The sequence below is a fragment of the Erpetoichthys calabaricus genome, chromosome 2 (assembly GCF_900747795.2).
Source record: "Erpetoichthys calabaricus chromosome 2, fErpCal1.3, whole genome shotgun sequence".
Classification (NCBI taxonomy): Eukaryota; Metazoa; Chordata; class Cladistia; order Polypteriformes; family Polypteridae; genus Erpetoichthys; species Erpetoichthys calabaricus.
Window position 1 is genome coordinate 39,838,057 of NC_041395.2, and position 72,089 is coordinate 39,910,145.

Sequence of the window (72,089 nt, forward strand, 5' to 3'; positions counted from 1 at the left end):
GTAGTCCATTTTTATCACAGATCCTTGCCACTACTTTATAGAGGTAAGGATGTGTTTCTTACTAACTTGTCTGGCCACATTAGGTGTTGTGGATGGAGTTATGATAACAACCACTGCCTTTGCCAAGTTATATTCTGCTTATTATCCCGCTTTTGCTTGTTATGTTCTGACATGGCTTGTAATAACACACAGATCTGTGCTCAAATCATGTAGTTCTTTTTTTCGAGACGCTTTCATTTTGCATATTATATTCTGTGTTGCTAATTTAAATAGCCTATGAAGCAAGATGCATGCCAGCTGGCAGTGTTGTGGTGAGCAGCACTGATAAAAGTTTCATTGTACTTGATTTGCTGTACAACAATAAATCTGAACTGAAGTTACTACACCACATTGTATTTTTAATAATGGCCTTAGATTTTTAAAAGAGTCAAGTCACCTCCATGTCAGACTTTTCGTGATGTGCCACGTGCACACACAATAAAGAAATACTCCAAAAATGGGAATGACAGAGTGTGTGCGATTGAGCAGATTGAAGTGCCACAAACCAGCTACAAAATTTTATGTAACCAGTTATTAAATTATTGAAGCCAGCTGATGAGTCACTCTTGCTGAGGAAATGGTAATTATAAAATAAAGATGACAGCTTTTTTGAGTGAAAACTCAGTGATACTCACGGATACCAATTAATCTGTAAATACACAGGAAGAGAACATGCAGACTCCTTGTAAAGTAGGAATGACAGATCTGCACTAATACTCTGCATAGGCGAAATTATCTGTGCTGAACTTGCTGCACTTCAACCTTATTAAACAAATATATGCCACGATTGTTAAGAAATAACTTTGCCTTGACAAAGACCAAACTTATCCTTTAAAAAACACCAATAACTTTCCCATCTTCGACTTGTAGTTGACTTTGCACATAACGATCCCTTTTCATTTTGGATCAACATTGTAGCCTCACAATCACGTGCCCTTTCTAAAATTTACTTTTCCTAAGGAACATAAAGTTTGCCTGAGAATACTGCAGAAATCAAATAACAATCATTACTTTAAAAAACATGAAGAGATGTTCAAAATTTATAGCAGCAGTTGGCAAACATTTTTGGTGGCTTGCAGAACTTTTAATGACTCGTATAGTGAGCCATATAAAATCTCAATGTACCTGTTGGACCCAGACAATCCAGCACAGGTGTGAAAGACCAACATTAAAGGGGACAGTCACATTTTTTGCCTAATAGCAGAAAGTAGTCCTTCATGTGGGAGCTTTGAAAGAAACTGTGTGAAACAATGCATCCCTTCTTTTATAAATCGCCAAGGAAGAGTGGACCAGAGAGGTTACAGTACAATATTGGGCTAGTAGAAGAAAAAAGTAGGGGGGTAGTGAACTGTTGTAGTACTCTTGTGGCGTATTTGTATTTTTTGATTGTTTCTGGGGGGGGGGGGGGGATTTCTGTTTGGAGAGGGGGTGATTATTTTATCTGATGCCGTGTTTCGTACTGTCTTTGCATATTTGGAAAAGCACGCATAGATATTTAAAAGGGATTACTGAAGTAAAGGATTGTTGCATGCAAACTGACCGAAGTGCTGTATTCATTATAGCAATATAACAAACCCCTCGAAAAAATTTTAACAGTACAAGAGAACAGAATAAAGCGTTACATTAAAATCTGATTAAAGCTATCATTTTTACAGAATTTGTTACAGTGTTAAATTATTTTATATCCAAATTCCCATTATTCCTACTAATTACCTGCTTCAATTCCATAGACGACAGTTTCCTGTAAAAGTCAAGGTTAGCCACTAGTAAAAACATGAATCTACGGCACGAATGTTTTACCTGTGGCCGATTACATGTAGCATATTCAAGAGGAAGGAGCTCCAGTGAAATAATAATAGTAGCCCCTGGTAAAAAAAAATTAAAGTACTCAGTTAGTTGCATAGTACTTCTACTACATTTGACTAACCGACACCACGAATTCCATTATCTTATGAAACTTTCACAGCTAGCAAGTAACAATAGTAGGCTTTATTAATATTTCTTGCCCACTTCGGCTCAGCAGGTGTCGGTAATGCGCCTTGAACAAATGCAGTGGTTCGCGTATTCTCCCGGTCGTTTAAACCAAAAGATTCCAGCTGCAGACCTCCACAGTTCCGTTTCGTTAACAAGGTCATCAAATTATATGACTCCGATAACGTTTAATTGCCTTTGCACTACAGTCATACGTAGGAACAGTAGTTTTCTGCAAAGGTTTTTGTACATTAAAATCCTTTTTACATGCTTTGAAAATACACCTAATTGTTTCTTTCTTAGTTTTTCCTGCTATCTCATACAAATCCGCAGCTCCTGTAGATTGAGTTCTATATTTACCTGTTCTTTATACTATGCATAAAAAAGTTTAGCGCTCTCTAAATCATATGACGTAAACGCGCAACTCGATTGGCTCTCTCGTGGACGTCTGCATTACAGAGCTCCGGCCCCTTTCAATCACCCGGAAGTACTTTTGATTTTGAAGGAAGGGGGTCAACATGCCGAAGCACACAGATTGAATGATTTCTTTTTCTAGACACTGCATTTTCTACTTCTTTCTGCTGTTTTGTTTTAACACCGTCTGGATTTATGTAGATGCACAAGGAGAATATGCTTTGGAATCGGGTTAGCCGCCGTGCGAGCTGAAACGTACTTTATTTTCATTGTGTAAATTTAAGTTTTTATTTTTATACGCCTCAACATGTCGGATACCTGGAGTGATATTCAGGCTCACAAGAAGCAGCTGGACTCGTTACGGGAGAGGCTACAGAGGCGGCGAAAGGAAAACAGCCAGCTTGCATTAGGTAAAAAAAGCCGGAGATCGTGCTTATTCTACACACTGACAGCAAACCTAACTGTGATTTACTTGGGGGGGCGCCGGCCCAACCGTGGTGTTCCGTTTTGCGCCGATTCGTAGAAAGGCGTCCAATAAGCTTTAACAAGGCTTTGCCTTTTATTTTTTTTTGTTTATTTTATGAAGACACATCTCACATTAAAGCAACAAGAAACCACAGTTCCAGCATTATTTACCTTTCATACACGCACGTGTGTGTGTGTGTGTGTGTATATATATATATATATATATATATATATATATATATACACACACACATTTATTTTACCATTTTTAAACCAAAGTGACTTCAGCTTTTTTTCTTGCAGTCAAACGTCATTTCGCAGAAAAAAACAATAGACTGGTTTCTTCAGATAGCTGTTTCATTTGAACATTTTTGAAAAAAACAATTGAATGCAATTACATTGCAACCCAAGTGGAGAGAATAACAGGTTTCACTGGTGTGTGCTAATGCAATTATAAAGCTTTTTCTAATTTACTTTACATGTTTAATTAGGGATGAGGTAAGGGAGTTGACCATTAGGGCACTGAAAGAAAGGGTGCTGAAAACGGGGCTTTGTGGCTATATGTGAATAATAAATTAAAAATCATTTCAGAAGTAATTTCAAGCAGTAATAGCCATTATCAACAGTAGTAATGCTTTGGCAGCATTATTACATAAATGTAATGGTATCCTGATAAAACACACCAATTTCTATCATGAACAATAACATTTTAGCAGTGTGCCCAGATTTTCACAAATACAATATATAAAGAGTGTAGTCAATGTTCAGATGTATTTCTGAAGCTGATTTAATTGAGGTTTTGGCTAACATTTTCCCACTGGATGCCCCACCCGTCACTAACCCTGGTCTATTTTTTAATGTTTGGATCTGACACCAGGTTTGGCTGGTTTGCATACATTTTGGTTGTATTCCAGAGGGTGAAACAGATGATGCAGGCTTTGAACCGAGATGTTCATAGGGAATAATTGAGAAAAATGGTAAAGTGTGCATATGGTGTTTATTGACTTGGAATAGGGTTATGGTGAAGTGCCATATTTAGGGATCTGGAGGTGCATGAGAGAAAAGGGAGTACCAGAGACATATGTGATAATTGTCCAGGTTATGAATGATAGGAGGAGAAATGGAGTAGGGGTTATTCTGAAGGAACAGCACGTCAAGAGTGTTTTGGAGGTGAAAAGAGTGTCAGACAGAGTAATGATTAAGAAGCTGGAAATTGGAGGTGTAATGATGAATGTGGTCAGTGCATATGCCCCGCAATTTGGGTGTGCAATGGGTGAGAAAGAAGATTTTTGGAGTGAGTTGGATGAAGTGATGAACTTTGTACCCAAGGAACAGAAAGTGGTGATTGGAGCAGATTTCAATGGGCATGTTGATGAAGGGAACAGAGGAGATGAGGAGGTAACAGGTAGGTATGATGTCAAGGAGAGGAATGAAGAAGATCAGAGGATAGTGGATTTTGACAAAAGGATGGACATGGCTGTGGTGAATACATACTTTAAGAAGAGGGAGGAACATTAGTGTTACGTACAAGAGTGGAGGAAGATGCACACAGGTAGATTACATCCTGTGCAGAAGAGTCAATCTGAAGGAGATTGAAGACTGCAAAATGGTGGCAGGGGAAAGTGTAGTTAAGCAGTATAGGATGGTGGTCTGTAGGATAACATTGGTGATCAAGAAGAAGAAGAGAGTGAGGGCAGAGCCAAGGATCAAATGGTGCAAGTTGAAAAAGAAAGACTGCAAGATTGAGTTTAGGGAGGAGGTGAGACAGGCACTGGGTGACAGTGAAGAGTTACCAGACAGTTGGGAAACTACAGCAGATGTAGTAAGGGTGACAGCAAGAAGGATGCTTGGCGTGATATTTGGACAGAGGAAGGAAGAAAAGGAAACCTGGTGGTGCAATGGGGAAGTACAGGAGAGTATACAGAGGAAGAGGATGGCAAAGAAGAAGTGGGATAGTCAGAGAAATGCAGAAAGTAGACAAGAGTACAAGGAGATAAGGCACAAGGTGAAGAGAGAGGTGGAGAAAGCTAAAGAAAAGGTGTATGATGAGTTGTATGAGAGGTTGGACACAAAGGAGGGAGAAAAGGACCTGTACCGATTGGCTAGACAGTGGGACTGAGCTGGGAAAGATGTGCAGCAGGTATGGGTGATAAAGGACAAAGATGGAAACGTACTCACAAGCGAGGAGAGTGTGTTGAGCAAATGGAAAGAGTACTTTGAGAGGCTGATGAATGAAGAGAACGAGAGAGAGAAGAGGTTAGATGATGTGGAGATAGTGAATCAGGAAGTGCAACGGATTAGCAAGGAGGAAGTAAGGACAGCTATGAAGAGGATAAAGAATGGAAAGGCCGTTGGTCCAGATGACATACCTGTGGAAGCATGGAGGTGTTTAGGAGAGATGGCAGTCGAGTTTTTAACCAGATTGTTTAATGGAATCTTGGAAAGTGAGAGGATGCCTGAGGAGTGGAGAAGAAGTGTACTGATGCCGATATTTAAGAATAAGGGGGGTGTGCAAGACTGCAGTAACCACAGGGGGATAAAATTGATGAGCCACAGCATGAAGTTATGGGAAAGAGTAGTGGAAGCTCGGTTAAGAAGTGAGGTGATGATTAGTGAGCAGCAGTATGGTTTCATGCCAAGAAAGAGCAACACAGATACAATGTTTGCTCTGATGGTGTTGATGGAGAAGTTTAGAGAAGTCCAGAAGGAGTTGCATTGTGTCTTTGTGGACCTGGAGAAAGCATATGACAGGGTGCCTTGAGAGGAGCTGTGGTATTGTATGAGGAAGTCGGGAGTGGCAGAGAAGTATGTAAGAGTTGTATAGGATATGTACGAGGGACGTGTGACTGTGGTGAGGTCTGCAGTAGGAGTGATGGATGCATTCAAGGTGGAGGTGGGATTACATCAGGGATCTAATTAGATAAAACCTCAGAATTAGGTGAACTAGAAAGGGTCTATTATGTTTTTAACATTATATGTTAAGTTTTTTCACAGCTAACATAAAAATGGCATAGTGTTATTTTTACATTCAAAAGACATATAGTTCTTATTGAATGCATCATTTATGAGGCTCGATTGTCTTCAACTTGCTTATCTTCCTTTATCAGCCAAAAATATGTCCTACAAAAGTCTGTAAAGTTAATGAGTACATACTGAAGCTGAGGTAGAAATCAGATTTGCTTTACAATCAGTTACTATATAAAACAATGTTGTGATTGTTTTAACGTGACATTCTAAACCCACTTGGTTTAAATTAGTGTCATGGCAGGTCAGAGCCTATCCCAGTACCACTTGGTGCCAGCCCATTGCAAGGCCCATTCGTATACACGTGCATACACTTCCACTTTGCTAAATAAGCTAAGCACAACCTAAGAACATAAGAAATTTGACAGACAAGAGAAGACCATTCAGCCTATTAGCTTTGTTTGTTCAGCTTGTTTCCCAATATGTCCTCCAGATAATTCTTAAAGATGTCAAGGCTTCTGCTTCAACTACATGTCTTGGTGGTTTGTTTCAGACAAACAATTCCTAAAGTAAAGAAGTGCTTCCTGGCTTCAGTCCTAAATGCACTTTCCCTTAATTTCCACTGGTGTTCCCAAGTATGCGATTCATCGTTTAGCTGACATTATTCCGCTGGATCTTCTTTATCAATACAATGGAGGATTTTGAACACCTGGATTAGGTCCACACACAGTCCCTTCCTTTCAAGACTAAACAGTTTTAATTCTCTGAGTCTGTCCTTAATTCCTGGGATGCACTTTGTTGCTGTCCTCTATGCAGCTTCAAGTTCTGGTATCTTTTTTTCTTGTAGTGTGGTGATTAGAACTGCAGACAGTACTCCATATGCTGTCTTATTAGTGCATTATACAGTCTGAACATGCCATCCCTCAATTTATATTTGACAATTTTTACAATATAACCTAAACTTCTTTTGACTTTAAATTTTTTATGCACGTTGATAGATAATAAAAAATGATGTGTCACATAACCTCTACATCCATTTTAGAGGTTGCTTCCTTTAGGACAGTGTCATTTTGTATTTATAATTGATGTTTTGCCCACATGTAACACTTTCCTGCATTAAACTGCATTATCCAAGTGCTTCTCCATTTCAGGAGCTTCTACAGGTCTTTTTGAATTGTTTTGCTGCCTCCTTATTGTCTGCCATTCCTCCCATTTTAGTGCCGTATGCAAATTTTGCAAGTTTGCTAATTACAATATACTGGGGTCTGGCTGAAGACAGACTCCTGAGTGATCCCACTGATGACATAACTCAATGTGGTGCATTTTCCTCTTATCCGTACTCTCCAGTTTTGAAGGTTAACTCTTCGGTTACAACTCAGATGATGTGGGAAAGAAAATGCAATGAATCATGAGATGAATGTGCAAAGTCTATGTGGACAATGTCCGGGCATGGGATTCAAACCCAGGACGCTGTGAATCCTTTGCAGTAATTGCAAAATTTAAAAAAAAAAAAAAAACCTTATACTATAAACATGTAAAATTTTTACTTTCTGTGTAATTACCATACTAATGACTAAAACTTCGAATGTGCACTTATACACTCACATGTGTTCCAAAACACTAGCAAGATTTACATCCTAAAATTATAGCAGTGGTTCTAAGTAACACCATATCCAGTACAGTTTCCTATCTTGCAAAACAAGTTTTTAAAATTCCCCCTTAATGTTGTGATATTAATGGTTTTATCCATCCATCCATCCATCCATTTTCCAACCCGCTGAATCCGAACACAGGGTCACGGTGGTCTGCTGGAGCCAATCCCAGCCAACACAGGACACAAGGCAGGGAACCAATCCTGGGCAGGGTGCCAACCCACCGCAGGACACACACAAACACACCCACACACCAAGCACACACTAAGGCCAATTTAGAATCGCCAATCCAACTAACCTGCATGTCTTTGGAATGTGGGAGGAAACCGGAGCGCCCGGAGGAAACCCATGCAATTAATGGTTTTATAAACCAATAAAACAAGAATTACAAAATATTAAAGGCAGTTGCTAATAGTACACACACAAGAGTTCAGTGTGTTCAACTTCCAACAGAAAATTGATTAAAGATTTCTTTATATATTGAATATATCAGTTGCATTTGTTGTTGTTACTTTTTAAAATGTCTATTGATAAGTGACTTGTCTTAAAAGCAAACTCAGAGTTCAAAGTGCTCTGTGATTTTTACTATTGACTCTTAAATTTATTTGTTCAGTGTTTGTCTCATAATAAAAGCTTCTTAGATTTTTGTTGATAGATAATGTATTGGAGCTAATTAAAAAAAAAAAAAAAGGAAAACAAAACTCTATCACTTTGGGGCGGAGTGGTGGCTCTGAGGCTAAGGATCTGTGCTGGTATCCAGAAGGTTCATATCCCCGTCACTGCCAAGAGAGATCTTACTCTGCTGGGCCCTTGAGCAAGACCCTTAACCTGTAATTGCTCCAGGGGCGCTGTACAATGGCTGACCCTGCGCTCTGACCCCAAGGGGTGTGCGAAAACTAACAAATTCCTAATACAAGAAATTGTATAAGGTGAAATAAAGAACAGAAAAAAAATTATTAACCCTGCTAAAATAATTTCTGGGCAGCATGACCCCAGCAACACTGGGTACAAGGTAGAAGGTAACCCTGGATGTTTGTTGAACCATCATAGGAGACACTTACTCATTCAGGGCCACTGTGGCATCACATACTAGTCAAAGGTAGAAGGAAACATGCAATATATACAGGTGCTGGTCATAAAATTAGAATATCATGACAAAGTTGATTTATTTCAGTAATTCCATTCAAAAAGTGAAACTTGTATATTAGATTCATTCATTACACACAGACTGATGTATTTCAAATGTTTATTTCTTTTAATGTTGATGATTATAACTGACAACTAATGAAAGTCCCAAATTCAGTATCTCGGAAAATTAGAATATCAATTAAGACCAAAGCAAAAAAAAAAGGATTTTTAGAAATGTTGGCCAACTGAAAGGTATGAACATGAAAAGTATGAGCATGTACAGCACTCAATATTTAGTTGGGGCTCCTTTGGCCTGGATTACTGCAGCAATGCGGCGTGGCATGGAGTCGATCAGTCTGTGGCACTGCTCAGGTGTTATGAGAGCCCATGTTGCTCTGATAGTGGCCTTCAGCTCTTCTGAATTGTTGGGTCTGGCGTATTGCATCTTCCTCTTCACAATACCCCATAGATTTTCTATGGAGTTAAGGTCAGGCGAGTTTGCTGGCCAATCAAGAACAGGGATACCATGGTCCTTAAACCAGGTACTGGTAGCTTTGGCACTGTGTGCAGGTGCCAGGTCCTGTTGGAAAATGAAATCTGCATCTCCATAAAGTTTGTCAGCAGCAAGAAGCATGAAGTGCTGTAAAACGTCCTGGTAGACGGCTACGTTGACCTTGGACCTCAGAAAACACAATGGACCAACACCAGCAGATGACATGGCACCTCAAACCATCACTGACTGTGGAAACTTTACACTGGACCTCACGCAACGTGGATTCTGTGCCTCTCCTCTCTTCCTCCAGACTCTGGGACCTTGATTTCCAAAGGAAATGCAAAATTTACTTTCATCAGAGAACATAACTTTGGACCACTCAGCAGCAGTCCAAAGGCGAGACGCTTCTGACGCTGTCTCTTGTTCAAGAGTGGCTTGACACAAGGAAAGCGACAGCTGAAACCCATGTCTTGCATACGTCTGTGCTGGTGGTTCTTGAAGCACTGACTCCAGCTGCAGTCCACTCTTTGTGAATCTCCCCCACATTTTTGAATGGGTTTTGTTTCACAATCCTCTCCAGGGTGCGGTTATCCCTATTGCTTGTACACTTTTTTCTACCACATCTTGTCCTTCCCTTCGCCTCTCTATTAATGTGCTTGGACACAGAGCTCTGTGAACAGCCAGCCTCTTTAGCAATGACCTTTTGTGTCTTGCCCTCCTTGTGCAAGGTGTCAATGGTCGTCTTTTGGACAACTGTCAAGTCAGCAGTCTTCCCCATGATTGTGTAGCCTACAGAACGAGACTGAGAGACCATTTAAAGGCTTTTGCAGGTGTTCTGAGTTAATTAGCTGATTAGAGTGTGGCACCAGGTGTCTTCAATATTGAACCTTTTCACAATATTCTAATTTACCGAGATACTGAATTTGGGACTTTCATTAGTTGTCAGTTATAATCATCAACATTAAAAGAAATAAACATTTGAAATACATCAGTCTGTGTGTAATGAATGAATCTAATATACAAGTTTCACTTTTTGAATGGAATTACTGAAATAAATCAACTTTGTCATGATATTCTAATTTTATGACCAGCACCTGTATATCCATTCTAACCCTTACCAGCAACATTGCAGAAAATGTCAACATTGGAAACTACGATTTCTATCAGCACTCACAAAGTTTAAATAAGAGCTAAGGCAAAAACATAATGTCATCAAAGGTAGCAACTGCTGTGTTTTTTTTCCCACTTTTCTCAATCATTTTGGGATAACAATTTCATTGTCTCAGCATTAATCTTAGAGTACGTCTTTTTGTCTTATTTTAGATTGTGCTTAGACTTGACGCATATACAAAACTCACTTTACTTTCATTTATTTTAATCTGGAATATTTTCTGAGAAATGTATGGGTCCAGTAGGGGTTTATACAGTGATGGCAAACACTAAAGGACCAATCTTCCTTTCCCTCTGCACGACGTGAAGAAACACTAAAAAAATTCCTAAACACAAATACCTCTCTTAAGTAAGTTTCACCATTGCAAACTCACATTCAAAATGTAACGTAACGTTTCTAAAATAAACTCCACTGTTTTGCTCATCTTTACCTGATAATCTACAAATTGAGATTTGGGCAGCCGGACAGTAATGTGCTTGACCAAGTGTGCATTATATTTGACTGTGTACAGTACACCATACAGTACGTGGCAATAAATCTGAGATAAACAGATTACACTACATTTTTTTTATCAATGCATAGCTTTGCATTTTGGAAAAAGTCAACACTCTTATCTAAGCAGCATATTGTTGTTGTACAATAAAATTACAAACCAATAATATCCAAAGCAAGGAAGTCAAGCAGAGTCCAAAAGCCTCCTGGTTTTAGTTTAGACTTTTATTAACGATAATAAACAGTCATGCTCTGTCTGCGTAGAAAACCTCTGTTCCTGGGCTGAGAGACATTTATATACATAACTTAATGTAGATAAGATACTTTGACACTCCTGTTTATGCTAATTGACACCATCTAATGGCACTGTTCCACCTTTGTCCATTAATTTTCAGTCAAGGTCACTTTCCATTATGCCCATTATTTATTATGTTAAAAACTAGCACCTTTTAGTATATTGCCATCTTTGACTCCTATCCTTTTTAACTGCGCCTTCTTATGGCTAATTCTCCACCCAGTCTTTGTCATCAGATATCATGGTATCATTTTATATTGGTAGAGGGGTTACATATAAGACTCGGTGCATATCAGTGTTTTAACTATCTAAGGCTCAGTGCTTAAACTGTTTTGGTAAGAATTCAATATACTTTAAAAGTAATAATGTCCTCTTAGGTACAGAATCACATAATAAGATAAGTGCTTAATTATATTATACATTCTAATTTCTGTACATACTATATTCTAATTATCCAGTGTGTGATCGTATATAAAAATATCCAGTAAATATTTATGTAGATATGTTTCCAAATTAATTGGTCAAGCCAAACCACAATTGAACAGACTAAAGCATGAATTTTTTCTATAGCTGTTGAAGATTCTGTTTTTCTGAATGAGATAGAAAGAGAACAGGTTGGTTTTGAGTGAGTAAAAGTAATTACCTGTACTTTTATTTTATTTTTTTGGACATTTTTCAAACCCACTGTATAATAAGGCAGTACTAATTTTAGGCTTTGATATTATTGCAGAGTTGATATTTTTAACAGTTTTTATCTTTAAATTAATCAACTTTAAATCACCTTTGTAACACTATAGAGTACTGCTGTTTTAAACCAACACTACCATCACCCAACACCACGCCTTTGCCACCAGTAAATAACTAACCGGTGATTCACATCACACTAGAAGTGAGACATGTGCATGGCATAAGCCCTCATCCATCTATTTCACACGGCCTCTGCTCTACTGAAACACTACAACCACGAATAAAAACTGCAGTCTTCATAGTTTTCTTTTGTATGAATTATTCAGTGTTCATGTATGGGGTAGACTGCATTACCGGCCATTTATTTTAATTTGTTTAGCAGGTGAATTGAGATTTCTAATTACAATATCAGGGCTTCCGACTGCTACTAAAATGGTCACAAATGCAACCAAAAATAGGCTTTGACGATTGTCATTTATACTTACTGTAGATAAACAGTGGTAAATTAAATAATTGAAACTTTAAACTAACCATATTGTAACAGATGCAAAAGGCCTTTTTATTGTTAAACGGATGTGCCATTAACATATGTGTTGGCATGGCAGGGGTGGGTGGTGGCTGGATTCCCCCTTGGAGATCTACAAGTCATGTTCCACAAAAGGTTGGTTTATACTTGATGCAGGGACGCATGGTGAAAATGAAATCAGATTGGTGATGCACATGCAAAAATATTTTTTAACTATGGTGAATCTCGAAGAGAGGCTGGTTATGATGAACGAAGAGCTGAATATGACATAGCAGGTCATCAAAATGCGAGGTAGATTTGCAAAAACATTTGAAATTCATCTGCCCATCATGTAAGTCCACTCTTATGAAGATATCTGTGCCCCATGGAGTTCAGTTGTTCTTTCTGACTTGATTCATGTGTACTATGTTGTGATTGTCACAGATCTTCTTGTGTTTGTGCAGCTTTATATGTTGTTTCTCTTTTGATTTTATGCATACTCCATGCAAAATGCTGGCCTGTCCTTCAGTAAACATGCCTGCTGTTTGTTCACGCACAGCGATGTCATTAGGTCTGTGTTTTAAGATTGAAGGTGTATTATACGTTATTGTTGCTTTACTGGGGTGTGCTGTGATTAGTGGTGAACAGTAAACTTTGTTAAAATGTTTCGATAAATACCATTTTGTTAGTTGTTACTTCAGTCACTTTGGCATGCGCACGATATGTTCTGTTACCAATAAATTCTTCAACGGGAGCTCATCAACAGAGAAACAAGGAGAATAAGATTTCATAAAATAAATAATAGTAATTATAATTAATAATTCATTAGTTGACATCCAGTAATTCTGTACAAATACATTTAAAAGACAAATCATTAAAATGTTTTTTTTTTTTTTTGGTGAAAAAGAGGAAAACTAAAACATTTCCACGGGAAAGGCTTTGTTGTGGAGCTCAGATGTCGTATGAATGATTAAAACCATGTGAATTAAACAGTTTAAGTTCTATCAAAAAAACAAAAAAAAGAAATTCCCTTGCCTCTCTTAAATTGGGGGGGGGGGGGGGTGTCTCATTTTCAAAACAGGAGTCATTATCCTCTAAAACTCATTTTCTAGTTGATCTAGTAGTTCTAGCTGATCATGGCAGATTAAACACTGGAAAACACTGCAAAATAAATACTGGGTAATTAAAATATTGTACAGTGTCTTTAAGAAGCTTATCAGGCAGTCTTCAATTGCACGTCCATATCTACTGTGCCACTCCATCCCTTTCCACAGTAGGGTCAGTTATTTCCACAGCTGAGCCTTTGATGTAGAAATATGTGCCCCTGTAAGCTGCTTGTAAAACAAACACTATATAGCTAAACTTGTTCAAAATGTATTTTAAAAGACAGTAGACAGTCTTCTATTTCATATTTAATGTGCCTCTCCATTCCATTCACTGGAGGGGACACTTATTTCCACAGCTGAACCTTTGTTGTTGAAATGCTCTTCTGTTTACAAAATGAACACTGGACAGCTAACATTGAACTAAACATTTTTAAAAAGAATCTACTGTCACTTTTTTCACCGTGCCTGTTTGTCCTATCCACTGGAAGGGACACTTATTTCTGCAGCTGAGGAAAAGAAGACCAAATTGCACTGAATGGCTTTTTGACACTGACATTCAGTGACAGAGACTTATAAAATACACTATGGCTGCACATACAGAAGTGTGAAAGATACTGTGACATTCAGTTACCCAAATCATCAAGATGGACTCAAAAGTACAAGGGAAAGATGCTCTGTACAGAAGGAAAAGAATTAGGCACACATACGTACATAGAGGATGGAAGGGTACCAGACTGAAAGATTAATATTTTACACATTTGATTATTTGGTACCTAAATCAAAGCTATTGGCTCCTAATTTTTTCTGGCAGGAACCACTGGCTCCTTGATGTGAATTTTTGTCTGGACCCCTGATTATTGGATATTTAACATTTATTTAATTTGTTTTGAATTAACATTTATAAATATGCTGTCCTGGTGATCTTTGTTAATTTAAGGTTATTAGAAGTCAAATATACAACCGTATTACTTTGTGAGCAGAAGTTAGTATTTGCAAAATTAAATATAAATAAATGAAATTAAAATCGGTTTGATTTTTTTATAATGCCAGATTTTATAAGGAAATATTACTTCACTATTTATTCAGATTGAAAGTTGTTGTTTAACATAGCTGAAATGGTTCAAGAGCTTTGTCTTATATAACACAGCATGAGAAAGAAAAAGACTGGTATGTTTCATTATAAAAAGAAAAAAACAGTTTCCTTAGCTAATTTTTCCTTTTAATAATGTGAGATTATATGTCTACTGTATATAAAGCTGATCTTTAATTGTTAATGTGTTTTGGGAATATATTAAAGTATTGAATATCTCATTTTGGGTCAAAATAATCCTTATATCAGTTAACGTCCATATCACCCAGCCCTAATACAGCTGAGTTTGACAAGCAATATCAGCAGAGGTTTCTTGCTTCTCTATATTCTGTTTAATTACATTTGTTTTTGAATACAAATCTGCCCCAATTAGCTATGGTGAGAGAGAGAGACAGCCCGAGTTTGTAGACTACTAGATGTGACAAATTGTACAATTCATATTCAAGTTGTAAAAACCAGAGCAAACTCGATAACTTGACTAAAATTTGAACTTATGTGGTATAGAAGTTGTTGTACAAACTTGATGTTTTCTGTGCACCATCAGTTGGAATACAGTTTGTACCAACAAAATGCATTGCTTTTACATTTTTAGAGATGGTACACTGCAAGCATTAGCAATCCTACAACAGTTTTTGTACCTGTTTCTGTGCTTTGTTCAAGTTTAAGTCAGATGTTTAAGTTAATTGTGGTTTTCGCAAGCAGAAATTCTCATATTTCATCAGTGCACAAAAACAAGCAAATCATATGTGGCCTCAGTGTACCTATTATATATCACAATGAAAATACTTGGTACAATCTGATACTCGCACAATGTCTCTTCTGTATGACATGTCTCCATGTGGTTTCACAAATGAATGTGTGAAGTATGCATGCTTTTTGCTTGAAAACAGTGAACAACTTCAAGTAAAGTGTGAAAGCCCTTGCCTGTCATTTAGAGAGGCATGATTTATGCCCTCTCGACACTCCCAACTAGTTTTCCAGATATAATGGGAGGGTATTATGAAAGTGAAACAAAGTACACCCTCCAGAGCAGCTCACTTTTAAAAGGAAAAGGATGCTTGTTTTTCATTTCACAGAAATCAGCAATTTTCTTTGGAAATAATACAAATAGTATGCTCCCAGAGGTGATGTGTGTTTCACAAGATGGTGATCTGAGAACTGACCTAATACTGCATAGTTTATAGTAATTCAATGATGAGACTTACTTTTTAATATTTAAGCTGTAAGACACAAGTGAATGTATTTCAAATTTGCATATGAATGTAATAGTCCATTAATTCCAAGTACATAGTAAGTTACATAACATTTTGCATAGTAAATCCCTTTATGAAGTTAACATAAAAGTTTTTTGGTATCTACTACTATCTAATGAATCTATCGTTTCAGGTTTTGATCTCACTCCTGGTTGGTATCTGTGAGGGTTTGGATTGGTTCTCACTACATTCCAAAGTCAACTGGTGATATCAGGTTGACCCAGTGTGAGCCCGGGTATATGTATGAATGAGACCTGCAATAATATTTACAAATAGACAGCGGCCAAATAACCTTTACCCTGTAAACAGGCAAACTATACAATCAAATTAACCAGAAGATAAAAAATATACCATCAGCTTGTAGAAAGTGCTTTCTTTGCAGTGAATGCTTCACACCATTTGAAAGAGTTATGTTTTAAAGATGGAACTAAAAATAAATAAATCGGCACTGCAAAAACAGTGTACCAACACACTGCTCATTCCAGTCGTACATTTTCAATGTGTGTCTTCTGTTTTATAGATATTGTAAATCCAGATGCCAGTCTCACTCGAAGTGATAGTCCTGGTCCTCCAGCGGCTCAGAGCCAGTCCAGAGCTGCATCTGAGAGCCAAGAAATCCGAATTGACCCAGAACTGGAGAACAGACTGCTTATGCACCTGTCAGATCTGGGGCTTACACTCCCCACAGATTCCATCACTATAAAGAATGCATTATCTACGGTGAGGTTACCATATCTAAACATGTTAATTTTAGAAAAGGCTGTGTAATTTAAGTAATGTGCTGTAAAAGGATTTGTATTTAACCAGTGATTGTAAGCCAACCTGTTACATTTTAATCTAATCTGAAATTTCATTTTCTTTTTGTCCAAATCTCTTTTCATTTCTACCCAACTAAAGCCAGAGCATCCAGTGAGTCAAGCCAGCATTGAAAGCCTTCTCCTGAAATTTTCTGCACAAGAACTGATTGAACTTCGTCCCCATAGTGCTTCTCTTGACCCTAGCCGGCCTACACCACCAACATTAGTGACTAGTGCAGACCACACTAAGTTGTGGGCAATGATGGGGGCAATTACAGGGACTGCAGGATGCATTGGGGCAGGCACAGTCAGTGGTAGTGGACTGAAACGCAAAGGAACAGACCTTGATGCCATGTCCTCTCCATCAAGTTCATCATCAGTTGCTGGCAACTCAACTCCATCATCTTTACATTCCCACCTCACTGGGAGTGTAGGCTTGCCACCTATATCTTCTATTTCCTTTTCTCCTTCCCCCTCACTCCTTCATCCTTCTTCTCTTTCTCCTTCACTTTCTTACTCCTCTACTGGAGATAAAAAGGGTTCAGGGACTCTAATGGATGTTCCTGCAACAAAGAAGGCCCGTAGCAACAAGCAGCAGGCCTCAGACTTGGATCTGGAGATTGAAAGTCTACTAAGCCAACAGTCGACAAAGCAGCAGCAAAGCAAGAAGGTAGCTGTACACACATATGGCACATTTTATGGTTTGCCTACTTTCTTGTGCTTTTCTCACGATTAATTTTAACCTTTTCTTCCTGCTGCATGTGGAAAAAATTAGGTCAGCAGAGAGATTCTGGAGCTTTTGAACACAACAACGGCAAAAGAACAATCAATTGTGGAAAAATTTCGATCACGTGGTAGAGCACAGGTGCAGGAATTTTGTGATCATGGAACCAAGGAGGAATGCGTGAAAGCTTGTGAAGGAGATTCGCCTTGTCGAAAACTTCACTTCAGGTACCTACAGGATTTTAAGTACACCAAACTGAGAAAGGGGTTGAAATATTACACCCACAAAGTATAGTCTACTCACGAATGTTCCATGTAAAATAGCGAGGTGCATAACAGTAAAATGTTCTTTTATGCAAGAAAACAACAAGCTATGAAGCCAGACAGAGTTTCATGACCATTTCTTTATCCAGTCTACAATGCAGGAACAAATGTTTTTCAATGACAAGTACAGGTCCTGGTCATAAAATTAGAATATCATGACAAAGTTGATTTATTTCAGTAATTCCATTCAAAAAGTGAAACTTGTATATTAGATTCATTCATTACACACAGACTGATGTTTAATCAAATGTTTATTTCTTTTAATGTTGATGATTATAACTGACAACTAATGAAAGTCCCAAATTCAGTATCTCAGAAAATTAGAATATTGTGAAAAGGTTCAATATTGAAGACACCTGGTGCCACACTCTAATCAGCTAATTAACTCAAAACACCTGCAAAAGCCTGTAAATGGTCTCTCAGTCTCGTTCTGTAGGTTACACAATCATGGGGAAGACTGCTGACTTGACAGTTGTCCAAAAGACGACCATTGACACCTTGCACAAGGAGGGCAAGACACAAAAGGTCATTGCTAATGAGGCTGGCTGTTCACAGAGCTCTGTGTCCAAGCACATTAATAGAGAGGCGAAGGGAAGGACAAGATGTGGTAGAAAAAAGTGTACAAGCAATAGGGATAACCGCACCCTGGAGAGGATTGTGAAACAAAACCCATTCAAAAATATGGGGGAGATTCACAAAGAGTGGACTGCAGCTGGAGTCAGTGCTTCAAGAACCACCAGCACAGACGTATGCAAGACATGGGTTTCAGCTGTCGCATTCCTTGTGTCAAGCCACTCTTGAACAAGAGACAGCGTCAGAAGCGTCTCGCCTGAGCTAAAGACAAAAAGGACTGGACTGCTGCTGAGTGGTCCAAAGTTATGTTCTCTGATGAAAGTAAATTTTGCATTTCCTTTGGAAATCAAGGTCCCAGAGTCTGGAGGAAGAGAGGAGAGGCACAGAAACCACGTTGCGTGAGGTCCAGTGTAAAGTTTCCACAGTCAGTGATGGTTTGGGGTGCCATGTCATCTGCTGGTGTTGGTCCATTGTGTTTTCTGAGGTCCAAGGTCAACGCAACCGTCTACCAGGAAGTTTTAGAGCACTTCATGCTTCCTGCTGCTGACGAACTTTATGGAGATGCAGATTTCATTTTCCAACAGGACCTGGCACCTGCACAGTACCAAAGCTACCAGTACCTGGTTTAAGGACCATGGTATCCCTGTTCTTGATTGGCCAGCAAACTCGCCTGGCCTTAACTCCATAGAAAATCTATGGGGTATTGTGAAGAGGAAGATGCAATACGCCAGACCCAACAATTCAGAAGACCTGAAGGCCACTATCAGAGCAACATGGGCTCTCATAACACCTGAGCAGTGCCACAGACTGATGGACTCCATGCCACGCCGCATTGCTGCAGTAATCCAGGCCAAAGGAGCCCCAACTAAATATTGAGTGCTATACATGCTTATACTTTTCATGTTCATACCTTTCAGTTGGCCAACATTTCTAAAAATCCCTTTTTTGCTTTGGTCTTAATTGATATTCTAATTTTCCGAGATACTGAATTTGGGACTTTCATTAGTTGTCAGTTATAATCATCAACATTAAAAGAAATAAACATTTGAAATACATCAGTCTGTGTGTAATGAATGAATCTAATATACAAGTTTCACTTTTTGAATGGAATTACTGAAATAAATCAACTTTGTCATGATATTCTAATTTTATGACCAGCACCTGTATATGTTTATAGTAAAATATAATACAAAATATGATGTGGTACTATACAGATGTGCATCAAGAACATTAAAAGAAAAGAAAATAACTCCACACAGTACTGTACTTACAACCTCACAACACCTTAATCATTTCAATATACATCTGAACTAATGAAAAATTAAGTTCTAAACAGTAAAATAAAAGTGCCCAAAAATGTAGAAATTATAAAATGTACAATAAATAAATAAATTTTCATACATGATTCAGGCCAAATGTAATGCTTACAAAATGAAAAGAATACTTGTATTTACAAGTATTTATTTAACAGAAGCTTTTGTCCTGATGTGATTTACTGTACATATGTTCTTCTATAATATGCTACCGTGGCTGTTCGTTTGTCTGTCCAGGATTTTAAATCGCCTGTAGCTCGCAAACCGTTTCACCTACTGACTTGAAATTTGGTACACAGATACTACGTGACGTCTACTAACCGCTTTCGGGGTGAAGATTTGTATTATTCTTTTTATTTTTATTTTATTTTATTGTTGAATCAACTCTCGGCACCGTGCAGCAGGGCGGCCGTGCAGCGCATGCGTATGGGCGCCGTTCTCATTCCCCACCACCTTCGCTAATCATTCTTGAGGCAGATTGAAGACTTAAGTGCCAGCTTAAGTGAAAAATTAAAGAAAACGTACTTAGTAATTGCAACACAAACAGTGACTTAATCAGTTTTAACGCAAAAAGATGCCGACAAAAGAAGAGAAGAAGCGGGCTACTAGGGTGGAGAAAAGAAGAGCTGCTCAGGAAGCAGCAAGTACATCAACCTCTGAGCAAACAAATGGTAAACGTACAGAGAAAGAGGAGGAAAACTAGGAATGTCAGGTCAAGTGTATTCACTGCACGTTATCGTGCAGTATGCTGTTACTGGTTAAATAATAATTAGAGTCACTATGTTAAAGAAAATAATAGAATGTGTTTGGGAAGACACATTTCATGAACACAGATGCACCTCAAGAAATATCCCAAAAAGTAAAGCAAAACAGTCATTGGTAATCTACCAGCATGTACTTACTGTTACCTCGATAACACATAAATCAAATAAACTACTCCATAAATAAATATGTATATATGTGTAGCATGCAGAAATGGTAGAGGATAAAGAAAACAAGTATGTGTTGTTTCAAAAAAGCCTTAGCCATCAAAATTAGTGCAGTAAATGAGGTTTAAAAGGAAGAAGCAGAAAATAGACAGTCTACTACAATATACCCCCACAGAAATTCTAGGTCAAAGAATTAGTTTAGCAAACATATTTGCATTGTTACGTGCCAGGTACATGGTGGTTTTTTTTTTTTAACCAGTGAAGAAAAATTTAATTACAAAATGGAAATGCAGAAATGTGCCATAAATTACCTTATGAAACAAACATGGAGTGACTACACGAGTTTAGATGCCAAAATGGTATATAACTGTAAGTCAGGGATTTAAAACTCAATTCCTGGGGGGGGCCGCAGTAGCTGCAGGTTTTTGTTCTAGCCTCTTTCTCCATTCCTAACCAATTACTCATGCTGCTAGCACAAACTATGTTGACTTGAAATTGACTTCCATTTTAATTAATTTCTTCTTTATTGAGAAACCAAACACTAATGAGATGCAAAGCGAGCCGAAAGATGAGCAGGCAGAAAGATCTCATGTGTCCTTCAAGCAACATCTCTCTCTATAAAATATTTGAAATAAAAAAAAATAATAATAATGAAGGTCTGAGAAATACTGATCAGCACTGGTCCAGAAAATGTTTGGATTTTGGTCTCAGAAACAAGACAATCAGTGGTGTGAAATAAGAATACTAAAGAAGCATCAAATTGAATAATAGGATTCATTAACAGCTAAATAGGAGATTGTTTGGAGTAGAAATCGTTGCCCTCCAGGGCACCCCTCAGTTAGCAGGTTATCTTTTGGTCTTACTTTGCATCCTTTTATTGTTGTTGGCCACTTAAGTGAAAAATAGTAATTAAGGCATAAACATTATGTTCGACACTCCTGGTCTAAATGCACACTTTTATGTTTCCTTTTTCCAATGGTAGACGCATCATCAACAAGCATACAGATGAAAGTCTAGGTGATTGTTCTTTCCTCAATACCTGTTTCCACATGGACACCTGCAAGTATGTTCACTACGAGATTGACTGCCCGCCTGAAGGGGAGAGCGGGGCTCTAGGGCCTCAAACAATAGGCAGTGAACTTGGCCTTGCTGGTGGAGTGACTGATCCCACAGTTGGTAAACTTTTCCCTTCTCAGGTAAGAGAAATAATATTTTCGAATATAGTTTCACCAGCTATAAACACAGGTTTAAGCTGTAGTGATGTGATAATACTTTTCTTGAATTATAATTATCATAAACTGAACCTTACAGCACATTAGGGTATATCATAAAGTAGGGTTGGTAGCCTTGCATTAATTTGATGTTACTCTACGTCAGTTTTTCTAATATTCTGACTAAATCCTGTTTTGCACTCGTTCTGTTGATTCAAATGGATTTTAACTAAGGTTTTGCCTTTTATGGTGTGAGAGTTGATTGTCTCCCTAACTTGTATTATTATTGTGTTTTTCTGAATGGACTTAATTGGAAGCCTAGATTTGAGTAACCGTAAATGAGTTGCTTTCCTGGTAAACTCTCTGTCTACTCATCAGCTAGGGTCCAACTTTATTAAAACAAGTGAAGCCCAAGTTTTAACATGAAAATCTGTTGTGCACAGTAAAATATTTCATTGCCATTCAAAAACAAATAAATAAATGTCAAGACGGACCAATTAAGAAGTAAAATTAAACTGAAGCCAGTAACTTATCTTTGAAGTAAAAAAAATGTGTTGTAATAAAAATCTGTAATCCTAGTGGAATGCCTATCTCTGCTAAATAATATATGAAATATTCTTGACATTTGATTTTGATTATGCATGCTTATTATGCATAGATACTGGTGAGAAATTAGGAATACCTTTGCAGTATTATAAACATCTAATCAAACAGACTGCAGTTAAAACTTTTCCCAGAGACGTAAAATCACTGGCTGTTTCAGTATAGTGGCATACCGTAAATGCAGTACTAGAGTCTTTCAGGAAAAAAAGAATCCAGCATTGTTTCATTGTTTTCTGAATTTATATTTAATGTCACTCCAATCTGAACACCATCTCTTCCTAGGAAACTAATGGTGAACTCCATATTTAGTCAGATGTACAGCTGTCAGTGGCTTTTAATTCTTAGCAATACTGTACTATTAATGTTGAAGTACATTTATAACTTGAATTTAGTTTGATTTTAAATATTTTTAATAATTCTAAACCTGTTGGGAGAGGAAATTAATACCCAAGTTTCATAATTAGCCAGGAAAACCTTATTTACATTTACAGCTTTTCATCTGTTATTCTTCGTTGGCGTTATATTTCACTTCGAAAAAACGAGTCAAAAATGTTTCATTTTTTTCTCAATAAAAAAAATGTTATGACATGTAACAGAAACTTGTATATATCAAAACATCAACATAAATACAGCAGGAAAGGTACATCTAGTGTCTATTGCTGTACTGATGCAAATTTAGTATACAAGTAGATAGATATGTCCTTCATGTGACTTTTTAAAACAGTTACCAATGCACAGCCCTATGTTGCAATCAGGACAGTAGAAGTATGTTTATTGTGCACTTTTCTGATATTTTTTCTGTGGCTTTAGCATAAGAGGGGAGAATGACAGTGCCTGATCTGCATAAATGACACTCCCCTTGTGTTATTATAGGTTAGTGACCTTCACATTTTCCCAACAGGCACATTGACAGCTGCTGCATTGTGAACAGTGCTTAGGGGGCTAACATCTTTTTTTGTCTTTTACTTGATCACAATCATTTTGCCACACAAATACTTGCATGGGGAGCCTTCCAGCAACCAAATTCACAAGGCATATAGCGGCAATTCGGTCATACAGTGCTGTATGCATCAGCTTCACTATCCGAGTGAGCATGTGATAAGTCGCATTGTCATTACTTTCACTTGATTCAATTAGTAGTTCATTTTAGGGGTGGGTGGAATGGCCACAAATGTACAGTATGTTGTGATATTAAAAATGATGACAGTTATGGTATATATCACAGTATCATTTACGTATGTGTATATACTTTTATAGACTGAATTCAGTATTGGCTAACAGAGGGTAGTTGCATTGTGATGTTTCCTTTCATAAGGACTATTTTAATCTACTAATGTAATAATCAGGGGTGCACATAAGTGGTACGCATGCGCTATCAAAATAAACAGTGTGCGCCAGATCTAATGTTGTAACACGCGTTTGCGTACCTAAGATTTTAGGAAAGATATGTCCTAAACATTGGACTGCAGTATGAGCCACTGCTTTTGTAACTTTCTTCATTCATGAAAATGTCCAAGAAGCAAGTTCCATTAAGCAATTACTTTGGTGTTCCTCCACCTCCAAAGAAACACCAGAGTGATCCTGAACCACAAAAGAAGTATGCGTTCTCTGAAAAATGGCTGCAGGAGGTCAGCTAGCTTCAAACGAATGACGCCCGCACTGAAATGTGGTTCAAACTATGCCGTGAAAATCCCACTGTGGCGGATAAAAACATGCCTTTTATACAGATACTAAAAACTTCAATCATCCAGCTTTTGATAAGCATGCAAATAGTAGAGAGCACCAGAAAGTAGTGCAAGTGGTTGATAACATGCACAGACAGGACCAGAGGCCCAGTGGTCCGATCGACAGATGGCAAGAAAAGCTGACTGAAGAACAGCATCAGGCACGGAGTATTTTTGTTGGCCTTTCACAAAGCGAAATATGCACGTCCTATGTGTTCATATGAGGAGGATATTCCGCTTCTCAAGAGGCTTGGAGTTAATGTCGGGACTGGTTATCATTCTCGAGAAGGTAGGTGGCGTATCATGCAGTGCATCACACAGACAATAACTTCAGATTTGAGTGAAAAACTGAAATCAACTGAATTTTGGGGTGTCCTCTTCGATGGATCAGAAGATATAACAAAAATGAAGCAGGAAATTGTGTACATTGTTTCTGTGTCCAGCAACGGACAGTTCAGCTCAGATTTCCTTGTAATAATTAACCTGGGGGCCAATCGAACAGCACAGGACATAGTGGATGGACTTGTTCAACTGTTTCATACTTGTGGTTTAGCGGAGTGGAAGATGAAGCTGGTCTCAGTATGCACTGACGGAGCCGTTGTCAACGTTGGAATTTACAACGAGGTCATTCCAAAATGACGTCAGATGGTGGACATCGGGGATTCCCTTGTGCATATTCTGTGCATCACCCACACCCTGGAGAACTGCGCCAAGTCAGCTGATCACACGGTCCCATACTGTGAGTCATTTAATCAATCCATGGTGAAGTTGCTAAGCTTTTACTTACAGAAAGGGGGTGCAAAGCGAATTGTAAACTAAAGCAGATCTGTGAGGAGAAAGACATTGCTTTTGTCAAATGTGGAAAATTTAATGATATCAGAAGGTCTGCATGGAGACAGGAGACTCTGTTGAAAATATGGAGAATGTTACCAGCCATTCAGATTCAAGTGGCAACAAGTGATAACAGTAGCCTAAAGCATATCTGCACAGAGCATTTTCGTTGTTTTCTAGCCAACATGCTTGATATTGGGAACATTTTACAGTTCACCTCCCTCAGGTTCCAGCAAGAGAATCTGACTATTGGTGAATGCAAAGATGAGCTTATGATTGCTATTGGACAGCTGACACTACTGATGGACAGTGAGGGTAAGTACAGGAAGGAGACTGTGTCACATGCTGGTGCTGACAGGGACAAGACTGATGTGTTGAGAGCTCTAATTCACGAGTTTGAAAGCAGATATGAATCTTTCAAATCATGTGATTACTTTTTGATTTTTGATCCAACAACTTGGCCTCTTGAAATAAAAGACCTCCACAGTTTTGGCAACACAATACTTAGTAACATCCTTGAGACATATGAGGCAAGCATGTCTGTTGACAGAGTCTCCACTTTAAGAGAGTGGATGTGTTTAAAGCAAGCAGGAAAACATTTGGCAGCCTCCTCTGTGCATGACCTGGTTGCTCCAACACTCAGAAAGTCCTTCTGTTGTCCCTTACCCTGCCCTTGAGCAGTGCTGCATGTGAGAGGGGATTTTCATATCTGAATATAATAAAAAACAAGTACAGGTCCTGCCTGTCAGACTCTCACCTCTCATCTCTGATGCACATCCTGTTGTCTAAGTTCACAACAGAGACCTTTGACCCAAAGCCAGCTGTTGACTTGTAGATGCAAACAGCTAATCGCAGGCTGAACCAGGGAGAAAGGAGCAGGCCTAGTACATCTGTGTCTTCTACTATTTTTGAAATAGAGGAAGACAGTCAGGAGGGGAGTGATGATGATGACATAAGATAACTTTCAGTGCTTTTAAATAGCAGTAACTGTTGTCAGTGCTTAAAAAGCAACAAACCCAGGTTCTCCTCTGAGATACAAGACCAAATATGTTATGTGCACCCCTGGTAATAATAATATTAATAATACATTCTATTTATATAGTACTTTTTCCATGCTCAAAGTGCTTCACAGAATTTGAAAATGAACCACAGGGAAAAAACATAAAAAAAAGATCAAATATACAAAACTATGCACAAAATAATATAAGTATAAACACTAAAGATAAAAACAGTAAGCACAAAGCTTTGAATTAAAATAACAAGCAATAAACCACAATAAAATTTAAAAAAAAATGCAAATACTACAAGAAAAGCCTGCACAAATAACAGAATTTGTGATACAAATGCAAATCCAACTGAGCACTTGGATAGAGAGGTAAACTGAAAGAAAGGGTCAGAAAGCCATTGTCAGGGTCAGTTAAATACCTTTTTGAACAGATGTGTTTTAGTTTGTTTTCTAAAATAATAATTTGAGTCTGCTGATCTAATCAATATATATTCAAAATATATTTATTGAGCAACATAAAAAATAAGAACTGAACATGAAATAAACATATATTCTAATCTTTGAAAATGTGCTGTATAGACTATGGTAAAAAAGAAAGAAGATTTACAATAAAAAAATAAATATTCAAAGAGCTATTCTTCCCAATTCATTTGGTTCCCTATTGAACAGCCTTTACACTTATCACATGACTGATTTCCAAAGTCCTCTTTCTACAGAAATCAAAGTTGCTAGACAATTTTTTTGAAAGATATTCTAATGAAGACGCATCATTACTTGTATGAAAGAAAATGTGTCTCATTCCATTGTTTTCTGACTTTTAAAATATACAGCATTTCAACATACGGTAATTAAAAGATGTAAAACTAATTCTTATTGTTGTCTGCTTATCTTTATTAAAACTTAGCTTTCTACTGCTTTTTTGAAAACACTGAATTTCCCTTGGTGCCCCAAGCATGTGCTCATTTTGCCTAATGATTACTCCAGGGATACTTTATTATCTTTATCATCAGTGGTTGAAGTGGAACAAATAACCATACTCTTTTTATCAGTTTCTTCAACTAACACAGGAGTGAGGAAATGACCCTCTTCAAACTTCAAAGACACAATCACATCTAAAAGAATTTTGGGTGGGGTTGATATGGGGTACGGACCAGTTCAGAGGCAGTGGTGTAAAAGAGTTGTGTGCTGTGAGAAGTGCTGTCTACGGTATGTCTGAAGGTAACGGGACGTCCATTCCCCGCCACGCACCGTCACTTTTGCGACAAGTAACAAGCCTACTTCCTAATGTGTTCTACTATGGTAAAAATGGTAAAAAAAAATTTTAAAAAATCTTCTGGTTGACAAATTACTATTGGTGTCTCATTTCTATAATTTCTGCTGATATAACGCACACCACTAGTTCAGTTTCAGTTTGTTCTAAAACTGACTTTACAGCTTCTTGTCTTATGGTTGAAGGCTCTGCTCCAATATTGAATACTGATGAGTTTTTAGAGTGGCAGAAGGAATAGAAATATTCATAATATTTTTGCAGCATGTTATTTTTTATCCAATAGATGGCAGCAGAATACTGTCCTAAGAGTTGTCATTGCTTAAAAGAGGATAATTGGGTTTAACACCAAGGAGGTTACATTGTTTTTCAGTATTTTATATGCTGTAGATAACAGTTATAGAATGGAAGCCAGTGGTCTTGCATTAGCAAACTGTAAGTGAGTTATTAGCAAATATAAACTCTTGCAAGATAATAAAATTCCCTGCGAGGTCCACACAGCTCTATCTTGTAATTGAGTAGCCTGATCAGGAAGTTGCAAAAGGGATTGGCATGAGTTAATTGTTAGACAGCTGCAAAGAAACAAAGGACTCCCATGGTTCTTATTTGCATAGTTAAATATTACATTTGTACTGCAGATTCTTTTTAGTATCATTGTTTCTAATCTAGTAGTTCATAGCCAATTATCGTTTCGAACATACAGACTTATGTGCAGCTACTCAGATGCAGTTGCTAACTCTTCAAATAGATACCTTAAAATGTAATGTCAGTGGCCAATTTAATTTTTTGGTTTTTTTTTATGTAAATTTACCATGACTTTGATGTTCCTATTCTGTTTTCTAGTGGATCTGTTGTGATATCCGTTACCTGGATGTTTCAATCCTTGGAAAGTTTGCAGTGGTGATGGCTGATCCACCATGGGACATCCACATGGAGCTTCCTTATGGTACGCTTACAGACGACGAGATGAGAAAACTAAATGTCCCTGCGCTGCAGGATGATGGCTTCCTTTTTCTATGGGTCACTGGCAGGTCAGGAAATCCTTGTGGATGTGCAAAATTATTGATAACAAACAAATTTGTCCTCTTCCTGTGTTCTATTTCTATTTCTGAGCAACTTCAAGATTTATTTACAAGTTCGCATGTTATTAATGGCAAATTCTAAAACTTTCCTCTTACGTTCAAGTGCAAAGTCGGGTTGATGAATGTTAGTCTTCAAAACATGGATGTAAGTTTTTTATTTTTTTTAAACAGGAGTTAGCACAGTTATTTTCTGAAATTATTTCATTAACTGAAAATCAAGTAATATTTTCTGTTTATATGTTAAAAACTAGATTTAACATGAAATGCTGAATATGGTGTGGTTGCACCATAGGTTTCTGATTCCTATTTTTTGTCTTGGATATCAATAAAAAGGTTCTGCTTTATTCCCTTACTGTAACAATTAAAAGTAGTTAAATGGGATAGACATTATTTTTCCAAAAACAGATACTGTAATGCAGAGATTTGATACTGTTAATAACATACATCAATGCAGCTTTTAGAGTAGTCACTTCAAAAATGAGCATTTCAGAGAAGGCTTATGATTATAACATGCTATTAAAGTTGCTATTTGAAATAATAATTGGCTAATCATTATTTAATAAGCATTCAATACATTTTCTAAATTATATACAATTCTTTAGACATTTTGGATGTAAACAAATGTAAGTTATTGTAGCAAAGACAAGAAAATTGGTTCCAGATTTTTTTTTTTTTTTGCAAACAATAACTCTGAATGGTTATTAGCACATTAATTACATCAAACATTAGAGGAGGATATACAGTATGTGTATGTACCCACATTATAGATACTTAGACGTTAAATGTTCTGGTAACACTTTAGGTACTGCAAAAAAAGCATCTATTACTCTTTTACTCTTATGTAACAAGACCTTAATAAATGCTTCTTTTAGTTTTAATGACACTTACAAGGCATTAATAAAATGGTTATTCATCTGTACAATGTGGTTTACTACAATAACTACACTTTGGAATGGTCAGAAATGTTTTAAGTGAGATATTGCATACTGGTAATTTAACCAGCATATCAAATGCTGCACTGCACAGAGATGAGTAACCTATTTATAGAAGTGTCATTAGCACCACAAGAAGCCTTTGTTAAGGTCTTGTTACATAACAGTAAATGAGTAATAGATGCATGTTTGCAGTACCTAAAATAAAGTGTTAGTAATGTTCTGTTTTGCCACATTGTCTACTTTCAGGGTACGCAATTATTGTCCACTGTACTTTCCAATCTGTACTTCAATGTCATTTAAGTAAAAAAAAAAAAAAGAATTCTCCATTTTGTTTTAAAGCATATCTAAGTATTAATTGTTAATTCTTATTTTTTTACTTAAAATGTATAAAAGAAGAATTGGGTTTATATTAAGTAAATATTAATTAATTAAATATTAAATGATTGTTTAAAATATTTCTGTAAGTAATATGTAAAGATGGATCATGCAATGGAAGAATATCTATTCAACATGTTAATACATTAGACCGTAACTCCTAAATATTTAACCTTACACAAATCTTGTAATTTGCCGGTTAATAATTATATTAATTTGTAGTTTAATATGTGCATTTGTTTACACAATATAATTATTACTTGATTAGCATTGAGCAAAGAATATAGGATAAAATAACCATTTAAAGATGTTACATGTTGTTTTTTGTTTTGTTTTTTTATGAAGCAGTGATTCCTGTAGATTCAGGGGGGGAAAGTTAAATCCAAAGCTTTAGAACAGGTTGGAAAATGTATTTTTAGCTTCTGCACTCTTGCACCTTCCCAGCTATCTGTCTTTGTCTATGTAATATTTTGTAGCACCAAATAGAAGGGAAGCAGGGCAGGCAGATATAAGAATTTCATGAAAGGTGTATGTTCGCAGTTTTGGGGAATCACAGTGCCATTTTGTTTAGATTGTTTTGGTGGCTTTTCTTCAATGAGCTTGTCTCTTGTTTTTTTTATTACTGCACAGTGAGATACATACTTTTTTGCATTGTCTCATTACTTACGAAGTAATCAATACTAGAATGGGAATGCGAAAGGCAAATGTAGAATCTTCAAGGTTATGTCGGCTGGCACAATGTGTAACATATTCCCTCTGTATCTTTTCAGAGCGATGGAGCTTGGTCAGGAGTGTCTTAAATTGTGGGGGTAAGTTTTCATATTAAAGAAGTTGTTTTGGGGTTCATTGGAAATCTGGGGCTGTGTATATCTAAGGGTACTCTGTGATGGACTGCTATCCTATCCATAGTTTCTTTCTTCCTTACACCAGGAGACGAGATCTCACTCCCTTACACCCACCTTTTAATGAAAAAGTATATTCAGAAAATAGATTGAGGCTGAAATAAGCTACTACTTTTGAAAGTTTACATTGCCTGTGTGATTGAATTTTTTTTAATACTGTACTACCTTTATTTATTCTTCAGGTATGAGCGTGTAGATGAGATCATATGGGTAAAGACTAACCAGCTACAGAGAATTATCCGGACAGGAAGGACTGGCCATTGGTTAAACCATGGGAAAGAGCACTGTTTGGTAGGAATATAATTTGATAGAATTTAATGTCCAGCTTGCAATATTTTTTTCATTTATCTGCTATTTATGTTGGTTCTGTGACATAACAAATGATGCATGGTTTGCTGGTGGTTTGTAAGTTGAACAGACCTTTTTAATTTTTTAAATATATTTTTGTTCTCTGGTTCACAGGTTGGAGTGAAAGGTAGCCCTCAGGGATTCAATCGTGGCCTTGACTGTGATGTCATTGTAGCTGAAGTAAGTCCAGTATCCTTCAATTTCAATTGTAACTTCTACCAATTCATGTGGTTATATAAAGGTTGGCATGTACAGTGATATTAGGTCTATATATATATATATATATATATATATATATATATATATATATTAGGGCTGGGAATTGCGTTTAAAAAAAATGAATTGCATAATTGTAGGAAATTCATCATGATTAATCTCATCTAACATTAAAACATGCAATCATAAAATAAATACTTAAATCATGAAGTAAATATATGTTGAATCACAAAATTAATGTGGAATTAACACAAAGGAATTTTTTAAAAATTTAATGGCATAGTTTAAACTTAAACTGTGACCTGCAACTTGTATTTTTAACAAAATAATATTTGAGCGAGTACATCTTGAATTTAAATGCAATCCTAAAAGGCAAGTTGAAAACCATGGAATAAGAAAATGAGGCCAGTGTATTAATTCTCAAATTGTTACGGCATATTAGACACAGAAGTGTCAAAGTAAAATTAAGCATTCAAAATGACTGTAGACTTTGAATGTATTGCTAAAGACCAGCTTCATTGAAATAAGCATCTCTTAAATGGGCATACATTAAAACGTGTTCATCACCATCAACGACTTTAATTATACTGTGAATAAATGTTTTTCAACTGGTGTGCAATGAGAGCTACCCAGGTGTGCTATATAGGACCAAATGTATGTGCGGGCAAAGGGACAAAGTAGCTGGGAAAATGTGTCCAAAGTGCTCAGTGCTGTGTCTGTGAATACCAACCTTTTTATTTTTTTGCTGGCATGTCTGATAGTCCCCCCCTAGTGTATAGATTTAGTGCTTTTGTGGTTAGCAGAATCGTGGTGTGCCTTGGGATTTTTTTGGGTTGCAAAAAGTGTGCCAACATAGAAAAACTGTTGGAAAACACTGCTGTACCTACACATTTGCTCCTGGCACACTAAAAAAAAAGTTCTCTGTAGCACCTGTCTCACTTAAAAACTGACACCATGCATTACTTGGGTGGTTATGTTGCATTTTTTGCATAAATTAACAAAGATACTGTAAACTGAAATAATATGGATAATCCATTACACTTCTGTTTTATAGAATTTTGTCATTATATTAGGGCAGTAAGCACTGTAAGCTAGCTGACAGATGGGCAAGTTAAATACATAGGTACACAAGACTTATTTTGGCTTTAGTGCCACTCAAAGAAAACGTCTTTTGCACGTATGTGATATGACATTGATTCAATCTTCTTACAGAAACATGACATGAAAAAAAAGAGTAAAATTTTCACCTTTGCTACTTTTCTTTAGTATTGCTCCAGGGCTACCACAACCCCCGTTCTTCCCACTCCCCTGCATCTATGTCAGTATGCCTAAATCAAGGAAATGAATATCAGTACCAGTTAGGGGTGCGCAATATGGACCAAAAATCATATCTAAATATTTTTTAGCTGAATGGCGATATGTGATATATATCTCAATATTTTTTTCTTCCCATAAACTAATAACAAAAAGACAGTTCTGAGTCAATGCCACATGTCTTAAATGTCACACAGGCACTTTTCTTAACATACAGCTGTAGATATACATGAGAAATGGCTCAAAAATAAACTATCAGCATATATTAAATAATAATACTCATTGAATAAAAGAAAATATTTTTTTTCCTGCATAACAAAAGACTCACAGCTGTGCAATTAAGAAAATGTAAACAAAAAAGATACAGAGCAAAAATAACAAAAGGCTCTTTAAAAAGTAGGTTTCCACTGCAGTAGAGAGTTCTTTCTTTACCAAAGTGCTTCCTCCTGTGTGTAGTCCTGTCCAAACATCTATGACTTTGTGCAAAAAAAAAAAAAAAAAATGTAATAACTGACAAAACAGGACAAGTGACAACTGGCCCAGGTGATGCGGATATCATCCATACTATGTCCTGTAACACAAAATAAAAACTTTAGAAATTACTTTCACTTTTATGTAAAAAGGCAGATCACTCGAAGGCAAATTAACATCCATCTGTGTTTAGTAGAGATATATAAGATTTGACTATGCGTGTAAACTGTGTTGTGTAATGTGTAACCTACAAATGGTTTTAGTTAAACCATTTTGGTAAAATCACCAGCAAATGAGTGAAACAGATATATTTTTAGACATTTTCAATCTCAAACACTTCTGAATTTATAGTGCATCCCTGTCTCTTCTTAAGCGAAGTGGTGGCTGTGGTGGTAAGGATTTGATGGCGGTCGCTGGTTCCGAATCCCACAACCGCTGGAACACTTCTTTGGGTACTTGAGCAAGACCCTTAGCTGCAATTGCTTCGTCCTGGGTATGACATTAACCTGCATCTGGCCCTGGAAGCGGTCCTCCAACTTGCAGAGAAAACTTGGGGGTTGGTGGCAGAATTGGCACTCCAGCCACCGTAAAAAACTTCACACAACTCCACACGGAATTGCGTGGTGCTTAGGCATCACCTGTTGCGCGTCAAGTGTGATGGGTGCAGCCACGTGCTGTACATAGCACATGTTCCCCTTCCCTTTCCTGTCTTTTCTCAGCTGGGGCTCTCATTCATTGTCACAATCCTCAGTCTAACACATGCATGCACACACTCCAATAGGTCCGATAGTTTATGTAACAAAGTTTCAATTTCATAAGTGGTAGCTATATAAGTCTAAACATTTCAAATAGATTATCTTGTGGTTAACAGGCATTGTTAGCTCTGTAAGTGGTTCTATAAAATTTTTTACTTAACCCTTTTAGGGCGGGCATAGGGCGAAAAAAAAGCTGCAAATATCGATAAAACTCACTGTTACGTTATAGTTAGACCTTCTATGCTTGGAGGACTGTTAGACTTTGTTGCCTTGATGTCGAATCCCTGCATGTGTGAGTAGCATAGAGTAAACAACATCTAAAATGGCGTCGGCATTGGGCAAGAGAGTGAAGCGAATATGCAACGCAAAATACTCAGTGGATGACATTTTGCGTATATTTTATTATTTTGAATTGGGCACTGACTTGTTGGACTATGATTTGGTGCAAGTGATCTGGAGATCAAAATCTTAAACGAAAGTGAGGTACTGGCATTAGCTGATCACTCCCCAGCTGACGTGCCCAGCTACTGTAGCTGCCGCTGCCAGATCTCTAACAATCAGCAACAGAACACTGCATGTAGCCACAAACATTTTATGTTGATGTATGTGGTAAACTATTGCTTTGTGTTCTTTTTAGAAACGTGAGTTTTTTGGAAAAATATTCAGCCCTGAGAGAAATGGGGGAAAAAATCAGTGATAAGATAAGCCACTGAATTAGTAATGTCACTCCACTTCTCACTTTTTCTCTCATAAGGCACAGCATGGGTATATGAGTTTGGGGACAGGAGGCTGGGAAGGCTTCATGGTCTGGGCTGCAGCACGCATTTTCACATACTCTTCATACTGCATTTTATGGAGCTGTTGTAAATGGTGGAAAAGATCAGTAGTCCCAAAAGCTTTTGTCAGGACTTGTTTTCTGCATTCTCTACAAAATACATTATTCTGCGGCTCATCTGACACTTTGAACCCGAACCATCTCCAAAGAATTGAACCATTGTTTTCCTTTTTACCAACCAGATCTTTTTAAATAGCTTCCTTCGTGTCTATCTGTTTCCATCCTGTTGCTGCCTGCAGGACTTACCGAGTAAAGCGGCAACTGAGGGGTGAGTTGTGTTCAGAGGGGGAAAGAGGTAGAGCAGGGTGAAGTTGTGCAAGAGACAAACGGGAAGAAGAGAATGGCAAACTGGATGTTGTACAAGTATAATTTTAATGCAACATAGACTATATCGATATAAACAATATTGTCTCATCCTATATTTCGTATGATATGTCGATATTTTTTAAACACTCGATATATCGCCCAGCCTTAGTACCAGTACTGACATGTGGCAAGGCATTGTAAAATGTGTAATTTGAAACTTTTGAATAAAATTTTTGAAGGTATAGTATATAAATATGGTACTGGATGTGGATGTAATTCTTTAGGTTAACACTTAACCTTTTTGTATTATTATTTTGTAATGTAAGAAAAAAAATACATGAAAATGCCACCCTGACCAAAGCACTGCCTGACGCGATCGTCTAGTTGCCGGCCCCGGGTGCGACAATATTTTTTAATGTGTTAAACAGGCCACAATTAATGTGTTAACATTCCTGGACCTAATAAATATATTTTAAAATCATCTTGCTGTGATGTAAGTGGTGGATATCTCCAATCAGTTGTGTGTTCTTTTCTCATTAGGTTTGAACATGTTTTATACTTGTCAATAAATGTGATGATGCCAGGAAAAATCTATCCTAATAAACCAATGTGAAAATACATTTGTTTTTATAAAACCGTCTTCTCTTCTCTTATATAATAGAAAAAATAAGACTAAACAAATTAAGATAGTAAGTTTTTTGAGTTAAGTTAGTTTGTGGAAATCAGAGTAGTGCTTTTTTATCTGTTATATATCAGTATTTGTTTTATGGAACACCACACTCAGGATTGCAGTAAATTACTTTAAAAAAGTACAAGTATGATAAATTTAAAAACATTAGTGTAAGACAAGGCAATTGTCTGATATTGGAGGATGAGTTAAAGAAGGTTTTGCATAGTACGGCAAAAGGGAAGGTGGCTGGACCAGATGGGGTAGTCACTGAAATGTTGATAGCATTTAATGAGTTTGGTATTAAACGCATTAGTCAGTTAGCAAATAAGATTTTATGAGGAGTGTTATTTTCCAAGAGATGTGTAAATCTATATGCATTGCTATTCCAAAGAAACCAGGTACTACAAAGTGTGAGCTACATCAAACTATTAGTCTCATGAGTCAGCTAACCAAAGTGATACTTGAGATGTTATTAAACAAGCTCTGTGGAAGAACGATTGGTGAAGTGTCAGAAGAACAGTAGTTTAATGCCAGGTAAAGGAACACGAAATGTGATTTTTGTTCTCAGGATGTTAGCAGAAAGAGCTGTTGAAACACCGAAAGATATTTATTTATGTTTTATAGATTATGTGAAAGTATTTGATCGTGTGAGGCATAAGCCGTTAGTTGAAATGCTTGAATCTATCATTGTAGATGGACAAGACTTGGAATTATTAAAGAAATGATATTGGGATCAGGAAGCTGCTATTAGATTAAACTGACTTATTAGTGAATATACAGAAGTGAAAAGAGGAACAAGACAACATTTTGTCTTGTGTCCTGATCTTTTTTTGGAGGAATAAAGGATGATGCCATGAATATAAACAATTTGAGGTACACAGACGATAATGTTATTAGCTGATGAAAAACAAAAACTCGTGAATGTGATAATAGTAGAATGTGATAAGAAGGGTCTGGAAATCAACAGAAAGAAATCTTATGTCCTGGTATTCTCAAAGAAAGCAACAAGTCCTTCCTGTAAAACTTTGGTGAAAGGAGAAGCCCAGGAGCAGGTAGATCAGTTTATATATCTAGGAAGCATGTTGATGGCTGATGCGAGAACAGACCAGGAGATAAAGAACCAAATAGCCAGAGCTAAGAATGCTTTCAAAAAGATGGAACATATTTTGTTATCAAAAAGCACGTCACTAACTACTCAATAGCAAATACTGAAATGTTTGGTCAGCTCTTCTGTATGGTTGTTAGAGTTGGGACGATTAGCAAAGCTATTGAGGCATCATTAGAAGCAGTGGAAATGTGGTTTCTCAGAAGGATGATGAATACATCCTGGATTGAAAAGACTACAAATGTAGAGCTGCTGCACGGACCTGTAATGGCTCCGGAATGCTAGATGTTGTTGTGAAAAGATAAATTCAATTTGTTGGTCATGTGTTGCAAAAAGAAAAATTGGAGGAATTAGCATTGACCATACAGATAGATGGTAAACAGGCAGAGTGTCGTCTAACGATTAACGTTTCTTGGCTTGCTACAAGAAGTAACTGGAATGAAGACATTGAACACATTGAGGAATCTCAAATACAGAAATGAGAAAGAAGCCATAGCTGCTGCCCACGTTATGATTCTGGCATAGAGCTTTGAATAAATGAAGTGCAAGACTAAATGTAATCTGAGCCTTATCCTCAATTACAATGTTTTTGTATCTCATAGGTGCGCTCAACTAGCCACAAGCCTGATGAAATCTATGGTATAATAGAGCGTCTATCTCCTGGAACACGGAAAATAGAGTTATTTGGAAGACCACATAATTTGCAGCCCAACTGGTGAGAAACTTTAAAATATAGTTTTATTTAAAAATACCTGTTTAAAATAGTAATGTAATATACACTCTGATGATCTAAGTCACACAGGTAGCAAATATGTTAACATTTTTAAGTTTTTAATGTTTTACTTGTATATACACAGACAAGAAGTTTAGTACCATTTGTTTAATATGGAGCACAAGAGAGGTGAATCAACATGTAAACAAGACTGTCTTAAAAAACTGTCTCTGCCGTGCAGTATGTCTCTGATACCTATGTACTACAAGTATTAACTTGTTTGTGACACCTTATTTAAAATTACCTGTCCACACTTTATTACACTGACCAGTTAAATCAATATTATTCATTTCTGTAATAAATTAGTTAACATTTTCTGGATGAAATGTACATGCTTGTTCTCTCTCATTGCATTATAAATGTGCCTTATATATCGGTATACACATGCATTTCTGATGAATTAGTAGAAAATTCATGAATGAACAGCTAGTCAATCTGTCATTAAGTGCTTAAATAGAACTACTTTGTTGTGATTCAGAACTACTCCATATTACTATGCAAATGCACAAACACCGCCATAAAGAGCAAATGGATGGAATGATTACAATAAAATTAATAAATAAAATTTAAAAAAAAAAAAAAAAAAAAAAGAGCAAATGGTAAGATTTAGATGGGTCTGACCATAAACTATTAAATGTTCCTTCAGGATAGTAGTATTGCTTCATTATCTGCAATTGGGATCAGTTCTTAGTAGTTTTCTGATATATATTATATTTGAATATTAGTGAAATACAGATCTAATGTCCCTCTTACTCATACTGGTCCTGCCTTGACCCATTTTAATATTGTTTTGCTTTTTGTCCTTCGTATTTGAGCTCTGAGACAGCTTTGAAAATTTACAAATGCTGGTAAAAAAGATCATTTAGGGAAACATACTGGGAATGTAGACATTTGATGCTTCATTTATTTTAAGATGTAATGACAAAAGATTTAAAATGTTCTGAAAATAAAAAATATCAAACTCTGCTCTATAAACATGAGGCAAAGTGGTGGATCTGCGCTGGTAATCTGAAGGTTGCTGGTTCAAATCTCGTAAATTCCAGAAGTGATTCCACTTCGTTGAGCCCTTGAGCAAGATCCTTAACTTGCAATTTGCTCTGTTCTGGGTATAATGTTAACCTGCATCCAGCCCAGAAAACAGGTGTTCCAACTTGCAAGGGAAAGTGTGGGTTCTGCTTTGACAAGAAATGGGTAAAACAATTTTCTTTTGCCTGAAATCAAAATTAACTTTTGGTCTGGAAGTTTATGATTACAGCAGGGGTGGACAAATTGCAAATGAATATGCTAGTCTGCTGGACTACCAGCTTTGCAAAGGGGAGAAGGTTACCTACAACCTTTTATAGCAGTATTTTCTTGTTAAATTTTGTTGCCCATGAGTACATAGCACTCTTAAAATATAAACACAATCGGTATCTAGGAAGAGAATAATTTTTAAAAATAGATGATTTTTAAAGATTATGTCACGTTAACGCATGGTCTTTTTCCAATGTACACTAAAGTATATTTTCTAAAATTTAACTAAATGCAGTATTAGTATTCTCAAATTTTGTTTTCAGACCAAATTTAGAACCCGCCAATTAGTTTCTCTGTCAAAAACATCATCAGTTTGACCTTCAGGGTTTTTCAAAAGTACAATATATCCTTTACAGCAGGGGTCCTCAATCACGGTCCTGGAGGGCCGCAATGGCTACAGGTTTTCATTCCAGCCAGTGTCCTTATTAGAACTCAGTCCTTGCTGATAATAAAAGTTGGTGTTTAACTCTATGCCTTGTTAGTGCCTTTACTTATCAAAGACAAATTTTACTTCCTTTGTAGATCAGAGGTCCTCAGTTACAGTCCTGGAGGTCTGCTATGGCTGCAGATTTTCACTTTAACCAATTTCTTAATTAGAATCCTTTTATTTACTACTAAAGCAATACATTTTTTGAGCTTAATTTTAGTTGCCTGTTACCATTCAGAACCCTTAACTGCCTATTTTAGATTTTAGCAGCAATTAAGTTTTCATTGTTGCCTGTTTTCTTAATCAGACATTAGATAATAATGAGATGCTGATAACCAATAAACCAGCAGCTCTCCAGCTAACATGCTTACCATGAAGTATCTCTTATAAAAATGTTTAGAAATGAATGAGAGGGGAATTGGAAGGACCATTAAGTTTAAATATGATAACATGGATAACATTCTCACAGAAGGAAACTACAGTGCAATTAAAACTGCTCTTGGATGAATGCAAGCATTAACAAGTTTAATAGTTCAATACTAAATTTCATCATCAGCATGGACTGCTTTCTAATTAGGAAACTAGTTGGAATAAAAACCTACAGCCTCTGCGGCCCTCCAGGACTGTGATTGAGGACCCCTGCTTTACAGTGTCATACATCTTTAGATGACCACAGCCAGTGATCTGTGTATACAGCTACATTAAACTTGGCCAAGCTCACACCATTAAGTGGGTACTTGTGTTAGTAAAGATGAGATTTAGGTCTGAAAAAGCATGTTCATAGTTTGCAGTGTGCAATCATGAAATGATTCGGCATAGGGATGTTGCTAGCTTTAGCACTTACTTGAGGATTAGCCCCAAGCTATGCTAAAGTCATTACCTCATCATTAAAATCGGAAGGAAAAACCAGGAGGGTCCTCCATGGAGTTTTTGCAGTGTTGATGAGCATTGTCGGAATGATGAACAGGAAGAATAAAGACTAGGTTCTCAAAGATCAGTAGCCAAAGCCTAAGTTCTTTGAACGAGTAGGCAGGAGAGTTCTGCCACGGCTCAGCACTCCTTTTAATTGATTACTTTCACTTGCAACTGGTATTGAGGCACTAATGGTCCATTTTTTTAAAAACACATAACCTAGTATGTGTTGATCATTACCTTATTTATATTGCACCAACATTTGACAATTTTGCCCTCACTAGCCCCAGTTGCTTTACAGCTGTTATTTTTTCTCTTGTTTAGTTTCTAGACTTGCTCCACAATTTTGCTATATTGTTTACTAGCGGCGTATGAGTGGTAAATCTGGTTAATACTTGGCGCATTTGTGCTGGCTGCAAGGGCAGAATGGCAAAAATGATGTCAGAAGTGGCAACATGGAGTGCACGATGGTGAATTTCAAGAGGGGGCTGGTAATGAGCGTTCTAGAATGATGAACTAAGGGCTGAATATGACATGATGGTGGTTTTTTTTTTTGGTTTTTTTTAACCTCTTAAATTCTGCAAACACAGACATGACTCTTCTTCCCTCAGGAGAGTCTCACTTCCTCTGCTGTGAAATTAAGCAATTAAGTATGCAACACTGAACAAACACTGTCACCCACTGACTAGGAGAATATCAACACGTTGATTGAACAGGCTGCTACAAGTATAAATGAATTTTGATTGTGGATTTCATGCGCATTTTTGCATTGCTGTCTTTGTGCAGGCTTCACACTCTTAAGTGTAAACAAGAGTCTGACACCCACGTTAAGATCGTACTTGAAGAATTGGGTGTTTTGTTTTTATCAGTTTGTTTTTGATTAGGAAATTACAGTAATCCCTCCTCCATCGCGGGGGTTGCGTTCCAGAGCCACCCGCGAAATAAGAAAATCCGCGAAGTAGAATCCATATGTTTATATGGTTATTTTTATATTGTCATGCTTGGGTCACAGATTTGCGCAGAAACACAGGAGGTTGTAGAGAGACAGGAACGTTATTCAAACACTGCAAACAAACATTTGTCTCTTTTTCAAAAGTTTAAACTGTGCTCCATGACAAGACAGAGATGACAGTTCCATCTCACAATTAAAAGAATGCAAACATATCTTCCTCTTCAAAGGAGTGCGTGTCAGAAGCAGTGACTGTCTGTCACAGAGATAGAGAGAAAAGCAAACAAATCAGTAGGGCTGTTTGGCTTTTAAGTATGCGAAGCACCGTGGCACAAAGCTGTTGAAGGCGGCAGGTCACACCCCCTCCGTCAGGAGCAGACAAAGAGAGATAGAGAGAGACAGAGTTTGTTTTTCAATCAAAAATCAATATGTGCCCTTCGAGCTTTTAAGTATGTGAAGCACCGTGCAGCATGTCGTTTCAGGAAGCAGCTGCACAAAAGATAGCAACGTGAAGATAATCTTTCAGCATTTTTAGACGAGCGTCCGTATTGTCTAGGTGTGCGAACAGCCCCCCTGCTCAATCCCCCTACGTCAGGATCAGAGAAAGTCAGCGCAAGAGAAAGAGAAAAGTAAGCTGGGTAGCTTCTCAGCCATCTGCCAATAGCGTCCCTTGTATGAAATCAACTGGGCAAACCAACTGAGGAAGCATGTACCAGAAATTAAAAGACCCATTGTCCGCAGAAACCCGCGAAGCAGCGAAAAATCCGCGATATATATTTAAATATGCTTACATATAAAATCCGCGATGGAGTGAAGCCGCGAAAGGCGAAGCGCGATATAGTGAGGGATTACTGTACTGCATAGACCAAAGGCGAAACATCTGGTAGTCTGTGGCGCTTTTCCAGTCTGTAGTTTGGTTGTCCTGATTAACAACTGGTAGTCCCAGGTGTCCAAACTACCAGTTTGTCCACTCCTGTTACAGGTAAACCTAAAACATTTGTTGCTGTCCAATATGTACATCTGTTTCACATTTGCTATGTAAAACTTGGTAAGATGGAGTTTGGACTGCTTCATAAGTAATAGGATAATCCCCTGTTTGCCATGTGTTTGTTTTCTCCAGTTCATGCTTCACTTGATAGCTCATGCACTTGCAAGATAGCCAGCACAAACAAAATGATAAGATAGTATGAGTTCTTAAGCTTAAAGATGTTTGAGCATCATTTATAAGTAATGAGTAAACTGCTTATGTTACAGCAATGTTTTAAGTTAGAACACAGCTTTCTTAATTTGCCTCTACAAAAGAATGAAAAAAACGTGAAAATGTTGAGTAACATAAGGTTATTGTTTACTACCGTAATTCCCAAAACACTGCAAGAATTTACTTTTCATCTTTATACTTAAATGCACACAAATAAATACACATTGCCTCCAACTTAATAGTTACTGCATGCCTTTCCAAGTCCCAGGCAGTTTGTATATAAAATACAGTGTACTCTACAAACACAACAGCTATTTCCTTCACTTCACTGGCTATTACCACAAATTCTGTGTGTTTCAGCACTTTTTATTTTTTTAGTATGATGAAAAAAACATACTTTACATGATAACCATAACATATTTTAAAAGAAAACAAAATTTAAAAATGCAAAACTTAAAATTACAGCTTTGAAAAGTTTTAATCCTCTTTAGTCCTTAGGCATATAATATTTGGTAGCTGTCCCATTTTCAGTTATTACAACCTCACGTCTTTTGTGTTATATTGTAACTGGTTTTCACATTTTGCAGTTTAATATTAGTCAGTCTTTCCCCATGAAATCACTCAAATTTTTGCAGATTAATTTGGGAACAATGATGTGCAGTAATCGTATTTTGTTGTCATTGATTCTTCATGGGATTTAAGTCAAAACTTGAACTGAGCCACTCCAGGAATTTCAACTTATTTTAAGCCATTCACAAGTAGCTTTGCCTTTGTGTTTCATATTATTGTCCTGTTTAAATAATGGTATGATAATGATGATGATGAATATGCTAATAATTACAAAAGCAAAGAAACTGATGGTTATCAGAGTGTAGATGATTGACCGGACATTTGCATCTAAACCAGCAATGACGGAAAGGTCAAAATTTTAAGAATACATAACCCATTATACAGTTACGCCTGGGCAACACCAGGTACTTCAGCTATTATTAAATAACATCATAAATCATCAGTGGGCAAGCATTCACAGTTTTGTATTTAGTCCAATCAATACTGTCCCTTAGTCATGCACAAGTTTAAGCTGGGATGTTTCACAGTTGGAAACTGAGGGCTCTGGGCTGGTCTTTTGTCTCCTTATACTCAAGTTTGAAAGTTGTCTTAGTTAAATGAATAGAAACAATTAAATTGGCGTGTCTGTGAGGGCACATTTTAAGGTTAATCACTTTACAGGAGTTTATAAAAGTTGACAACTATTTAGATAGATGATACTTATTGATCTGAAGGAATATGTAAATTGTAACCTTATAAACCGTTTGGCTGTAATGATTGATGATTATTTGTGCTGTTTCTCTTTCTAGGGTGACCCTAGGGAATCAACTGGATGGCATCCATTTGCTAGACCCAGATGTGGTGGCCAGATTTAAGAAGCGTTACCCAGATGGTGTAATATCTAAACCCAAGAACATGTAGATGGTTGTTCCAATTATAAACATTATTTTTTTAACTTTTTTTTTTAACATGAAAACAAGAGTGATGGACAATTTAATTTTTATTACCTATTTTTTAGAAAAATGATTTTTGTAATGTTTTATTTTTTATTAAATTGTGTACAGTTTTCTCTCATTTGTCTTTTTGTGGATGGTTAAAAATTACATTTACGTTCTTCATGAAGTTTATTGCCCAAAAAACTTTATCTGCCAAACTGAAATGTTTAAAACAAGCACCATCATAACGTTACTGCATAATGAGTCCTCTTTAATTGCATGTCATGTGTGATTATAGGGATGTTATCCAGCTAGTCCTATTTAGAAAAGGCCTCACATAGAACATTTAGCTGACTTTCTGATTAAAGTATCAGATCGGCGTAACAAATGTCATCTGTTAAACCCATTGTAGAATTAAAGACAATGTTCATGTTAAGTCCACATAGTTTGCTTAGTAAAATGTTCTAAAATATGCCTTTCTCGCAAGACATTTTTTTTTAAATCAGTTTAATGATTAATCTGTCCATTTGGTCACTCATACAAAGACAATTGTTAACTTTTTGTATATACAGGGGTGGACAAAATAAAGGAACTACTTAAAATATATTAAGGATCTAATACGAAATTGGGCCCCCTCCTTCTTCAGAACAGCTTCAGTGCATCTTGTAATTCTTCCATATAAATATATATTCATACAAAGCTGGAAATTGCGCCATTTTTAAGAAGGAAATCCTGCAAATCTTTGAGGGGTGAAACTAGGAGAAAATCTATTTTGCACTGTGTGCTCTGGATGTTCCGATAAAAGTTTGATAATTTTTAAATTCAGTATTTGGAAAGGCTCTGGAAGGTGTGTGGGATCATTTTGGTGTTCATGAATCATTCTTTGGTTTGTTTACTCATACTTGTATACTTGCATTATCATCCTAGAATAGTGAAACATAATAAGGGGACAGTGTTTGCAACTTCAGGCACACTAAGTCCTGAAAAAACTGCCTTCTGTTTCTTTCCTTTTGTACAAAATGCAGGAAATCTACAAATGTGAGAAATTGGTTGGCTATACCATTACAGAGTACCCCCCCACACACACATTTAACAGTATGCAGGAGACAGTGTGGGTGAAGGTATCCTTTAACTTTAACTTTAAACCTGTCCAGATGTAGGGAATATGGTGAAAGATGACTCAATAGACTATATTACCTTTATTCCTTTATTCAGGAGTCCAGATATTGTGCTCCTTGCAAAAGCAAAAAGCAGCCCCCTGTCATAAATTTCCACTTTTGGGAAGATCATATTGTAGTTTCTGAAAATGGGTGAAAGTGACTCAATGACTGTTATTCAGTGGCATTGATCAACTGTCCAGTAATTTATCATTCAAATATTGTAGATGAGCTTCAACTTCCATCCTCTGTTTCTCGACCCTAACATAGTTTGTCCATAATTCATATATCCTTTCACTGTTTTTGAAACTGTTCATCTTGACATACCATTGTGCAGTTTTTGTGGCTGATGCACCTGCATTTTGGACACTGCCTATCTGGCTTCTTTGGAACTTTGTTAGTAGTTTCATATTGTTTTAAAAACTCTTACATCAATGTGCTAGTTATCAGGCCACTTTTATAGCTGACGCATATTGGCAATCACCTTAACGTGACTCACTTTAGAAGCTGCATTTGTGTTTATGATTTTATCTCTCCCCTGTACATACTTAAGAAAAATTAAATGTACTAAACCAACTTATGGTGCAACAAAATTTCAATTTTTCCTATTTTGAACTTTCAAAGCTAAATTAGACTATATACAAAGATGCATTTGCCAGATGTGGGAGAGATTAGAATTCATGAAACATGTTGAAACAGTAGTACAAAAAGCTGAAAGGCTATCTTCCTAACAAATAATACTTGTCCATGAAACATTAAGGTCTTCCCTTGAAAACATCATTAGTAGCAAGACAGCACAAACTAAACTCGTTCCAAGAACAGCATGGGCCATAACATAAGCATTGATTTTCACAGAAATGTCTGTTTTGAGCTGCTGATTCAGACAAGAACATAAACTCAGTTCAAATTAATAAACTGGTAAATACAACAAACAGAGAAAATATAATATAACAAATGAGACTAGATCTCCTCAATGCATCCAATCAGTTTTTCAAGTTAAACAGGCTGCTAAAGACTGACAGTTTCCTTGTTAGAAGATTATTGCAATTCTCTACTCTATATAGAAAACATATTGCATAAAATGCTACAGGTTTTTAAAAACAAACAGCAAATATAAATACTTCTGAGCTTTCAAATTCTTTCCTCATCTATTTCGTATCATATCCATTTTATATCGTCCTCCATTCACTAGCATTCATTTTTCTAACAATCAAACAACTGATTGTGCATGATTTATTGTATCTGGTATCTCAGTTACATGACTAAAGCTGTTGGTATCTCTATTATAAAATGCAATTCTGTTACTCTTTTCAGATGCTCATTACTTTTTATGATGCCACTCTCTCAATGTAGTTTCTTGTGTTTTTTAAATTTTATATATGTAAGTTTATTCAGCACTTGCATTTGTCCAAATGGACTTGGAAATGATACATCCATTAAATCAAAAAAGAGTTGAGCCATAAAATTATTCATCTATAGATGTAGGTATAAATTATTCCATCAATGTACATAACCAGCTAAATACAATTGTACTGTAGGATTACAAAGCAATCAATTCCTTTATAATGAGACAACAAAAAATGCATAAAAGTAGAATAAATTATTTTATAAGCAGAATCCTAAAAGGTACAAAATCATATAACCACAGATGTTTATGATTTTTTTTTCTTATGAATTCTGTATCTGAACATTTTAGAATAACCTCACTTTTTCTGTTCTTTCTCACTGTATATATTGAGATGGTTGGCTGCCAGCTGCTTCCAATTGGTCAGGTGTTTCCTGTTGGGATTGATTGTGCACATTTATAGTAAATAAACTTTGAATGCACAGCATTGGAGTTATCCTTTACTTTTTCTTTTGATGTCTGCTTTTGAAGTCAGTTTGTTTTAACAAGCGTAAATCATATAGAACTCACATCAAAAAAGAAATTAATGCAGAAGAAAAGAATTCAATGAGAACACTGCAAAATTTAAAAATTCAAATAGTTTGTACAAGAAAGAAGCCATGTTTGTACCTCACAATCTACAAGGACCAGATCGACCTTTCTGTCCAATGCCCATAAAGTTATATAGAAACAATGCCAAGCAACTATCCAGCTGAGTTGTTTCATCTGAACTGTGATTCGGGTACTTAAGGACACCAATGGAAGTTAAGGGAAAACACAACTAGGAAACCAGGACACACTTCTTTATGCAATGAGTTGTAGGAATCTGGAACAAACTACCCAGTCACATAATTGAAGCAGAAACCTTGACAACCTTTAAGAAGTATCTGGATGAGATATTAGGACTTGGATATTATCCAAACAGATGTTCTTTATGGATGAATAGTCTCCTCTCGTTTGCTAAATTTCTTATATTCTTATGTACTGAAACTTCCAAATTAAGGTTTCACAACTTGGTGCTCACAGATGACTTTTGACAACCACAAAATGCAAAACCACCACCACAATTAGAAAGGCCAGACTAGCTATAACTGAAACATAAAGGATGAGTCCATACAGCTCTAGTGCAAAGTTCTATTAAGAAGTAAGATCATAAACCTTGAGCAAAGTAAATATGGCAGAAAAACATGAAGTTGATACAAAACATTCCATTTGATCTGTGAAATATAGGGCAAGTAGTGTATTTGTGTCATGCTTTAGCCATTGTTGATGGTATAACTAATTATTATAGCATTATGATGACCTCAGAAGTGCAATGAAACATGTTCTTTAAGTTAATAAGCAAAAGTACCAAGTCTAAGACTGGCCAAGTTGTACAACTGATTCTAATTCAACTAAAGGCCTACAGCCCCTGGAACAAAACAGCAACTGAAAATTGCTACAGCAAAGACTTGAAAAGCAAGCACAACAAAAGGGTGAATTGAAAAGTTTGCAAGATTAACACATTAATATTTTGTACAGAACCAGCCATTCTGTCTTAGCCTATTCACCTAGTGTTGAGAAAATGAAGTTAAATGTAATCATCAGTAAAATTAATGCATGATTTAATCCAATCAGCTTCTACTTGTAATGCTGTCTTTTTGTTAACTGATTTTAATATAAATAGCTACAATCCACCTTATTAACGCCACCTAAATACTTCAATCTAAATACTTCTGTCTGTTTACTTATGCTGGAAAAATGCAACTCCTTCATTCTTTCCTTGCGGAAAATCCAATGCAGTTTGGGAGTAAGTCTAGAATTTCTTTGGATTTTTCCATTTATGATTGTGTGGTTATTGTATTGTGGAGACTGAGACTGCAATCAGTATCTGATATGAAGCCTTGTCAATGTTTCATACAGTCAAAAGATTAAGTCTCTTGACTTGCGCTTCACTCAGCATGGCACATATAAAAAAAAATGTAACTAATTATATTGAATATTTTTACATCAACCATTGCCTCATATCTATGAAATTTTTCGTTCTTGCCAATGTTTAAGGATCCTACAAACTGTGTGACATCTACTCAGTGTATCTAATAATCCAACTATTTTGTGATATCTGAAAATTTCACTAACATATAAGTTTCATTTTTATACTAACCGATTTAAACAGCCGATTTAACGAATTGAGATCTCTTCATCCTGCTCCTAACAAATTCAAAATTCAGAAAGGGTTCTTTGTACAATAACACATTTTTTTGTGCTCAAGTAAATTTTGTTTCTGTTTGCACACTGCCTCTTTCCTGAATTTTTATGACTAACCCTTCATAGCACAACACATCTTTTAAAAGAACAAATATTTTATATTTTACAATTTGCTCAAATTAATTACTTCTCTTACTTTTTTATAAAAGTTGATAAACACAGTCATTACTGTCCAATACCAAATCCAATGCAGAGTTGCATGGAGCTAGAGCCCCAACATCATACACAATGACTGTCTTGTAGTTCTCAATCCTGCCTTTTACAATTGATTTCAATGCCAAAATTATAAAAGAATACATGACATTCCTAAATCTGCTTAATCCAAAGAGTCACAGGTTCTTGGAGTCTGTCTGCTACCAATCAAGAACCAACACGGCATAGGATTCCAGTTCACTGTAGTATTGTTTTTATTTCATTTATTTGAAGAATATGCTACTTACAATCAAGTTGAACTTATACAACAAATTACTTTATAGTCAAACTAGAAAAAAAGAAAAATCATCAGAAAGTTAAAAAATAAAGCAGGAACAAAAAAAAGACATCCTAACAAAAACAGAATTCAACCCGTTCCTGAGAGAAAGAACGGAGAGCCAAGAGCTTGGACAGAAACAATTAGGAGGGAAAAAACAGGGAAAATGTCCCTTTATCCCAATATGCATGCTTGTCCTAAATATTTAATTCATTACAGTATAACTTGTCATGGGCGGCACGGTGGCGCAGTGGGTAGCGCTGCTGCCTCGCAGTTGGGAGATCTGGGGACCTGGGTTCGATTCCCGGGTCCTCCCTGTGTGGAGTTTGCATGTTCTCCCCGTGTCTGCGTGGGTTTCCTCCGGGCGCTCCGGTTTCCTCCCACAGTCCAAAGACATGCAGGTTAGGTGGATTGGCGATTCTAAATTGGCCCTAGTGTGTGCTTGGTGTGTGGGTGTGTTTGTGTGTGTCCTGCGGTGGGTTGGCACCCTGCCCGGGATTGTTTCCTGCCTTGTGCCCTGTGTTGGCTGGGATTGGCTCCAGCAGACCCCCGTGACCCTGTGTTCGGATTCAGCGGGTTGGAAAATGGATGGATGGATGGATAACTTGTCATATTATAAAAAAAGTTTTGAACAGATCCTCTAAGCATGAGGATAATATAGAATATCATTTACTTAGAAAAGGTGGGTTACTGTAGTAAAACAAAATTGCTTTGTTTATACCATTTTATATCTGTCTCAGTACTAACATGCACCTGACATGAGGGAATATTCACTGAAATAAATGAAGACATTGTGCACTTGTATCTTACGTTTCTGGGCAAATGTTACTTGTTTGAGTATAGTAAAAAAACAATTTTGACTTCACTGTCCTAATAATTAGCTAAAGTACTTGCAGAATTTACAAATAGTTTGTGTTAAAAGGTTTTCTTTCCAAATATTATAAAAAATTTGAAATGACAAAGATTTATGTCATTATTTTCAGCTGAACACTGGATGGCACATTTATCTGAGACAAGAAAAACGTGATTTTTTTTTTTGTGCTAAACAGTGAGGGTATAAGCAGCTACCAGCTCCATTGTTGTATAGCAGAGGAGTAGAAAACAAACAACTGAAATCATCACGTCCATCACTGCTTCTCTGACATGTGAAATGTTGATAGCAGCTAGAAGCTGTTCCCAGGTGGCGCCACAGACAGACCAATGAGCATTCACACAATGCAGCAGTAAATAAAATTGTTCACAGACCTGACCTGAAATGACATTCTGTACAAGCCAGAGGAAAAACTGTCATTTTTCTTGGTTTTGTTACTCTTCCACATAAAATCATACATCATCAGAACTACATCACAAAGCTGAACAGAGGTTGCTTTAATGCAAACGCTATAATTACTGCAATGTGCTTTTACTTAATATTAACCAAAAAGGTTGACTGCCTCCATGTATTTTGTAGCTGAATGTATACACAGTGCCTTGCAAAAACACCCAGACACATTTTTCTCCAGATATTTTCAGTCCAGACACACATGTTCATATTGATAATTTTTACAGACAAAAACATTTTTGAACTCACTTTTTTCATTACAGGTTTGAGGAGAACAAGATTTTTAACACAGTAGTAAAAGGAGAAAGTATAAAAACAACCCTGAAAGGGAATCCAACTTGACACTGGACATCCTTAGGCACACACCCAAATTCACTGCACCAATTTAAAATTGTCTTTTTTTATCTCACACACAGGGATGATGAGTTAAAGCAGGCTACACAGGGAAAACCTATGCAGACATACACTGTGACCAAGCTGGAAATGGAACCCCAAAAGTCTATAGAACTGCTAAAAGACTGTCCCATTTAAAGAAATGTCAGCATAATTTGTATTTCTAATCATTAATTAGTCAATTACAATTAAATATTGTAATAATTACAAACTATCCTGAGAAGGGACATAGAAAAAGTTTGTTTCTCAGTCCAGAAGGAATAAATAAAGTGGAAAAGTCCAGCAACGCCTTGGGACAGAGATATAGAGTAAAATATTGAAGAGTGAGAGAACCTGCAACCTAAGACTAAAGAGATGCCATTGAGAGCAGTCGCAGAACATGTGGAGAAACGTTCTAAGAGTGTTGAGGGACCAAAGGTGGCAAATGGGCAAGGAGGTCACAGTTGATGTACAAAGTTTAAACAATGTGCTGGTGGTCAGGATTTTTTGAAGATTTTTTTAATGTTTTGGAAAATGTAGTTCCAGAATTGCTGGAATAAAAAAGAAGGGAATTTAATATTTTGACCTGACGGACTGGAATGGCTTCATCCTCTATCCCCAACCCCATCACCAAAGACATCTCAGGAATGGGAAAAGATCACCATTAAAAGCAGTGTTGTGAAATAATATAGTACTTATACCATCTCAGCAATACTTCCAAACATTTTTACAACAGAAACAATGGGACCAAGCATATTGGCAAGTGCTTTAATCCTATTTGAAAGAAATGGGAGAGTTGAAAGAAAAGAGAGGGCAGTGCAAATATTTTGTGTTAAAAGCCATGATGTGACATGTGGATGAATTGATCCAACTCTAGATCACTCTGAGGGTGAATGCCAAGTTGTACATACAATTCCATGTCCAGATGAGATATATCCATGTGACCTTGAGCAAAACAATGTTGTATCTGAGTGGCAGGTGTTTACCATTGTATAACAATGAGGATATCAACGATCCAGCCAATTGCGTTCATGATATCTTAGATCTCACACATCAATTAATATCCGGCAGAGCTGCTTCTGGCTACAACAGAACTGGAAATTTTATTAGGCAAGTTTTTCCAAGGTTTGCATGCTGACAGTAATTTTCACTTGAACTGAGTTAAGGATAGAACTTTGACTAGTCCACTCAAACACAATTATCCTTCATAATCTCTATATAATTTTTATTGCTTAGGTTCTGTAGTTTGGATCATTGTCCTGCTGGAAGGTGAATTTTTACTACAGCTTCAGTTTTAGTGACCAAAATGCAAGTTTTATTTGGAGTATAAGTATGAGTTTTGAAAAGTCCTTAAAGATGTTTCAGGTTTTGCAGGCCCTGCTGATATTGCCGCCCCTATGGTACATTGAAGAGAAGGGGTCTCAAGGACCTCTGACAATATCAGGTTTGTGCATTAAAATTGTGCTTTGTATTTTGCTTTAAAGCATTTGTTTTAGTGTCATGTGACCACCATACTTTTTTTTTGTTTTCTTCCCTTCCTCACTTTTTTTAAGCAATGGCTTCTCTCTTGTTATCTTTTTGAAAGATGTTACTGGACTCAAGGTGGCTGCTTGATCACACAATTTGAGAGGGACAGCCTTTTCATACTTGAGTCTGTTTGCTAGGATATAGCTCTTTACAGTGGACAAAACAAGAACCTTAAGCCAATGTCACATTACTTGACTTTTTTTGTTATAGGGCATGTCAGATTTCCCGTTCAAAATCAGTGATGTAGATGCTGCACCATGTCAAATTACGTGAATGAAAATCCATAGGCATGTCTACTTTGGCTAACCAGGTTACAACTTTCCATCACAGTCGTACTTGCCCCTTTATCTAACAGCCAATAGCATGCTGCCTAGCTAAGCCGGCTCTTTGCAAAGGGTTAACCGCTGAATCAAATACAGCAGCAATCTCTGCCCTTTTCTCCATTGTGTCATAGTTAAATCCTGACATATCAGACAGACAAGCCTCCCTTCTGTTTGTGAGGCCCAAAGCCCCACTGCTGTGAGATGGAGCCTACGCTGTGCAAAGGGTTAACAGCTGCATTGAGCTGAGCCACAGTCTGCCTTTTTTCAATTCTGTAAAACATGAGACACCAGAAAAACAAACTTCTCTTCTTTTTGCGAGGTTCAAAACATGCATGTTCCTTATTCCTTGTGGCTACATTCTATGCACTGAAATTCTGGATGAGTATTCATTTGTTGTCAGCTTTCCTGTGTTCGCAGTCCACCCCTCCAACTAAAGAGAAAATCAAATTTGTTTGATTGTATCCTGGCCAGTCACAAACTAGTTGGTCTCAGTCATACTGTCTGGTTAACATTATATAAACTAAAGCTACCACTGAAAATCATTGGAAAAGTCTTCTGATGTAATATGGGCTTAAGAGTTAAGTTTCTAGTCAAGAGGAGAGGGAAAAAACAAGTATAAGGTGAGAGAATGAGATTAGACAAAGACAGGTGTATCTCCAGTAACTGATCTTACAGTGCTGCCATGTTTGGATGAACAGAAACACTGCATGTTGAAAAATGGTGTGGAAGAAAAATCTATGGCTTCCCAGTCATTATGTGGGAAAAATTATTCCAAAGAGAAGTTTTATCTGGCATTTTTACTCAATGGCATAGGCAGGCAGCCTTGGGTGCCTGGTCCTTTAGAGAAATATTAGGGCTTAGGAATGGAGTAACAGAAACTTAAATCCTATATCCATTCTGGATCTTGTATATCCATGTCGAATGGAATGACTCCCCCCACTTCCAGACCTACCAGTTACATCCAGGCACTCCACTTCTCACTTCTGTTTCAATACCCTTTAAATTTTTGTATTTTTATTTCAACTCTTGCCACTTCCTCCAACCAATTACAATAAGTCTCTGCCCAAAATATTCTTTGCAAATTCACACTTAATGTCTTACTTGTGGTGACTTAAAAACCCCTTATATAGTTGGAGGTTTGAATTGAATTTAGTTTTGTTAAGTTTGACTTGATTGTATGGAATGATACACGCTTTTAATACATTTTAAAAAAAGTTTAAAAAAAACCCTCACTGGGTCACTTTTGGTGTTGTCTACCCCACTTATGATGCAGGAGCAAAAGGGTACAATTCACCCTGGCATCTCCTAATGCCTCTGAATCCTTGACCCTCCACTTGCCTTTAAACTGTTGATCATCACCTCCAAAAAAACAACTTGATGTTTCCATTCCAATATTTCCTGATCTCTCCACCATTATTCTTTGTCTTTCAGAACAGGGTATCAGACATTCCTGGCATCTAATGGATCATTTGCTCATTAGAGCTGTTCAATTTTGAAAAAAATACCTAATTGTAATATTTTTGACCAGCATTGTGATTTAAATTTTTTTTTTCTTTTTCTAACTTTACTTGTTCCTATGCTAATAGAATTAGATAAAACGATGCTGTTGATGCACCTGTTTACTTAAACAACACTCTTGCATAGCTGGGCCAGCATGGTGACGCAGTGGTAGTGCCATTGTCTTGCACTAAGGAGACCGGGTTTGCTCCCTGCATGAAGTTTGCATGTACTCCCTGTATCTGTGTGGGTTTTCTCTGCGTTCTCTAGTTTACTTCCATTGTCCAAAAATACACAGGTTAGGTGTGTTGATGACACTAAATTGGCCCATATGTATGTATTCACTCTGTGCTGCACTGGCGCTCCCTGTCCTGGGTTTGTTCCTGTCTTGTGCCTTATGCTAGCTGGAACAGGCTCCAGCACCCCGCATGACACTGGTCTGGATTAAGGAGGGGTTAGACAATGACATGACATACACAGGGTTTTCAGCTTTCTAGCAGCCTCTGCTTTTTTATTCTAATGAAGAAAAGCTTCTCTGCTACTGTCAATGTAGTATTCTAATAAGATATGGTGGCACCTTTTGCTTTCATTCCAGTAGTAAGTCTGGGTAGGTAGTATTTACTAGTGAGAAGTCAGTCTCCTTTTCACATCCTTGCAATAAAAGGCTTACTGAAAACCTGGAGCCCCAGAATCAGAAAGCAGCAACTCACTCAGATATGCTAAAGGGAACTCCCCTCACTTACCTGGGCAAGTGGGCCTCTGCCTTCTTAACTGCAACTCTGAGGATGTCATATTACACAGTGGTCTTGCTATCTCTCTCGTTTTTTTCAGCCTCACTACCCCCTCACTACAAGTAAGTCTCTATTTACTTAGCAACCCTGGATGTTGCCATAGTTATCCCACTGTTCTTTTCAGAAGGATCAAGCTCACTAAAATTACGACAGCACATTCCGTGCTGGTGATCTTATTTTTTGTGAATGCCCTCGAAGTCATTTCTCTGGGGCAAATGAAAACAGAAAAGGTCACTAGGTCTAGCAGAAGGTAGGAATTCCCTCAGACTCACAGGTGGTAGCAAGAGGAGCCTGCAATCAGCATATGAGTCCTAAAAGCAATTTATTGTGGACAAGCAACATGGGGAGCCAGTATAGTTATCTGGCCTTTTAATAAATAATGAGGGCTCAGGTCTGACAAATGGAGTTCTGAGGAGACAACCAAGGATTTTCAGAGGCTGTTCTTGATCATGGTACTGTGCTTGACATTGGTATGATATTCTTACTGTGCAATGCTGCATTTGCTTTATGCTAGACACAATGAGATCTATGTCATCCAAAAAGTTCTTTGGAATTTTTTTTTAGAAGTACTTGTGATGTCCTGAATATTTCACACTGTAAATCATTTTGACAGGCTGGACACTCCTGGAAATATTCATATATGCTGTTTCATGTGTTTTCTTTTTGGAGATGATGACTCTCACTGTACTTCAGTGGAGTCACAAAACTTTAGAAATGGCTTTGTAGCTTTTTCCAGACTTCTGTCAACATTTTTTTCTGATCTCTTTTCTCTTGTTGAATCTGCGTGCATGATCTTGACTCTCATGATAAGGGTCAAATTAAGTTAGGCTTCTGTTCAGCAGGCCTCAGTATAATCTAGCCTGACAGTGTTCAGTCAAATGACTCTAATTATCACCATAACTGGGTTGGTTTCACTAGAAAGCAATTACAAAGATAAGTCTTTTAATCAGATGAATGAAATAAGTAAAAAAAGTGTATCTGGTGCTTTGTACGTAGTATTAGATTTGGGCTGAAGACTTTTAGCATCAAAAATGTTTAGTAGCTGAAGAAATTAGAAAGACAGCAAATACTTTTTTTCCCTCATAACTTAAAATACTATGAAAAAGTATTTTCCTCCTTCATGATATCCTCTATTTTGGATATATGCCACAAGGAATGACTTCAAATCTTTAGTTAAAATGTAATATTAGATAAAAGGAACCAGAGTAAACACATAACACCAGTCCTAAATTAAGTAATAATATTATGCAACACCTGCACTACCCATGTGTATAGTTAATTCCCCCCTTAGCTACTCACTCAAACAGCTTAACAAAGTTAATTAATAATTAGACTCAACTGACTGAATACAGCCAGACCTGATTGCAGCCAGCCCTGGTAATCTAAATCTCACCATAAGGATAAGGATTCTAGAAGAAAACTATGCACTGATCAAGGTAAATTCCAGAAGAGATGAGAAAATAAAGTTGTAAAAACGTACCAATTAGGAAATATTTACAAAGCTATTTCTAAGGCTGTGGGACTACACCTCAGAGCAGTGAGAGCCTTTATGTCAAAATGGAGAACATATGTAACAGTGGTGAACCTTCCTAAAGAAAGGCCAGCCTGCCAAAATTGCCCCAAGTGCATAGTGACAACTCATTTGAAGAAGTCACAGAGGATTTCAAAAGAACTGCAAGTCTCAGCTAAGGTCATTTTTCCTGACTCTGCTGAGCAAGGGTGTCTAGCTTCAGCACTTATTAGGGCAAAGCCCCTCCTCTCTGATAATGCTGCCCGTTTAAGATAAGTATTAAATGGAAAAGCATCCCCCAATGGAGTTCTAGTGGTGTTGACAAGTATCGTAGTATTCAGAATGCAAAAGGGGAAGAAGAAGGATTGGGCTCTCAAAGATCAGGGGCTTGAAGCCTAACTCAATTAGATGGGAAGGGGTGGGAGCTCTCAGAGATCAGGGGCTAAAGCCCCAGAAGCATACCCCCACATGACACCACTGAGACTGCATAAAATGGGAACATACTAATGTGGAAACCTCTTTTATCCTAGAGTAATATCAGTGCTCATCTCACATTTGCAAAGAAACACCCGGATGATCCTAAAGCATTTTGGTATAATGGTCTATGGACAAAGAAGTGAAAAGTTGAGCTTTATGAATGGCACAGGTCCCACTATGTCTAGCATAATATAGCATACGAGAGTATGAAGATCATTTATACAATAAAACATGGAGATGGTAATGTGATGGTGAGGGGATGCTTTGCTGCTTCACAACTTGGAAGACTTGCAGAACCATGAATTCTGCATTTTACTCAGAGCTTGAAGTAGTCCGACACACATCACACGTTTGCAAAACTGGCCCCTTTTTTCTATCTCATGTAAAGTTCTGTTGGCATGTGTAACCTCCTTCCCATCTTTGATTATTTTTTTTTAACCTCATTTTTGGCGCTCGAAACACAAAGAGGAATCCTCCCCACTGCTCCTCAGTTGATTGATAAAGTATTATGCTGCTTCAAACTCCTAGGAGGACATTTTACCCCTTTTTTACATTGAATAGATCAGTCTTAAACAGAAAGTAACTACACTTATGTATATCCACTTCATGCATTGACTACAATATTCTTAAATATAATGTCCAAGTATTTCTCAGTGACATGCAGGTAGGTTGCAGGTTTCTTTTGAAATTTTGAGAGATAGTTGGTTGTGTTATCAGAAAGTTTTGAAAGCTACTAGATCAATTTTTTTTTCTGAAGTTATTGGCTCTAACTCTCACAACCCCTGTGTACTTTTTAACACATTGAGTTCTGTTCTTAATGTTCATGAACATATCTATCTGGAAGCTTCTAGGGAAACTTGCGTCAAATTTCTTTACTTTTTTTTGAAGAAGGTTGTAAGCACTAGGGCCCTAATTTCACCACCTTCTCATGATCCATCCATTTTAATTCCCTGTTTGGCTGTGTTTGACCACTTCGAGCCTGTCACTCTCCCCTTTTTAAAGCAGCTGGTTTCCAGTATGAAGCCATCTGGCTCCCCCCTTGATGTTGTCCCTCCACGACTTCTTAAGGAGGTCTTTTCTACCTTGGGTCCTTCTATTCTTACTATTATTAATAGTAGTTTAACCTCTAGTGTGGTGTCAAAAAATTTCAAACATGCTGTTGTACAGCCTCTGCTGAAAAAAACGGGTCTAGACCACTTTGTTATGTCTAACTTTAGGCCTATTTCCGAGCTACCTTTTTTGTCCAAACTCTTGGAAAAAGTCATCTACATCCAACTGAAGTCCTTCCTGGACGAACACGCAATTCTGGAAGTGTTCCAGTCTGGGTTTAAAACTCACCACAGCACCAAGTCCTCTCTGTTAAGGGTTTTTAATGATATTGGACTCTGGTGACTGTGTACTACTTATGCTTCTGGATTTAACAGCTCCCTTTGACACTATAGACCATGAGATCCTCATCTCCAGGCTAGACCAGTGTGTGGGCATCACAGGTTCAGCTTTCCAATGGTTTAGGTCCTATCTCTCAGATAGAGGTTTTTGTGTCAGCATTGATGATTTTACTTCCACCTCTGTTGCCCTCCCCTGGGGGGTACCACAGGGCTCCATCCTGGGACCTCTTCTGTTCTCCTTGTACCTGCTGCTACTCTGTGCTATTTTCCAGAAACACAGTATTTCCTGTCATCTTTATGCAGATGACTGTCAGGTTTATTTCCCTCTGAAGCGCCCTGGTTCATGTTCTGGACTGCCTTATTGACATAAGGAGTTGGATGGCATTAAATTTTCTAAATTTTAATGAGAACAAGACAGAAGTCATGCTATTTAGACCCAATGGCACCAGCGGGACCCCCTGCATTGACCTTTCCACTGTGGCTCAATTTGAGAAATCCATAATCACAAATTTAGGTGTGAAAATGGATTCCACTTTAAAACTTGATAGCCATGTGAATGCAGTGGTAAAATCTTGCTTTTTCCAGTTGAGGTGACTGTCAAAAATCAAGCCTGTTTTGTCTAAACGCAACCTTGAAACAGCGATACATGCTTTTATAACCTCTCATCTAGATTACTGCAATGTGCTTCTTTTTGGAATTAGTCAGGCCTCCATTGCTTGCCTACAGCTGGTGCAAAATGCCGCTGCTCGATTTTTAACTGGCACAAGAAAGCATGAGCACGTTATCCCAATTTTGACTTCCCTTCACTGGCTTCCGGTTTGTTTCCGAATCCATTTTTAGATCTTTGTATTTGTTTTTAAATCCTTTAATGGTTGTGCCCCATTTTATTTGTCGGAACTGCTGCACTCTTATGTACCATCTCGCTCTCTCAGGTCAGCAGATCAGATGCTTTTACATGTTCCTAAGGCACGATGCAAACTCCGAGGTGATCAGGCTTTTTCAGTTGCAGCTCCAAAACTCTGGAACAATTTGCCGTTGCATGTTAGGCAGGCTCCAACACTTGCTGCCTTTAAATCTTATTTAAAAATGCACTTTTACTACCTGGCCTTTAACCCAGTATGATATGTTGACTGTGTATTTTTTTTTATGAATCTCTTCAGCTCTTATGTGTTTCTGTTGCTTTTCCCTTTGGTTATTGTTTGTCTATGTTGGGTTTTTATTGTACAGCACTTTGGTCAGCCTTGATGTTGTTTTTAAAGAGCTTTACAGATAGATAGATAGATAGATAGATAGATAGATAGATAGATAGATAGATAGATAGATAGATAGATAGATAGATAGATAGATAGAAGGGTAATTGGGTAATGCAATAACACAGTGACCCAATACACAAACAAAAGTCTACAATTGAATGGTTAAAAAAATAAAATCTTTGGAGTGGTCCATTCAAAGTCCTGACCTGAACCTAATAGAGATGCTGTGGCAGGACCTGAAATGAGCAGTTCACACTCACAAACCTAACCAGCATGTCTGACTGAAAGCTATTCTGCAAAAAATGGCAGCTAAAATTTCTCAACAGGGATATGAAAGTTATATTGAATTATACTGTTGAAAATGTTTAAGTTACTATTATTGCTGCTAAAGATTCTGTAACTATGCATTGAATATTTGGGGGCAATTACGTTTTCATGTGGGCGATAGGGGTGTTGGAAAATTTTGTTCCCACAGTAAAGAAAGTGTTGATTTAAAAACTGTATGTTATATTCACTCAGGTTCCCCTTCTCTAATATTGTATGTTGTCTAAAGGTCCAAAGCCACGGTTTAAAATATGCAAAAACTGAGCATACCTGTATTTGGAAGAGGCAAATACTTTTCACAGCACTGAATAAGGCCTCAACAAGCACGCTGTTTTTTATTGTAGGCATTATATACAGTAGCTCTAAGGAACACCTGAAATATGGGTATACTATAGGCAGAGGCGGCCTTAGCGGTGTGCGGGGCCTAGGGATGACCAACCCCACGCAGGGTCAAACACTGTTACCGGTATGTGTGGACTGTATGAAGTTAAGCGTGAAATAATAAAAATAATGTTAACATTTTCTCATTACAGTATTCAGCTAAATTTTTGCAAGATAACACGCGGACTTTACCAAAATATAACTGGAGCATATAACTTGACAAATCCGCTCGCACGGGACACGCGGACGTCAAAAGCAGGGCCCCTTTAGGCGCGGGGTCAGGGGCGGTCGGCCCACTTGCCACCCCCAAACGCCGCTCCTGGCTACAGTGCATGTGTAACATATTATTCATTTTTTTATTGTTTAGCACACGACATTATCCAAGGCGATTTACAAAACAAAACACACTACCTATTTTGCACCTAATTTTGTTTTTATGTTACCGAACAATTAATGTGTAACTGATGCATGACACAAGCCCTTAAAGTCCATATTCAAAGTGTTACCCCCGCTATTTTTGCTCCCTTCGTCAATATACGTAATTATACGGGGCGATATCCACACGATACAGGAACAAATGCACTGTAGGGCGAGCAAAGCTACTTGTTATGCCACCGTACCACCCACATATCCCATGGCAGAAACCAGTCAGTGCAAACTTCTAATTTTTTTCCAGCTGGAAGGTAGGAAAGGTTTAGCTTCCGTGCCACTTTAGAAATACTTTAACAAGTAAGCCGCTAATAATAATGAAGGAGCAAATAAATAATTACTCGTTGTTTACGCATTTATGTGAACAGCCCAAATATACACATCCCCACCCACAGTACCTCCTACACAGTTGGTCTTTCCAGTGGGTTCTCTGACGCTGCTGCGCGCTATGCCTGCTCTTCCCACTATTCAGGTTAACGCCGACGTGTGAGGGTGCGACCCCGCGCGCGCCAAAAGCGCAGGAAGGCCGTCTGTCGCCACAGCACGCGAGCGTTTACCGTTTACAGCGCTTGGCATTTTCCATTAGAGTCGCTTGTTGTGGTTCACCCGGTTGGAATCACCTTGGCAGTATTTATAGATAGCATGCGCCAAGTTCCCCTTTTTGTCCCTATCTTTTCCTTTTTCCAAAACGTTAACTCGCTAAATATTGAAAACCCTGACTGCTAAGAAGAAACGCCCAGAAAAGCAAAGCAGCATGCAAACGAGCAGAAAAGCCTAGCAGTCAAAAAAAAATGAACATAATGGCCAGGTTAAAACATTATGGACAGCAATTTAACAAAAAAAAAAAAAATTGTAGGAGTAATTATGGAACTTGCCTATAAAATTAAGGATTTCATTTAATCTGGTAAACAAGCCACTGTCAACATACTAGTATGAAGTGGAGCTAAGGTAAGCCTTGTGTGCAAAAATGCCAAAAAAAGTATGATAGAACTTTATTAGGAGATTGCAGCATTACAGCAACAGGCAAAAAAGGCACAAACACACATTTAAGAAGAATGATAATGGTCTTATGTACTGAATGCTAACAAGGTACAAGTACACATATAACACGAATTAAGTGCATTAACAAAGTGTAGGTATTTACTAAGTGTGAAGTGATTTGAATTGCACATACTTACCAGCACAGGATGTCAGTCATTGGCATGGCATATCACACATGGTGTCAATGGCTGTTAAGAGGTCTGCTAGACCAGCTCAGTACCATTCAGCACACGGGGAATAAGACCACCTCAGCCGAGCGGTAACTCAGTATACAGCCCGATGGCTGAGGTTAGAAACAACTCCCACGTGGCGCTCTTTGGAGCAACGCGGCTGCCTCAGTCTGTTACCGATTGTGCTCCTCTGTTTAACCTCATGAAGGGTGAGAGTCATTGCCCAGGATAGTAAGCAGTGTCCTAAGTGCCCTCTGTTCTACCGCTTCCTCCAGTGAGACCTTATTGACCCCTAAGACTGAACTTGCTTTTTGGATCAGTTTATTTAGCAGGTTGGCATTTCCTCAGCATGCTACCACATAGAAAAATGCACCAGCTACTACAGACCGATAGAAAACATGTAAGAGCGGCCTGCAGGAACTCGAGGCAACTCTGACCCTTCTGTGCTGGTACTGCACTAAAGCCTGTTGTTCAAGTGCACTCTGAGGTATGCCCGCACCACCTCCACATCTTCACCATCAATGGGATGGAATTCATTCATTTTTTCTTTTTTTCTTTTATTATATTTTTAATGAAGTGCAACACACTAACAGAGTGGTTGGTGCTGTTGCCTCTCAGGTGCAGTGTAAGGTTCAGTTGCTGTCTACATGCAGTTTTCATGTTCTCTTTGTGTCTGGGTGGGTTTTACTCCCATATCTCAAAATGTACTGTCAAGCTTGGGTCACAAAGTTGCACAGGAGAATACAAAAGGTTTTCCAAGGAGTAGAAACTTTGTTGCTGTTCTGGCAGATACAAACACAAGTTTCTTTCAGAGGCGATCCGGCCTCACAAGCTGTCAAACTTGACATGTCGGCCCCGACTCCTGCTCAAAAGAACACAAAGTCTTCTTCATCAAGGGGGTACAGCAGCTCGGAAGCAGCGGTTGCCGGAGTCTGGGGTAAGAGAGACAGGAGAGTGAGACCTCAGGATGGCCGCGGCTCAGTCTTTTAAATGTTTGAAGCTCCGCACAACTAGCGCATTGCGAGGCAAGCCTGCATCTTATCCTGCAAAGAGGAGCTCTAAGAGTGTGTTTGTTTCCCATTGAAAAACTGTTTATGAGGGAGTTTCTGAAGGGCTTCTGCGTCCCCCTGCAGCAGCGGTCAGAATACGTACTCATACATTAGATTAATTGCTGAATTCATACTGGCCCTGTGTGTGTGTGTGTGTGTACAGTCAGGTCCATAAATATTTGATATTATGAAAAAAATTTTCATAATTTTGTTGTTTGCCACCACAGTGGATTTCAAATAATGCAATCATTATGTGATTGAAGTGTAGACTTTCAGCCTTAATTTAAGGGCTTTACCAAAAATATTGCATGAGCTGTTTATGAATGTCAGCCAGTTTTCTGCATAGCACCCCAAGGGTCAATATTATCTGGAGAAACTAACATAATCATAAATACAATGATCATTTTCAATATTTGGTTGAAAATCCTTTACAGTCAATGATTGCCTGAAGTCTGAACCCATGGCCATTTGTAACTGCTGGGTTTCCACCTTAGTGATACTTTGCCAGGCCTTTACTATAGCTGTCTTCAGCTGCTGCTTGTTCGTTGACTATATGTTTGAATGGGTGCTAGTTCCTAACTTGAACCCAAAAAAAAAAAACAAGACAGAATCTATCTTCTGTGACCTTGTTGATTTGGATTAGGGGAATTTGAGAATGTTATGTATGTTATTTTTTGATGATGTCTTTTTTTCATTGTGATGTACGTGATCAGAGTAAATTATAATTGTTATAAACACCTTTTTTTTATAACTGGAGCGCAACACGGTTATGTTTCTTGGAGTGACTATCACTGATGGACTGAAGTGGGCACAGCAGATTTTGGTCATGTCAAAAAGGCTCTCCAACACCTCAGACATCTGAAGACAGCTTCCATTTCCCCATCTGTTCTCATGAACTTCTGCAGGTGCACAGTGAAGTCCATCTCCACCAGCTGCTTCACATCACAGTGTTGCACCTGCTTTGCTCAAGAATGTGAAGCACTGCAGATTGTGGTGTAGGTAGATCAGAATATTACCAGCATCAAGCTGCCCTTCCTTTAGAGTGTATGCAACGCCTCAGAAAAGCAAACAGTATAATTACAGGCCTCAGCCATTCTATACAGCTGCTTGTCTCACTAATTGCTTTTAGCAAGCAGTACAGGGCAATTAGTACTCACACCAGTAGATTCAAGGAAAGTTTTTACACACAAGTAATAAGGATGTTGAATAGTCAATCATTAGAAAAAAAGATTATAACATAGCAAACAGGAAGAAATGGAAACCCCTAACGGGAGCAGCCGAAAGAAGAAGAAGAAACGGTGCATATGTAATACTTGGCAACAAAACACCAAATACATCATAAAAGGTTGGGGAACTTGATGGTGAACCCCATATAATTGTTGACAAAACAACAAACAACTTCACAATAATCGTGAGAACATTTTTTCAGACACAAATCAAAGAATGAACTAACTCAAGATGGCTGATCTGTCTGCAGAGGGAGGAAAAGAAAAGGCATTAATTAGCATAGTGCCAGCTCTGGAGTGGCAGAGAATTACTATCACTAGAGCCCATAAGCTATGCCCTTTGCACACGCACATGACATCTTTTAAACCCATATTGTATATAAATAGTATGTTACATGATAAGTATACATTTTATTTTTTTATTTTATCATATTTTGTCAGCTCCATGTATTTCATTGTACTAGATACACATGACAATAAACTTGACTTTGGCTATGACTAATTAAGTGGTTTACAGTCACACAATAAATTTTAGGGGGTTGGAACTTGTGACCTTGCAGTTTAAAATATACTTCTTTATTTACTACATCATACTGCCTGCCTCTCTTCTGTATTCCAGTGCAAAATATTTTTGAAGTCTCATATACTATAAAATTGCTTTACAAGCATGGTTAAAATATGGCAGCTGAGCCATAGTATTTCTGATCTAACAATATTTCAGAAAATTGTTGCTGGGATGTGATAGGTTTAAGCATCCCTATAGAAATTCTTTTTTTAACTATATGAAGTTAGTAACACTTAAGTGCCCAACCACTCTGCATTTGCAAAACATTTATAAAGTGTTTTTGGAATGTGATGTATTCCATAAATAGGAGTTCCATAAACATTTATTATAATTTGAGAGCTAAAGTTGCCTCACATCTAAACAGTTCAGGACAGTCTCACTTAGTATTTGCACTTTTTTGTTATCTTTGTTGTTACAAGAAACTCCCTAATAAATATGAATATTCTTGCTATGGAATAACATGTAACTTCTTTATAACATCTACATTTTAGCATTTTTTCAAAAGAGTTGGGAGTTATTAATGCATTCACATAACAAGAATAAAAAATTAAATTATGTCAAAGAAGGCCAATGCGATAGGATGGTGGGCAGTGCTGCCTCCTCATGGACTCAGCATCCTAGATTTGAACCTAACACTGGTGTGCTCTCTGTGGGGAGTTTGCCTTGCGAGTATCGCTGCCAGAATAGGCGCTGGTTCCCCGTGACCCTGAACTGGATTGAGTTGGTTTGCAAATGTTATGTCATATAAAATACTATTTCTTCTAATCTGAATCCAGTAAATTTGTCGTGGTGCTGGAAAAAGGGAAAATTTGATCTTTTTCATATAACCTTTAAGTGTAAGTGTTCAACAGAGCAATGTCTAGAGAAAAAAAGACTTTATACCGGTAATCTTTGTTTAATTTCTGCTTTCTGAGTTTATATATCCATCTATTTTTTCCATCCATTGTCTTAAAACCAAGACAGAGAGAGAGCCTTTGAATACATTTTTTGAATCACATTCAAATTTTCACTTCAGATAAATTTGTACTCTGATAATTGCATATTTTAGGACTGAGGAATTTAAAATAAGATCTCCAGGGGAAAGTCACATGACTACAGGGAAGGCCTTTCATATACTATAGCAGAGAAGAGGCTGTTGCTGACCACAAGCCATGATTAAAGGATAAAATGAAATCCAGTTCAGTGCTTTATGTTGTCTTTCTGTATTTCACCATGCACATATATGAGGGTGGATTAAACAAACAGAATTGATCCATTCATCTATCCATTTCTCGAACCTCTCCTCTCCTGTGCGTCTCGGGAACTGCAGGTCTGACATTGTGGTCAGCAACACAGGAGCGCCGCAGGGGACTGTACTTTCTCCGGTCCTGTTCAGCCTATATACATCGGACTTCTAATACAACTCGGAGTCCTGCCACGTGCAAAAGTTCGCTGACGAGACTGCTATCGTGGGCAGGAGGAGGAGTATAGGCACCTAATCAAGGACTTTGTTAAATGGTGCGACTCAAACCACCTACACCTGAACACCAGCAAAACCAAGGAGCTGGTGGTGGATTTTAGGAGGCCCAGGCCCCTCATGGACCCCGTGATCATCAGAGGTGACTGTGTGCAGAGGGTGCAGACCTATAAATACCTGGGAGTGCAGCTGGACGATAAATTGGACTGGACTGCCAATACTGATGCTCTGTGTAAGAAAGGACAGAGTCAACTATACTTCCTTAGAAGGCTGGTGTCCTTCAACATCTGCAAAAAGATACTGCAGATGTTCTATCAGACGGTTGTGGCGAGAGCCCTCTTCTACGCGGTGGTGTGCTGGGGAGGCAACATAAAGAAGAGAGACGCCTCACGCCTGGACAAACTGGTGAGGAAGGCAGGCTCTATTGTAGGCAAGGGGCTGAACAGTTTGATATCCATGGCAGAGTGATGGGCATTGAGCAGGCTCCTGTCAATAATGGAGAATCCACTGCATCCACTAAATAGTATCATCTCCAGACAAAGGAGTAGCTTCAGCGACAGACTGCTATCACTTTCCTGCTCCACTGACAGACTGAGGAGATCAGTGGAGTAAACGTTAACATTATTCAAAGTTATTGACTGTCTGTATACCTGCATTGTTATCACTCTTTAATTTAATATTTTCTTTATCAGTATGCTGCTGCTGGAGTATGTGAATTTCCCCTTGAGATTAATAAAGTATCTATCTATCTATCTATCTATCTATCTATCTATCTATCTATCTATCTATCTATCTATCTATCTATCTATCTATCTATCTATCTATCTATCTATCTATCCAGTATAAGGTCATGGAGACTTGCATTCTATTCCAGCTACATCAAAAGGCAGAATGACTATTTGAGCTGGCTGTGTAACATTCATTGCAGGACACATTTTCACACAACCTTATTCAGCCACAGCCAAAGACGCACATCTTTTTATTAATAAATCTTTATTTTGTAATAGCACAATTAACAGTATGCACCATTGCAAGTTATTTTACAGAGGAAACAAGGTTTCAGTAAATATCAAATATGATTCAAATCAGAACAAAATTAATACAGCAATTGTAAACCAAAATTAAAATTTAGCAATAACAATTAATGGGGGCTGATAATATGTATATATTTTAACAGCAATGCCAAGTAGTATAATACTGTTTGATCAAGTTTAAAATTACTCGACTGGACATGTTCTTTGCATGATTCAGAAACTCAGTATTTTAGTTGTAAAAGAACAGTAAAGGAGAAGGTGAAGTGTATCAGGAATAGTAAGGGGAATTAAAATACATTATTTATCTTGATTTTCATATAGTATTTGAAAAGGTCCCTCATGAGAGGCTGGGTATCAAACTTAAAGAGGTGGGAGTTCAGGGTGTTGTGTTGTAGATGGGTGCAAATTGGCTCAGAGGGAGGAGGCAGAGGTACGAGGCACCTTATGAGAATTGGGTGATGTTAAGAGTGGTGTGTCACAGGGGTCAGTGCTAGGGCTTCTGCTATTTTTAATATAAGTAATTGTTAGGATATAAACATAAATAACAAACTGGTTAGGTTTCAACCCACTGAATTTAAGCATATTACTAAGCGGAGGAAAAGAAACTACTCAGGATTCCCTCAGTTTGCAGATGATACCAAGCTAAGTGGACTGGCAGATATTATTGAATTATTACAGAGGTCCCTGGACAGCGTACAGGCTTGGGCAGATTTGTGGCAGATGAAATTTAATGTAAGTTAATGTAAAGTATTACATGTAGGAAGTAAAAATGATAGATTTGAATACACAATAAGAGATCTGAAACTCAAAAATACATCTTATGAGAAAGACCCAAAAGTGATAGCGTATTCATCACTGTCAAGTTCCAGACTGTTCAGAAGCTGTTAAGAGGGCTAACAGAATGTTAGGTTATATAACACATTATGTATATAGACTACAAATCAAAGGCAGTCACGCCTATGTTTAATGCACTAGTGAGGGTACACCTGGAGTACTGTGTTCAGTTTTGGTTTCCAGGTTATAAAAAAGTGTTTAAAATTATGAAAAGAATCAATGCAGTGGATTGAAACTCTTAATTTAAAATGAGTTCAACAAGAACACTGCGGCACAGTTGGAAACTCACCAAGGGTTAAACACAAATTCTATGAAGTATTTCTTCCACACAGAGAACTATGGAGACATGGAATAAATTGCCAAGTAGTGTACAGTAGGCCTATGAGGACATTCAAAAGTTGACTTGATGTTGTTTTAGAGGAGTTCGTTGGATAGGATTGATGAAATTTGCTGGGCTGAATGGCCTGTTCTTGTCAAAACATTTTCTAATGTTCTGATATCATTGATTTTCACAAAAACACTTGATAGTTTTCGTTTGGTGGTCATTACTGTACCCCTTAAGTATAGATGTCACCAGAATATTTTCAGTTGCTTGTATCTTGTATTGCGTGTATGGTTAGTGACATTCCAGCCACAAAAGGCAACAGATCATCCATCCCCCACAAACTCTCAGCAATCATAAAACAATGTCCAAAGTATTTGAATAAAAAAATTAAAAATAGTATTTAAAGAATAAGGAACATTACAGTACTTTACATTTTTGGCTGAGGAGTATTATTTTTGCTGATTCAGAATACTGTACTTTTTGCTGCTTGAAATGTGAGCAAAGTCATGATTGCAAAGTCATTAAAGAAAAGTCAAAAGACCTGACTGTAATACTGTACATGCATCATGGTACACTACTCATTTTGGCATAAGAATTTTAACTAGAAAGTGGATTAACTAATGGAGTTTAATTTTCCATTAGTGGGAGAAGGGTGTCTCACTATGTTTGCTTATGGTTTTCTGCTTGTACATTCTTACAGTATATGTGATATGCGTCATTAGACGCGTGCAGAATTCACCATATTTAATGAGTTTTCTTGAGTGTTAAAACTGTTCAGTTCTTAAATTCTGCTGAACATTCCTTCTTGATTGCCAATTGGAAAAATTGCCATTCTGTGATGCTATGTACTTATATGTACCCTGTGTTTTAATTACTTTAAAATATTTTTAGTTTTGTCATTGCTGCACAGGCCAGATTTACAGTTCACATGCAACTGAACTTTTTCATGATGCAACACATATGCATACCACAGCCATATATGAAAAGTGATTCCAGCTGAGGTTTCTTTTGTAATTCTCTACAAGTATGCTTGTGTGACAAAGGAAAGAGACCTAGAAGCGAGAGACTACACTTTATCTTATATGCGTGAGTACTTGATTTGTATGACAATACAAAACCAAGCAAACCAAATTCAGCAGTGATAACCTTAGCATTGCAATACATTGTTTAAACATTCACATAGTGAATGGAGAAAAAAAATGTATTTTTCCTTTAGAGTATCAGTGATAAATTGTAATAAAATGTATTTCCATACTCTACTGTTTCAGCTTTTTCCCTACTCTTAAACCTTCTAAGTATTCTGTGTGGTTACTTAAAAACCACTCTTCGTTGGCCCCAGATGCACTAACATACATGGTCACAACCCTGGTTTAGTAAAAACTGCCTTCCCACACTAACATTTAGAGGAGCTTTACAATCACCAATATGTTTTTCGCTTGAGAGGCCCCAGTCAGTTCCTGCTTTCCTACACGTATTTAGAATTACATCTGTTTCTAGCAGCCCATTTGCAACTATCTGGATTTTTTGAAGAATGAATTTATTAAGATGCTGGAGACATTACCCCAAGATTTTGCTTGATGATAAAGTAATAGCATGGCACATCCCAAAGACATTCAGTTGGAATGAGACATGGAGTAAACTAAAGCCACTATTGTGTTCGTAGATCCAGTTTTAGATGATACATGGTATGGTGCTTTAACCATTAAAACAGGGGTCCTCAATCACAGTCCTGGAGGGCCGCAGTGCCTGCAGTTTTTTGTTCTAACCCGGTTGCTTAATTAGAAAGCAATTCTTGCCAATAATTTAATTTCATGGCTTGTTAGTGCTTTAACTCTGCTATGTCAGTTAATTCACATATCATGGATTTTCTTCCCCTTTGTAAGGATATCATTCAAATGATCTGAAGGCTAAAATGGAGGAGTAATTCTCAGTCCTTCACTTTTTTCTCTTAATTTTCCTTCCAAGTATTAAATTAAACCTAATAGTGCATGATAAATACACACAGGTCTAAATGGTAACAAGCTAAAGGGAGAAATGCTGGTCTCTTTTGTCATGTGCATGTTATTGCTATGTGATGGACAGCCACGGCCACTACCTGGCTAGGATGCCAGCAGGGTGGAAGGACCAGGGGAAAGGCCAGTGATGAGGCAATACCTCCCCTGGACACTAGAGGGCAGCCTTCCTGGGTGGCTGTGGCACTACGGATTCCTGCAGGGCATGTCGGGAGCTGAAGTTTGGTGAAGCCCTGTTGGGTTCTGTGGGCTCTGCCAGGGGGAGCTGCAGAGCTCTGTAGTGGACCTCCAGCGCACCTGGGAGTGATTCCAGGTAATAGTGATGAGCCCAGTGGAATACTCCCGGGACCTGAATAAGAGGAGCCGCCTCACTCCATTGAGGAGCCAGAGTCGGGAGGAAGGAGACAAAGCCTGAGGAGGAGTGGAGGCGGATGGACTGGTGGCAAGGAAGGGAATGGACTGTATATTGTGGTGTGCATAAACTGTAAATAAACACGGGTGTTGAGTGAACCTGTGTCCTGCCTGTCTGTGTCCAGCGATTAGGGTGGCAGTGCACCCCCTAGTTGCCTACAGCTAATTAGGAGCAATTAAAAACCAAGAATACAGCTGTTTAAGGCTAAAATAAGCAATAAGGTTTCAAAATCTTAACGAGCGAGACAACTAAAGTGAAGCAGAAGTGCTACTTGAGCAATAAGTGCTTCTTATTAAGTAATTGGGCTTGGGAACCTGCGCAGATCAACATTCCTTCACCTTTCTTTATTTTCAGATATTGTATGATGGACACCAGTTGTTTTGGCTCATTTTGCATCTCATTATTGTTTGGCTGCTAATTATGGAAAAAGAAACAATTAAGGGGTCTGAATCTTCAAGAGCAAGTTAAAATAAAATACATTCAAAAGAAGTTAATTAGCATCAAAAACAGATCACTTATTAAGAAAGGGGTTAGAATAAAAACCTGCAGCCACTGCGGACCTCCAGGACCGTGATTGAGGACCCCTGCATTAAAGGATGCATCAACAGTGCTTAGGTACAAAGTGACATTGAATGTCCAACCCATTGTGTACTCAGATATGCTCTTCTGTACACCACTATTGTAAGGAGTGTACTTCAGTATGTGTGCATTTCTGTTGATTTGAACAAGGCTGACCATTCTTCTCTGATTTTCTCATTAAAAAGAGGTTTTCACTAACAGAACTTTTACTCATTTTTTGTTTATTGCACCATTCTTTGTAAACAGACTGCACTGTATGAAAGTCCCAGAAGGGCAGATGTTTCTAAGATGGTAGAACTACCAAGTCTGGCCCTGACAATCGTACTACAGTCATAGTTGCTTGCATCATGCATCTTGCCCATTCTCATGTTTGATCAAACAACAACTAAACCAACAATGCCTAAATATGTTGCAACCACATGATTGGTTGTTAGGAGGAGCAGCAGCTTGTTTTCTTTAATGAGCTCTTTTGCCTAATAGAGTGGCCATTGAGTGCACACACACTGAATGTATCATAAAGTTTCTGCAGATTTGTCAGCTGCACATTCATGCTGCAAATTTCTTGTTCTATCACATCCCCAAGGTGTTCTATTGAACACTGAAGATGACTGAACTCATTGTTATGTTCAGAAAACCAGTTTGTGATGACTTTTGTTTCATTACACGGTGCATTATCATCCTGGAAGCAGCCATTAGAAAATGAGTAAAATGTGGCCATGAAGAGATGGTCGGCAACAATACTTAAAATAGCTCAAATCATTCAGCAATGATTGATTGATACTAATAGGCACAAAGCATGCCAAGAAAACATTCTCCACACCATTACACCATCACCACTAATACTAGCCTGGATTGTTAACAAAAGACGGGTTGGGTGCATGGATTCATGCTGTCGGTGCCAAATTCTGACCCCACCATCTGTATTCCTCTGCAGAAATGGAGATTCATCAGAACAGACTATGTTTTTGCTGTCTTAAACTGTCCAGTTTTGGTGGGCCTGTACCTGCTCCAGCCTTAGCCTTCTGTTCTTAGCTGACAGAAGTGGAACTAGACATACTGTGCATTCTGAGATGTTTTTTCTGCTCACCACAGTTGTATTGGTTGCTTTTTGTTTTTCACACCATATTGAGTAAACTCTAGAGACTGTTGTACACAAAATTC

At 37.6% G+C, this 72,089-nt stretch overlaps 1 protein-coding gene across 1 annotated transcript; it reads left to right on the forward strand.

Moving 5' to 3' along the window:
- The first annotated feature begins 2,497 nt into the window (after positions 1 to 2,497).
- mettl3 (methyltransferase like 3) lies at positions 2,498 to 43,512 on the forward strand. Its single transcript, XM_051922301.1, has 11 exons — positions 2,498 to 2,834; positions 16,246 to 16,445; positions 16,623 to 17,192; positions 17,298 to 17,473; positions 21,367 to 21,580; positions 27,870 to 28,057; positions 30,189 to 30,227; positions 30,503 to 30,611; positions 30,783 to 30,848; positions 36,943 to 37,055; positions 43,250 to 43,512. The coding sequence occupies exons 1-11, from the start codon at positions 2,732 to 2,734 to the stop codon at positions 43,359 to 43,361; spliced, it is 1,890 nt and encodes a 629-aa protein (XP_051778261.1). The 5' UTR covers positions 2,498 to 2,731; the 3' UTR covers positions 43,362 to 43,512.
- The last annotated feature ends 28,577 nt before the right edge of the window (positions 43,513 to 72,089 follow it).

Excerpts from the sequence above, each read along its gene's own strand:
- mettl3 (XM_051922301.1), top strand. The coding sequence starts at position 2,732 with ATGTCGGATACCTGGAGTGATATTCAGGCTCACAAGAAGCAGCTGGAC. Across the intron at positions 17,474-21,366 it reads TGTCGAAAACTTCACTTCAG|ACGCATCATCAACAAGCATA; the intron begins GTACCTACAGGA and ends TTCCAATGGTAG. Across the intron at positions 30,849-36,942 it reads GTGATGTCATTGTAGCTGAA|GTGCGCTCAACTAGCCACAA; the intron begins GTAAGTCCAGTA and ends TGTATCTCATAG.